Source organism: Candoia aspera, chromosome 17 (genome assembly GCF_035149785.1).
Source record: "Candoia aspera isolate rCanAsp1 chromosome 17, rCanAsp1.hap2, whole genome shotgun sequence".
Classification (NCBI taxonomy): domain Eukaryota; kingdom Metazoa; phylum Chordata; class Lepidosauria; order Squamata; family Boidae; genus Candoia; species Candoia aspera.
In genome coordinates, this window is record NC_086169.1 from 313,414 (window position 1) to 378,294 (window position 64,881).

General features: G+C 56.4%; 5 protein-coding genes across 6 annotated transcripts; 2 read left to right on the forward strand and 3 right to left on the reverse strand.

Moving 5' to 3' along the window:
• Positions 1-1,079: 1,079 nt before the first annotated feature.
• LOC134506806 (SLAM family member 5-like) lies at positions 1,080-6,564 on the reverse strand. Its single transcript, XM_063317161.1, has 4 exons — positions 6,459-6,564; positions 4,434-4,757; positions 3,392-3,658; positions 1,080-1,705 (listed from the first exon to the last, which is right to left on the reverse strand). Exons 1-4 carry the CDS (start codon positions 6,505-6,507, stop codon positions 1,623-1,625), a joined length of 723 nt encoding a protein of 240 aa, XP_063173231.1. The 5' UTR covers positions 6,508-6,564; the 3' UTR covers positions 1,080-1,622.
• Positions 6,565-12,255: 5,691 nt separating this feature from the next.
• On the reverse strand, positions 12,256-13,459 carry KCNJ10 (potassium inwardly rectifying channel subfamily J member 10). The gene has a single exon (XM_063316773.1). It carries the CDS (start codon positions 13,457-13,459, stop codon positions 12,323-12,325), a length of 1,137 nt encoding a protein of 378 aa, XP_063172843.1. The 3' UTR covers positions 12,256-12,322.
• Positions 13,460-28,359: 14,900 nt separating this feature from the next.
• Positions 28,360-30,290, forward strand: KCNJ9 (potassium inwardly rectifying channel subfamily J member 9). 2 transcript variants are annotated; one of them, XM_063316664.1, is made up of 3 exons: positions 28,360-28,389; positions 28,474-29,293; positions 29,908-30,290. In XM_063316664.1, exons 1-3 carry the CDS (start codon positions 28,360-28,362, stop codon positions 30,225-30,227), a joined length of 1,170 nt encoding a protein of 389 aa, XP_063172734.1. In that variant the 3' UTR covers positions 30,228-30,290. The 2 variants fall into 2 exon arrangements, with proteins under 2 accessions (XP_063172734.1, XP_063172733.1); XM_063316663.1 differs by having other exon boundaries at positions 28,360-29,293.
• A 3,738-nt stretch (positions 30,291-34,028) lies between these two features.
• Positions 34,029-41,211, reverse strand: IGSF8 (immunoglobulin superfamily member 8). Its single transcript, XM_063316972.1, has 6 exons — positions 41,037-41,211; positions 37,926-38,300; positions 36,626-37,096; positions 35,795-36,220; positions 34,516-34,920; positions 34,029-34,177 (listed from the first exon to the last, which is right to left on the reverse strand). Exons 1-6 carry the CDS (start codon positions 41,104-41,106, stop codon positions 34,062-34,064), a joined length of 1,863 nt encoding a protein of 620 aa, XP_063173042.1. The 5' UTR covers positions 41,107-41,211; the 3' UTR covers positions 34,029-34,061.
• A 6,323-nt stretch (positions 41,212-47,534) lies between these two features.
• On the forward strand, positions 47,535-60,635 carry LOC134506875 (sodium/potassium-transporting ATPase subunit alpha-2). The gene is made up of 20 exons (XM_063317248.1): positions 47,535-47,636; positions 49,909-50,013; positions 50,235-50,294; positions 50,870-51,073; positions 53,765-53,878; positions 54,511-54,645; positions 55,350-55,467; positions 55,646-55,914; positions 56,446-56,644; positions 56,772-56,881; positions 57,221-57,355; positions 57,618-57,807; positions 58,293-58,468; positions 58,680-58,816; positions 58,905-59,055; positions 59,360-59,528; positions 59,632-59,786; positions 59,887-60,010; positions 60,110-60,255; positions 60,501-60,635. Exons 1-20 carry the CDS (start codon positions 47,625-47,627, stop codon positions 60,633-60,635), a joined length of 2,844 nt encoding a protein of 947 aa, XP_063173318.1. The 5' UTR covers positions 47,535-47,624.
• Positions 60,636-64,881: the final 4,246 nt, after the last annotated feature.

Here is a 64,881-nt window from a genome sequence, read left to right on the forward strand (position 1 = left end):
GCCAGTGGAGGGGGGCAGGTTCCAGCGGTGGGTGGCGGGGGTTGGATGAGATGCTCTATGGCAGCAGCGCAAAATCTCTGGCCTGTTCCCAGACGTCCTCCTTGCCCAAGACAACACTGGCCAGTCATTGCCACCAAAGTGCCTCTGGCAGGTGATAAGCAGTAACTTTCCAGGCTACACAAGTCAGAGCATCACATCTATCTGGGGGCACCAGGGTTGCTATCAAGCTGCAACCAGGTTATCAGGAAGACGAGGCACATGAGGATGGTTCAAAGGAGCAGCCGAACTCAGAGAAGATGGGGACCTTGGGCAAGACTGCAGCTGGTGGGTTAAGTTATAGCAGACGCCACCTGAAGAACAACCCCCGAAGCCATCTTGACTCCCCCCTCCCCCGGACTTTTGCAAAGCATAAAGGAGGAGAAAAAGTGCGGCTGTCCTTCCCTCTGACCTTTTGAAAGAGGCCCCCCCTTGGGCCCTTCTGCCCAACTGAAAAGAGGAAGCCCTTGCACCCCACAGCCATCGTGGCAGCACCCATGTTCCTCTGGGCCGCCTCCCTCTGACGCAGGCTCAGCTTTACCCGGCGGCAGAACTGCCCACCAGGCCGTGAGCCTTAAATGCAGGCACCCAACACACCAGAGTTGACACTAAGCACGCCCCTTCTCTGACTGGGCTGGCATCCTGATAACCCTGGCCGTGAATTTGGTGTGGCTCCCTGGGCCACGCAAAGCCAGCCAACTGTGGCTTGGTCAGCAAACCAAGGCTACCCCAGAGCAGGCTTAGCACCATGTATGGACCCAATTTCTCCAAGTGCCTGGGTTCAGCTTCTGCTAAACCAGCTGCCGAGTCAGGACTGCACCATCTAGCAGCCTCCGGTGGGCAGAGGCAGAGCTGAAGCAACTCGTCCCAGACAGGGACAACAGGACGTCCTTGGGAGAACTGGGCGGGGGGCGGAGGCTTTTCCTTGCCTCATCCACCAGGTTTTATCAGGGATGGGGTATCCAGGGAGGCCTGTCTGGGAGGCCTGTCTTCTTCTGATGCTTCTCCTTCCACAGATAATCCCCCAAGAGGACCAACACAGAAAAGGTTCGCTGTGTCTTTTAATGGGTAACAGCAGGAAGTGCCCGATTGGGAGAAAAGCCACTTTTTAAGACACAGCCCGTGACTGCCATCTGCCGGACGGGTTGCTCTGTCCTTGAAGAACTGGCACTGCAGGGACCACTCTGCCAGCCAGCTCCTGCGGAGATCACTAGGACCCCCCCCCCCCTGGGCTGGGGTCAAGATGCCTTGAGGGATAGGCAAGACCCTTTATCTAAGGAAAGGGGGCTGAAATTTCCCTTAAATCCTGGGAAACCACACAGGATTTGGAAGAGGCCCTGAGTCGCTAGGAGATATGGGGCGGGGGGAGGTAAAGCACAACCAGGCTTGCAAAATTCTGTTATTCTAGCCTATCTGGTCTTCCTGTGGAGCGCTGCCTGATCCAATCCACCTTGAAGGGCTCACAGTTGGCTCCACGTTCGGTTTCCGTCGGGCCTTTCTGGCTGCCCCGTTTAAGCGGCTTGTAGGGCAGAGGGGGCAGCCAAGAGGGCCTGGAGCAGGAAGCAGCCACCCGTGGTCTTCTCTGGTCACAGCAGCAGCACAGCAGCAGTCACGGCGGGCACCAGGAGCCCTCTAGCTAGGAGGGATGCCAGGCCCAGTGCCGAACTTCCTAAGGTGGAAAATGGAGGGTGGGGCATGAATGCTGGAGCGACCCATCCATGGATGTTTGCAGCCAAAGCCACAGGGAGGTGGAGGCTGATCAGAGCTGTGGGGCCCTGGTGAGGGGACCCAGAGGTGGGTGCTCCCCCCCGAGGGGGAGGGGGAGGAAGGGGCTTCTGCAGCTGCTTAACCAGAGGTAGAGCTGAGTTGGACAACCAGCTCCATGTCCTGAAGGCAAAGGGACAGCTATCAACACAAATCCCTGGATATCTGCACTAACATGAAAAGCCACACTGACTTTGCACCCCCTACATGATTGGCAAGGCAGAGTTGGGTACCTCAGTTGCATGGATGGACATTAAAAACCACTGTGCCCCATTGGTGGCAGACTTCAGGTTTCGATGACCATCTCGGCCCCCAAGGAGTCCTCTTACGAAACTTAGCTGGTCTGCATTTTGCTTGGTGCCACAGTGCAGGGCAGCCTGGAATCAGGAGGACCACCTTCCCAGGCCTGGCATTGCCCATCATCCTTTCCCAGTGGGGCTGATGCGAACTGGAGTGCAACGCATCCAGAAGATGCCACATTGGGCAGGGATGATTCACTTTGGTTACGCTCCTGCTTCTCTGTTGCTGTGGCTTTCCATTCCTTGCCCACTTTGCATTTTAGATCCCAAAGTTCCTGCAAGGCCCCTTTTGATCCAGACTGGCTTGCCCCCCGTGTAAATGGCTCTCCTTTCTCATGCCCCCCCCTCACCCGCATCGCCACATGGCACAGTTGGCCAAATAATGACTTAAAAAACTTCGGAAAGAATTGCTGAATACCCAGTAATGAAACCAATGAATAATGCAGAGGACAAAGAAAATGAAGAGAGAACATTTGCTTCGGCAACCTCAGAAATGCAACTATTCTAAAAACAGCTGACAAATTTGCTTAGACCTCAGAAATGCTAATTGGGCACGCTGCATTATTTGTGGTATTTCTTACAGGGTTTGGATTTGGTGAGCTCCAAAGGGGCAGGGGGCGTGCCTAGCTTCCTTGAGCCTCGTTCTGGCATCAGGGGCATCTGAGGTCCCCCTTTGCTCCTCAAGCAGCCCTCCTTCCAGAGCTGAGGCCCAATTTGGGAACTGCCCCACCTAGTTCGATTATGCCCACAGAGTCAGTGTTTGCCAAGGGCCCCATTTAGTGGTGCCCGCAGATTTGAAGATTTGGGCTTCTCTGCAAAAAAAGGAGGGGGGAGGGCAGCTGCAGGAGACCAAAGCAAGAGGTCTTAATGGTCTCATGGCAGGCACAGCCCAAATGCCATAGAGCTGCTTTGCTCGGTCTGGGCAGGGCCGAATCTTTATCTCGGCCTCGAGCGGGCAGGCGTTTCCAACTGCCAAGGTATGTGCCTTGGCTACAACTGAACAGCCGTGACCATCAGGGGGCAGGAAAGCCAGCTGCTGGCCTTTGTGCCAAGCTGCCAAGGCTAAGGAGGGCCCCTGCACTGCGTGCAGACAAGAGGTGCTAGCAGTGCAAACCCACATCCTGGCCAAGGGTTAGAAGAGGTGCTTTCAATGCCCCTCCCGGTGGCAATGCAGAGAAGCCTTTACCAGCCGCAAGTGGGCACTGACTGGAGGCTCAGAGTGCTGCTCAGGAGGCAGAAGCCAGGAGGGGGGCCCTCTCCTGGGCAGGCCTGCATTCCCAGCTGCCTTTTACCTGGAACAGCAGAGCTCCGAGGGCAAGGTTGCTTGAGAGTGATGGTCATGGCACTCTGGGTGGTGGGGATCTGGGCCGTGCAGGTGTAGGCCACTTCCTCATTGGTGTGCACAATCCAGTGGAGCAAGACATTCGAGGTGAGGATGATGCCCGTGTCTGTGTCCTTCCAGGAGTAAGTGATCATGTCCTTTGACCCCATTCCTGCCTTGCAGAGGAGATCAATGCTGCAGGAAGAGTTATCCAAGGAGACCACCGTTTTGGTGATATCTGGCAGGGGAGATAGGAGCGATACCATTGAGGAGGAGGAGGAGGAGGAGGAGGAGGAGGAGGGAAGACCTAGAATTCTAAAGCAGGAGGGTACCCTTGGGGCCATCCAGCCCAACCCCCAAGCACTTCCAGGAGAGCAGCTCCACCCCTCCCTCGAAAGCAGAATCCATTTTCTACCTGCTCTGCAAAGTGAGTCAGCTTTTGGCCCACATTTGCTGGCGTAAGTCAGACCAACTTCCGCCTTTCTTGTATAACCTCATCAAGAAGTGACTGAGGAACTGAAAATTCCACGAAAAGAGAGAAAGGGGGGGGGGGGACCCTGAGCAGAGAATCTGCTGCTCAAAGCATTAACCAGGGCAAGACTTTTGGCCCAGCCAAGACATCTGGAGTCAGGCCAACCCAGGCTTGTCTTTAAACACGTCCCTGAGCTCAGCCTAAACTAGGGTGACACTCCCCCTCCCCCGTCCTCATAGCTCTGTTTAATGTATTAATAGTCAAGAAAACAGGGCAGAAACGGGGGCTGCAATTAAACGCGGAAGTCAAAGGGATTTGATTTCCTTGAGGTCAACCTAGTTCGTCCCTGGACGTTCACGCTGACGTTCCAGGCTGCGAGATCGGCCTTCTCCTGCTTTACTGCAGCTGGGAAACTGCTTTGCCCCCTCCACGTTCTCCCTCCTCGCCTAACTGCATCTTCCCCCAGGGTGCCCTGGAGCGCCTGTGCAGTTCCCAGGCAAGGCTGCCGATCTACGATGCAGCGGGGGTGGGAGTTCCTTACTGAATACGGCCACCGTGAAGGTGCCGAGGACCATTTCAGAGGTGGCGAAGTTCGCGGAGATTTCGTAGGTGCCCCCATCGCCAAGGCTGAGGTTGGCAATTCGGAAGGCGGGCACCTTGTCCAGGAAGGTCACTCGGTTGGAGTAGTGGGTGCTCATGACGCTGAGGACTTTGCTGGCCATCCAGATTGCGACTCCTTCTCCTCTCGAGGAGGCCCTCAGGATGAGGTTGCTGATGATGACCCCCTTGGGGACGGTCACAGGTAACATGACAGAGTCTCCCACGTTAACGGCCTTCCAGGCGAGGACAGGCATGTGGGCCACTCCTGCAGACAAGGGAGAGAGAGGTGCCTCTCAGCGGAGCCCAGGGTACTTTGCCCCAACCGCAGACCCTGACCCTGGAGCCACCCCCACCCCCCATGGAACAGTCCAAAGAAAGTGCCCTTCAAGATCCCAAGTGGCAGTCTGCGCTTTTGGGTGAAGTGGGGGATGGGAGGGGCAGCCAGCCAGGGAACACAGCTGATTTTCCTTTTGAGATGGGACAATGTGCAGAAATATATAAAGCCCCCCACCCCCGCAGCTATAAGACACCAGCGGGTTCCTTTCCCTCCCACCTCCTTTTAGTCCATACCTAACAGGGTGATTTTCCCCCCTTCCCAGCTGGGCTGAAACCCCCCCCCCCCATACTGCATTGCATGTTCCTGTCCTCCTGATGCTGGCCAGGAAACACCGCCCTCTGCTGCTCAGCACCACAAACTGCTGAACCTTGGCCCTCGTCTTGCCCGGCCAATGGCACCAAGGGACTTTGGGTTCTCCTGCCGGCCAGAGACCTATCCAGAGGGGCATCGCACCCTTCGGTGGCCCAGCAGGCAGAGAAGAAGCTGAGATGGTGAAGAACCCCTGGGAAGGCATCATGGGCTTTTTCCCGAAGGAAGGAGCACAATGCGGAGGACAGCTTGCCAATTGCTTACAGTGCCTGCTTTCCAAGGAAGCGGGACCCCGAACACCAGAAAGGCAGAGATTTTTGTACACTTTGGGGTTGAGAGGCAGGAAATCTGAGGGATCTGATTCACAGGCAGGTTTCTTGAGTGAGATAGGTGTTAAACAGGGGGAAAGTGTTTTTCTATTGTAAAACAAAAGTCGCGTCACTGTGACAGACGGACAGCGAGCTAAGGACCCCACTGCTACCAAGGGTGAGATAAACGGGTGCCGCGCTTGATTCTGCGGCATGCCTGCCGCCTCTCACCTCTTAACAAGGCGCCCTCACTGGGGCTGTCCCCGGACAGACCTTTAGGCGGACAGGTGAGAGTGTCCTCGTCGTTTTTGCCGAAATAGGATTAAAAGGGCTTTTCCTGGCAGTGGATTGTTCTTGGATGAGGTCCTATTTACATATGCTAGTGGGGTGGGGGACAAGAGTGGCAGAGGGGAGGGGGGAAGAATTTGCAGCTTTATTTCATTATTTTTCCATCACAGAGTGGGAGAATTAAAAGGCTGAGGTGTAAAGCCCCAAGCAACCACTGTATACAAAAACAACAACAACAACAACAAACACAGAGCGTGGCAGCCTTCTGTTGTGAGTTCCCACGTGTGTGCAAGAGCTGTGCTGCCTGTGGGTGCAGCGAATTCATCCTAGAAAATGGCGCAGCTTCACAGTGGCTCCAAGGAGTCTGCCACCCTTGCTCTCCTGACCAGCCGTTCTGTGACTCCCCCCGCACAGCTCTCCCCCCTCCCCATAAGTTCCCACCCCAGCCAAAGCAGCGACCTGCCCCTCTCCCAGCATTCTTGGAAAACCTCCACCTCTGACCCCACCACCCTTGGAAAGCCACCTGCATGGATGAGCAAACAGCAAAGCCAAGTCTGGCCCTGAACTAGACCAGCACTAGAGCCCGTCCGGGCAAGAAGGGTGTCTCTGAGTGAAAAGTGCCATTGGAGGGAGAACCACAGCTGCGAAAACCTCAAAAGGACGGCTGCCCCTCTGCTGTCCCCGGGAAGAAGCGCGCATGGGCAGGGCCCTTCCTCTGGCTCACCTGCAGGAAGGAGCAGCAGAAGTGCGTGGAGGAGAATGCTGGGGTTCATCCTGGCCCTCCAGAGACGGATGCACTCAGTGAGCCAGGAGGGAAAGGGACCCTTCTCTTCTCGCTCCTCCGTCCCGCTCTAGCAAAGAAACTTCCTCATTTATGTTTTGGTGCTACTGGGAGGTCAGTCTGACTGGGCGGTGGTCCAGATATGTGAGCCATGTGGCACTGCTCTGCTTCCACAGAAATGAAAGCACAGCTGGAGGAGTCAAGCAGCCCCCAAGTTTAATAAAATCAAATCAAAGAGAAGCATCTAACATTCCAAGGGTCCAACTGGTGGGCTCAAAGCCTCCCCAGAAGAAAGAAGAAAGAGCCCCCCCCCCCCCGCCCAGAAGAGAGGCTTGACTCCTAGAAAAGCTGTGCAGTTTGCTTGGAAACAATACCACTACTTGATGCGTGAATTCCCAGCCCTTGGGTCGCTTGGTGGCCCCCCACCCAAGGACTGGTCTAACCCTGGTTAGCTGTTCAAAACTAGCCAAGCCCAGTGGGTTCTCTTAGAGGAGGAGCGGGAAGGATCACAGGCAGCTTGGAGCAGGTTCCACAGCCTTGCAATGGGGCCGTTGTGGAAAAGCACCCCGGGGCTCTTTGGGTGAGCTCTTCTGGCCCAGGGAACGGGACAAAGGGCAACCCGAACAGTTTGGAAACAACTCGCAGACGCTTTAAAGCAAGCGTAAGGTGTGTTTGCTAACCCTTCTTCGCCAGGGAGGGAGCCCCAAATTGCTCGGCCTTTTGTGGGGTTTACCGCAGGACCCGGGGCATTGGGTGCGGCGGCGTTTGTAGGTTTCCTCCTGTGGTGGTCAGGACGGAGCTCCGCCCCCCCCCCCGGAAGGCAGAACCCTTTTCTTACTGTCAGCAAGAAAGGCTTTAATGAGGAACTTGGGGTGGGTGGGGGAGACCCATGACTTGGCACCCTTGTCAAGCTTAGCAGTTGCACAACGGGTGGCCCTGTTGCTTCCTGTTTCTCCAGAACAGAGAAGGCAGGTGATGACAGGATGGAAACGGCTGATCCCTGCCCTTTCTTTCTGCAATCCCCCACCCCACCCAGAACAGTGGACTCAGCCCTGACCTCAGTGGGGCCCAAGCTGGCCCTCAGAACCAGGAGATGCTAATTGCAGCACAGCAAGATTCAAGGGCACATTTTTTAGCGTGATTGTTGATGGAATCGCAGCGCGTTCAACTTCCATTCTCCTTTAGAGCGTTTTCTGAATATAAACTTGGCCCTGCTGCTGAGGCTGTCTGCTATACTGCTGACTTGCTATAAATCTGCTGTTTGCTGCAACTTTATTATTTAATGGGAGGGGCGTGCGAGTCCACAATGGAGCACATCTGGTAATGGCTGAAGGTGGCCGTAAATAGCACCGGCGGTGGACGTGAGGTGGACTGCTGAAGAACCTCCACTGGATGATGGCCGGAGCCTTGCGCCCAAGAAACCCCAGCACTGGCCGAGTAGCCTGCCCAAGCCACGGTCCCGGTCAGCAGAGAGGATTGCAGAAGCTGCGGACTTGCGGCCGGACCCTGGGAAGCGGAACGGACCGGGAGGCTCGTCCTCCCTGGCTCCGAGCTGAAGCACTCAGCGCGACGCTCCGCAGCTGCGCCCATTCAGTCCGGGTCTGGCTGCAGCAGGGGTGGGTCTCGGCGGGCACGCGGACCCCAAGGGAACACCAAAGATACAAAGGCGGGCCAGAAGACGCCAAAGCGGGGCAGCCCAGAGAGCGCGGAGCCCCGTGCCCCGCTCCGGAGTTGCGACATGAGCCGGCGGCGCCCGCCTAAGGCTTTCACGGGTCTGCTCTGCCAGGACTGGACCCCCGGGCCAGGTGACCGCGGCACGGCAGCCCGGGGGGCGCTCCGGAGCACCCCGCGCAGTTCTGAGGCTGCCGGGTGAGAAAGGGCGCCTGCCGGTGGCGGCGAAGCCTTTGCTCCGTCGTCCCCCGCCCGCCTTGTCCTGTTTGCAAAGAGGGGCGCGCGGGCTTGACTGGGAGTATAAGCCCGCCGCGCTTCCAGGGCAGGACTGCGCTCGCCGTACAGCTACCTGGGGAGCTGAGTGCAACCGCTGAACTTGCTAAGTTTGACTGCCCAGTAAAAAACCCGCCCTATTTTTCCGAATTCCCGTCGCTTCTGGAGGGAAGGAGCCGGGACCGGAGCGGGGGAGCTCCAGGGGAGTCGAAGGGGGGCCCCTGTCCGGAAGGAGCCTCCAGTCCAGGAACAGCCCTGCGCGTGTCTCCAGCTGAGGCCCTCCTACGCCGGCCTCGCTCGCGCACAGAGCCCCCTGGTGGCCGCAGCCCGCCTGGCCCCGATCCCTCTTCTCCGAGAGCGACTCCCGCGTAGGAGGAGACGGACAGAGAGGGGAAGGGCCCCAATTCCAGGAAGAGGAGGTCGAGTGTGGCGGAAAGGGCCTTCTGGTAGCAGTTTGTGTCTGGGAACAGCCAAGACGCTCTTGCTGCGCTTCCCGAAGTCCTGCTACTCGGTTGCCTTTGAGGGTGTAAGCCAGTGTTTCTCAACCGCGGCCACTTTAAGACATTGCTGGCTGTGGAATTCTGGGAGTTGAAGTCCACAAGGTTGAGAATCACTGGTGTAAGTGGATCTTCGTAGGAAGCTTCTCTGGTGGAAACAAGTGGCAGTTGGCAGTTTGCGCTTCTGCCCCACTATTACAAGCACAAGCATCCTTCTCTCTTTTTGCACCTGACCACCTGATATTGAACAAAACTAGGAAGCCAACGCTGGACGGTAATGCTGGGCTGCTCAGAAACATCCCCCTGGATTCTCCTTGTCCACTGTTTTAAGGCTAAGGATAAACTGATCGAATTACATCCGCATCCATTAAAGCAACATCTCCAAGACATTTGAAAATCTGGCTTTTAAACGTTTATTTAGTGATCTTGTTCTAAACAAAGAAAACAGCTCCCTTTCACCCGCCAATAAAATTGGACTTTTAGTGCAAAAGTCTTCAGTGGATAAAAACCTTCACGGTTATGAAGTACAGTACATAATTTCTAGGCACAAAATAAATGTTTTAAAAACAGGAATCGAGTTAACATGCAGCCGAACTCAGTCACCAAAACATCCGTCCTTACCGGGGGGGGGGGGTTGTAACAAACCCCAGAACCATGTTGATGAAGCCTCACCAAGCCACAGCCAAGGGAGTCTGGAAGCATCGACAGCTGGAGAAATGACCACCTGGGCTAAGCTAAGTCCACCTGCTGACCAGCCAGGATGCTCCTTCCCGTTTTCTGAGTGGCTGTCTTGTTAAAACACCCAGCTTGTCTTCTCGGTTGGAGTGCAATGCATGGCACACAGGATGTTTTGGAAAATAAGTAATGGAAAGGCATATTGCCCCATCCCAATTTTTGTTCTGCATCATTTTTTGTTTTCTAAGTTGGAAGGCTCCCTTCCTGTATTCCTCCAGGCAAGCAGGAACCACCAAATATCTGAAGACACACTTGGAAGCTGTCCCACTTTCTGTCTTTCCCTCTGGATCTTTGTCTCCAAAAAGCAAAAATGAAAACACCCTTCGTTTATCCGAGGCCTGCAAATCTGGCGCTTCCCCACCACATGCACAGACCCTCCCTCCCTCCCTCCTGCTAAGGGGAAGCTGGAAGGAAAACTAAGCCTCAAACATCCAGGGTTCAGAAAGAAAAAGCGGCAGTCACGAATTCCTTGACCACAGTTACTGCTTAAGGAGGAACATGAACTCTCATCTCCCAAAACTTTATCTGGCTGACTTTGGGGAGGGGAGAGGCAGCTGTGGCATTCTTCCTCCACACCCAGCCCCCCCAGCCTTGCCCCCCAGCCCTGCCAAGAGATGATATTCCTGTACCTTTTAAGACATCAAGGGGCAGATCCTCATCTGACACCCCCGTCCTCCTCTGCCCTGCCTTCCTTGCCCAGGCTTCCCCAGAGGACAGACAAGGCCACTGGGTTTCCCTCCGGCCTGTTCTGTTCGCTGCAGCCCAGCTTCAAGGAGCTGGTGGGGAAGCAGGGAATACTGAAAGACCTCTGGTCTGATCCCTGTTAGATTTGAATGGATTTGAACGGAAAATACTGGTCCAACTGGTCATTTCCAATCTCCATATCTTCCATTAGCCTTTGGTCTTCTTGTGTTGGTCTCTCACACAGAAACATACCCTGTTTGTGCAACTGCTCCAAAGAAACAGACCAAACACCTCTGTGAAATTGGGGGGGGGGTAGAAATTGCCCTTAAATTCGTGTGCAGCTCAGGAAAAGGGGCCTTAATTCAAAGCATGTTTCAATCAACCTATGAAGTTCTATTTGTTAGGCATAAGTCCAGTGTGGACACTTAAAAATAATAATAAGAGAATCTCTGCAGGAGCTGGGAATTTTGGGTTAGAAATTTAGAGCAGTGGAAGAAAGGGACGAAGACTACTGGATAATCTCTGATTAACTTCCTTTTTGGTGCTGACAGCATCCTGCATCTGCTCTATTGCTTGTTTTTGACAAAGTGCAACATTACTCCTTCACTCCTTCTTTGCTTTGCTTTTTTTTACCAGTAGCAACATATAGATCATTTATATAAATAAACATATAGTAATAGACATTTATGTCCCGAGAGGAAGCTACGTTCTCCCTCTTTCTTGATGTGCAAAACACCAGTTTGGATCCTCCTGTTCCTGGACGAACCGTCTGAGGCCAGTCCAGCTCGACTCCCATGAAGAGCCAGCCAGGGATGACGCAGCTTATGGCAGGTTTTCAGCACCGCTTGGCCTGCCCCAGCTGCATGTCCCTCTGAAGGTCTCAATGGCCTCAACCACAAAAGGCAGACCCTTTGCTGGGGTGGAAACTTCAGGACACCCTGACTGAAGTGGCCATCCAGCTGCCAACAGGCACACACCCAAAGTGGCTCCTTTCCCCCCAAGGGGATCTCTTTCTGGCACCATTTGGAGAACTGGCAGATTCCCCAGCGTCAGGCACTCTGTGACCGGCAGGATTGCTTTAGCTTCAAAGTCCATTAAGTTTCGTGCCACAGTGTCCCCCTACATTTACGGAGGTATTTACCCTACCGTTTGAAGCAAAATACTTGGGTTGAGTTTGGCTGGATGAAGGTGAGGAAGACAGAGCTGTATGTTAGCTTTAGGAAGAGGCACCACCCGCTTATTTTTAACTGGCATAGAATCACGTGGGTTTCCCCAGCTGGACACGATCTTTCTTCCTCCTGTTTTTTCCCACAGCCCTACATCACGCTGGTAGGGAGGGCCTGCTTTCTCAGTGGACAGCCGGTGGGAGGCCTGGGGCGGCCTTCTCCTTCCTCCTTGTCCTGGGCTTCAGCAGCATGTTGGATGTTGTTGATCCTTTACAGTAACAATAGCCAAGCTGCAGCTGGGATCCAAGGGCCCACCACAGGTGGGCAGAGACCAGAACCCCAGCTGTTTCCCATAAGGGCTCCAGCCACCTTCAGCCTGGGGATCCTGAGCTTTTTGAGATCCAAAGCAAAGGTCCCATTCACCCCCTGGGCTGGAGCGGGGCTGGGTGCACAGAAGCCCCAGCCCCTCCCCCAGGGGACTCAGCCACTTCCGGGTTTCAGGACTGCCTCGCTGGTGGTGTCTTCAGCTGCCCCCCCCTTGGGAGCCCTGCCCCTGCCGCTCTGCATGTTTTCAGAAAGGAAAGGAACGGGGGAGAATAAAGTGCACAAGAGAGGCGGCTGGGGAGCTCTTCCGTTGGGGATAAAGGGCCGCATTCCCTTTGGGGAGCCTCTCCTCCATCTGCAGCTGAGGAGGTTGGCAGGAATGCAGGGGACACAACGCGGGAGGGAGGGCTGCAATGGGTACCTAGAAGCTACGGGAGGCCAGTCCCCCCAGGAGGACTCAAACGTTGCTGATCCGGACACTCAGGGGGGTGCTGTCCCGCTCAGCTTTCTCCCGGAAGGATTCCTCCAGCTTCAGTTTCTCAGGGTCACCGAACCGTATGGTTTCGTGGGGGCAGCACGGGGGGGCTACCTTGATCACCCGCTCAAACAGGCTGAAATCGGCCACGTACTTTCCACTGGCTGAGAGAGAGATGACCGGAGTAAACTCGTAGCCCCAAAGGATCTCCTCGGGGAGGTAAGAGGTGCGGACCTGGCACGTTGCGCTAGTGGATTCAACGGTGCCACTGAGGATCACCACCAGCTCGAAGTCTCCTTCCCCCGTGCGCAGGGCCACGTCCCGGAAGGGGCTGCGTTCATTCACCACGTGGTAGAAGGTGAGCGGCAAGATGAGGAAGGGGCTGTCGGAAGATGTATCCACTTGGAAGTCCACGTTGACCTGGTTGAGTTGGACATTCTCACCTTCTTTGGTGAGGTGGGTTTGAAGGAGCTTCCCGGTGACCTGGCAGCCGATCAGGAGGCTTTTGCGCATGTTGGCCACCCGGATCATCAGGCAGGTTTTGCCATCATGCTGAGCCACCACTGCATTCTGGCTAAACTTGATGGTCTCGGCCCTCTTTTTGGGCCGGGCGATCTTGGCCAGGAAGGTGCCGGTGATGAAGATCTCCATGATGGTTGTGAGGACCAGCTGGCTGATGAGCAGGACAATGGCCAGCGGGCATTCCTCGCTGATGTAGCGGAAGCCATAGCCGATGGTGGTCTGGGACTCCAGGGAGAAGAGGAAGGCGCCAGTCAGCGTGTGGACCTGCATGACGCATGGCGTGTGGTTAGCGGGAGGGTCGAACTCCAGCAGGTCGCCATGGAGCAAGGCCACCAGGTACCATACGACCCCGAAGAGGAACCACGTCCCGGCGAAGGAGGCCGAGAAGAGGATCAGCTTGTAGCGCCACTGCATGTCAATGAACGTCGTCCACAGGTCCTTCAGGTACAGGAAACGCTTGTCGGCAATGTGCTCCATCCGCACGTTACTTCGCCCATCCTTGGTCATGACCCGCCTCTTCCGCAGTGCCGGGCCAATCAGGGGGTGGCTGTCGGTCTGTGTCGTCTGGCTGAAATACACCTTGGTGGCTGAGGTCATCTGAGGCAGAGGAGAGGGCAGACAGGGAAGAGGGGCAGATTAGAGGGCTCACACTAACCTCTGGCACTAGTGGGCACTCTCTGCAGGAGGGCTTGAGAGGAATATGGAAGGGGGATTAAAGCAGCATTAGGGACGAACCTCAAAAGAGCAATAAATCCCTGTGTCAAGGTGGAATTCCTCACCTACCCACAGTAGTCTTCCTTGAGGGGCTCTTGACCCCTTCCCCCCCGCCCCCACAACAGCCCTCCAGTTCACAATTTAATGGAAACGCAGCTCCTTCTACTTTCAGTTTATGTTGCCCACCGATTTCACTCCTGGGTCAGTTGGCATTCTTTAGCCTGAGTCTCGCTCATTGGCTGCAGGAGGAAAGAGGACGCCATTGGCCTTGGGCTGGATCCAGGCCTGCCTTATGTTCCCCACTCAGACATTGTGGTGAGGACAAGCCTTGATTTAATCAGGGTATCAAATGGCCACATTAAAAGGAATCAGATCTAGCTGGCAGCACAAACAAGGAAAGCATGAGGTGAACTGGGGTAGCTGTGTCGCTAAGCAAAGTAAGTCATTCGAGAAGGGAAGGGAAGGAAGAGGAAAGAAGAAGAAAGAAAAAAAGAAAGAAAGAAAGAAAGAAAGAAAGAAAGAAAGAAAGAAAGAAAGAAAGAAAGAAAGAAAGAAAGGGAGGGAGGGAGGGAGGGAGGGAGGGAGTTTAACAGGAAGGGTCTTTTGTCCCCAGATGCAGTGGGGTGTTACTTCCCAGCTAATTGCAGAAAAAAATCCCCCAGGGAAGTTAGTTGGATGCACATTAAGCCATGGTCAACTACAGGCTGGGGCCCCAAATGATCTCCCTCCCTCCCTCATTCTAAAAAGTGCTGCCTTGCAGTCAGACAAGGCCAATGAACCCTCCTGCTTGTCAGCCGGCCCTTCAAGCCCTCCCCCGCCTTCAATCCTGTTCCCAGCAAAGAGGAAACATCCCTCCCCTTGCTTGAAACCGGAAAGGCGTTTTTCATCTGGACCTGACCCTCTTTGTAAATTCTCGAGGGGGTCGGCCTCACCTGGGGAGAAAGCCAGGGGAAGGGGGTTTGCTTGCGCACCCCCCAAGCCCTCTCTGCCGGCCTGTTCCCCCCCCCCCCCGCCTGTGTCCGTGGCCAGAGCGAGGCGGAGGGGGCCGACTGGGGGCATCTTCCGGGGGTCCCCCTGCTCTGGGTGCCTTTTCCTCCTGCTGCCCCAAAGAGCAGCTGAGGCAGTTCCAGAGGCATCTCTGGGGCAAAGGGTGGGGGGCGTGGGGCTGGGCTTTTCCAGGCCTTCCCCACAGTCACCAAAGCGGCCCGCAGAAGCCAAGTCAGCTGGATCTTCGGCAGGAGCCCAAGCAGGCAGCGGGACATCGCCTTGCCTGGGGCTGGCCCCAGACAAATGCTTCTTAAGGAAGAGGGCTCTGGGGTTAACCCCCCCCCCCCAGAAATGTAAAATGCAAGTGCACCTCTTGAATCAACTTGGCCCCCAAAGTCCATGTGGGGAAAATGCCTCTCGAAGTCCAGTCGCAAATGGCATTTATTTATTACGTTTTAACTACGGGGCATTGGTGCCTCACACCCCCTGCCAAAAGAGCTTGCGAAACAGGGCCAACAGCCCAGGCAACGGCGCATCAGCCTTTGGCCTGAAATGTGAGGGTTCCTTTGAGACGGATCCCCTTCCTGCAGCGTCTTGTCATGTGTAGCGCCAGAGTATCTTTGAGCATGGGCAGAGTGCAGATGAACTTTCTGTCCACCTCAAGAGCCTGGGAGAGTTTCCACTTTGGGTCTCTGGCCCCTTGGTCACTGTCCATCCATTTTTGCTCAGGGACTGGAGTTTCCTTGTGTCGCGTCCAACTCTGCCACTCTCTCCGGGAGCTGTTTCACTAGTCCTATGTCCATAGGAATATTTTCATCTAGCTTTGTTTTGCAAAGATGCTGGCTTGGTGCATCCCTCCCGGCTAGAGCCGGAACAATGCCCAAGGCCTCTTCCTGGCTCCCTCCATGCCAGCTGCAAAGGCCCAGGCAACGCGGGCCGGCTCCAGAGGAGACCCTCCCCACAGCACGGGCTTTGTGGAACCAGATGCCAGGGAGGCCCCAAAAGAAGGCTAGGCAAAAAAGGGGAGAACCGAGGTGTCTTGTGAGGGAGCGGAGCAGATTCCACCCCCCCCAAAGACTCAAGAAGGACAGAAGGGTGCCTGGCAGCTGCAGAGAAAGGGGAAGTTGGAGGGAAAAGGCAGGGCCGCAACTAGGTGGGGGCAAGTGGGGCATGTGCCCCCGGTGCTGCGCTGGGGGGGCACCAAAATGAGCGCTGGGGGGCACCAAAATGAATGCAGGGGGGCACCAAAATGGGTGTGGAATCCATGTTTGCCCTGGGTGACACAGACCCTAGTTGTGGGCCTGGGAAAAGGGGCTGAAGCGAAGCGGAAGCTCAGCAGGCAATCCAGGCCTGTGCAATCTGAATTGCCTTAATGTTCTCCAGCCCCCACACCCAGGGCAAGAGTGAGGGGCCATGCCTGTACCCCCCTCTCTGCTCCCTGGTTTTTAGGCACTTTCTGGTGTTTCCTTCCACCTGGACAGTAAAGCGGGGCAAATCTGCAGCAAGAGGCTTTTAAGGATCAGTAAATGTCAATGAACTGGGACTGTGGAGGCCCCTCGCGCCCCCACCCCCATCCCAGCACTTGCACAGGAGAAAAGTGGCACCCTCCCAGGATCCCCAACACTTCCAGGGGTCACGGCCAAAGGCCCACCTGCCATTTGGCCAGAGAAAAGCTCGGGGGGGGGGGCAGTTTCAGCAGCTCTTTCATCCTTTGCCCTGCACCAGTTTTGAAAGCAGAGACGGTGACTCTTCTCCCAGCAGGGAAAAGGCACAGAGGCCACCTCATGGCTGCCCCCTGGCAGAGGATCAGCCGTCCACAGACTCCCTGGTACTGCCTGCACCCTGAGCAAGAGATGCCCCAGGGCCAGAGGCCAGAGGCACCCAAAGTCTGTGTCTGTGGCCAAAGCTGCATCCCCCCTCAAAGGGGGCCCTTCTCACCGGAAGAGGCTCCCCCTGTAGGCCCATTTCCCTTTTATCCCCGCCCCCACATTTGTCCCATTTTATCTTCAGCTCTCGGCTCAGTTGCCAGCCTTCCCCTCCTGTGCCATGGCTTGATCAAAGAACTCTGCAGTTCTTTGCACCCCCCACCCATCAGATCTGTTTCTTTTCTTTGTGGCACAAACAAGTCTCTTCTTAAACTCTGATAAATTGGGGGGGAGGGACAATCAGGTTTGTTAAAAGCAGATTCCCACAAGAACTAGTTTCTCTGGGTTTCTGGAAGAGGACAGGGGTGGGGAATATGGGGTACCAATTTACTTCCCACCGGCGTTTACATTTTGCATGGCATTCTGAGGGCGCCTGTCTGACTAACTCCCTGTGGCTGCCTGCTTCTCAAACTGCACCTCTGTGGTGCAGCACAAGGGAGAAACCTCACACCCCCTGCGCTCACGTGCTGCTCAGGGAGACGTGCTGTGCAGAGCCGGCAACACACATGAAAATGAAGCTCTGAGTTCAAGTGAAGAGAGGGAGGCCGGTGGGACTCCCACAGAAAGACAAAGGCCCTCTTCCCGTGATGTGCTTGTGGCATTTGCACCACAGGCAGCGCTTGGTAGTTTTGCCAACCCAGAAAGAGGAGTAATTCAGAGAGACAGTTATGGGTGTTGTGGGGAGGTGGCCAAATTCAGGGATTGACGGGAGGGAGCTGTAGCAAACCGCAGTCTGGTTCCTGAATCAAGCTTTGCAAGTGAGCACAGACTTGTTTTTGAAGTTTACTCATCTTAAACATAAAATAAATCAATACATCCCTTGGGGGGCATCCTAGGACCCACAGCTCCAATCTGTGGGCCTGGCAGCCTTCACGGTCTCGCCCCCCAGCCCCCCAGTCCAAATCTCCAAGTTTCCCAGAAGAACACGGTGGGCCTTCTTAGCCTTTGTAAAGGATACTATTTGCCAGATACCATTAAGCTGCACCTGTTGAAATGTTGCCTTTCTTTTCTGCCCAAAACAGCCCCTTCTCGCCCTCAGCCGCCTCCCCCCACCAACCTGGTCCCCACATGCCTCAGAGCTGTCCCTGCAATAGGCCCCACAGGTGGCTGGCTGTTAACATCTTGGAGGCATTAAACATTAACTACATGTGCCTCGGCCTGCATTCATTAGGCAGGAACGATGCTGCCCCAGTGCGTAAACGTTTACAGCCTGTTTTACAAGAAGAACATAATATATAACTATTTTTTCATCTAGAAAGTCTGGCCAGAGGTGCCTCTGGAGGTACCTCCTAAAGATTCCCTTCTGCGTGGGATTCTGGCTGTGCCAGATTTGGGTTGCAAAGTGCATCATTTGAACAGAAACCAACCTTCTTCCATGCCGTCTTTTGAATAGCAGGGATTTTCAGAGAGCTGGATTCAGAAGATGAGCTGAGGAAGGTGTGCCAGGCCACCCTCTTGTCACCAGGTGGCCCAGCGCTGTGCTAAACACATAAAAAGTTTGGCTCAGCAGAAACTGGTTCCTGAGGCCTCTTTCTTAAGACCGATTCCTGATCATGGCTTCCTCCCTGCCAATCTGCTTTGCATCCCAGGAAAAGGGCGCCAGCCAGTCACCCCCCTCTAAAATGTGGCATCCAGAAATGATCTGACAATGCCTTCTGAAAGCTAATAAACAAACACTGCGGCTCCTTCCTTCCCTTCAGCAAATGTGGTTAAACTGTAAACTGGGTTCACTTTAAAAGGTTGTGCAGCAAATAAGTTTCTTCCTCCAGGGCGGCTTGGTAGCACTCAGAACAAGCAGCAGCTCGTTAAATCTTGTGTTTGGGCTTCGAGGGATCCTGCTGGGGCAGAGCCGGAATTGCATCGGAGCAGCACAGTCTTTGCTCCCCGCCAGCCCTTGCAGCAGTGCTAACTCTGTTGCCCTTTGGCAGCGTTGGACAACAGCTCCCATCATGCTGGTGGGAGAAAAGCAGGAGTTGGGGAAACACAGGAGGCATTTAAGTAGAAAGGGGTGCATCATCCGGGGTGCAGCCAGACGGTGGCACGGTCAAAGCTGCAGTGCAACTCGGGCATCTTGTGGGGCACCTGCAGACCGGGCCAGGGCGGCTCTCAGCACCTGGCTCCAACAGGCGGATGCAGGGGCTTCCGCCAACTTAGGCCTTTCCGGACATCAGCGCAGGGTCCGTCTCGGTTGCCCTGGAGTGTCTGTAAGGGAGGCAGTTTTGCAACCCTTCTAAGGGAATGATCCTGCGCTCCCAGGTTGAATGCTGTGCCAGCAGCAAAATTCCTTTGGATTTGCACAGCCTCTCCTGGTACTCTCCCCACAGCAGCCTGGCAAAACGTGGCAGGCCAAGAACCTGCAGGCTGAGCAGAGGCTCTGAGTGGCCCAACCAGCCTGAGCTGGGCGCCCAGGTGCACCAAGGCTCCCCCATCTCCCCGAAGGAGCCCTGCTTCCCTCCTTGTGGCAAACGGGACCCCTTTCTCCAGCCACCAGCAGTCTCTCCTGGGGATGCAGCCAGCCTGGTTCCTCCCTTTGACCCGCCCCATTATAAGACCGGGGGGTGGGGGTGGGGGAGGCGGGCCATGAGTCCTCACTGAACCTCAGTGGGGCAGCAGATATTGGAAACCATCAAACTCAGTTGCTGAGGATCAGGCCAGCTTGTGGGGAGGGGGTGGAGTTGGGGGGGGGACTGAAAGCATTTGACTGTTTGGTAAGGAGAGCAGGCCAGACAGTAGCTCCATTGTCTGCCCCCCAGGAGAAGGCCTGAATGGAGCTTCCAGAGAGACAAAAGAGCTTTGAGAAGCCCGGCTTGTTAGTATGCGCAGAGGGAGCCGCGGCCTTCTCTGGCTCGGCCTCCCCTTCCCCTTCTCTCTTGCCCCCCCCCCCCAGTGGGCATGAGCTCCTCGGGCTGGGATCTGTGCTCGTTGCACCCCTTCCAGGATTCACCTGTTCTGACCTCCAGCTCTCTGCCAACACAGGGGCACAGCCATGCCCATCACCTAGGCAAATATTGCCCCTGTCTCTGCTTGCCAAGTGTTTATTTGGGGTGCCCTGGTTTTCCTTCCCCGGGAGGAAGGCCCAGGAAGAGCCAAGCTCACAAAATTGGCCTGTTCTCCTTCCGCTCAGCTACAAATGCCATCCTGCATCTCCATCGCTCATTTGGAGTTGTGGGGTTCTCAGCCTGGCCCAACCCCTCAGCCTCTCTGGAGAAGTGGGAATGCTTGCCCCACACAGCGGAGCCACAAAGTTATTTGCACAATGCTTCCACAGTGGTTTAAATTATCTCAACTTCCCCCTTTCTACAGCTGAAGTTCTGGAAGTCAGGCAGGAAATCCACAAAAATCCTAAACTCCCAATGTCTTGGCATCATTTTAGCAGGAAAGAAAGTGCTCCCCAAAATTCACTCTCACAACTTTAGGAAAATACAGAAACTCCTGGCCTTGGCATCTTTGCTCCATCCACCACAACCTTTGCCCTCGCAAAATAAAATAGTACAATAAAATAATAAAATAATAAAATAATTAGCTGCCTTGAGGCTACAAAATCTACCAAAGGAAAAGGCACTTGGCCTCAGGACCCAGTTAATGCCTCACCACTTCAGCCCTTCCTCAAAATGCTGGCAGCAGAAGAAATATTTTTTTTCCAAAGAAGGCACATATTTTCAGGAGAGGGGTGGGGGAAAGAGACCATTTCCTGGAATGTTAAAGTTGGTTACCAGAAGAGAAAGATAGATGTTGAAGAAATATTAGCAGGGACACAGAGTGAGCATCTGAATCTGGCTCACCTGGAGGGCTTCTGGCTGGGCAGGGCGGGTTGGCAGGGCCATGGCCTCCGTTCGGAGTAATTTCTGCCATGCTGAGAGGCCGCCAGGAGTTGGAACAGAAGACCTTCCAACTTCAGAGGGTTGCCTTGACTTCCCTGCCTGCCAAAAACCTCTCTCTGCTGCCTTCCTTCCTCTTCTCTCCCTCCACCCACACGACTCCCCGATTGCCTTCGGCAGGCATCTGCCCTTTGCAAGAGATGGCTCAGCCCACCTCACCTTCCAAAAAGTGTCCAAAAACCCAGAGCCCCAAAGGGCCTCGTCTGTCAGCACCTGGGGATGTTTTCAGTCTCCTGCTTCTTGTGAAAAGCCCCAGCAGCTCGCGGGACACAGGTCCCCCATCTGTCCCCAGGCAGGGAACTTCGGGGCAGTGCAATTCCCTGCAGAGGCTTTGGGTTTCCCACATGTCACATCCCACATCCACGTATGCATGGTGTCCTCCACGCCCACGCAACCGTCTCCCTTGGGAGAACCAGGAAAGGATCCCAGGAAGGGGGATCTGAGAGCTTGGGAGGAATAAACCATGACTGGGTTGCTGGGAGTAAGAAGAGAAAGGTGGTCTCCCAAGGAGAGTCAGGGCAGACAGAGTTTGCTTGCCTTTTGCCAAGACCACCTAAAAGGGAGACAACCCAATTACATCCGCTTGGGCAGGTTGGTACCCATCGCCACCACCTGCCGAGACTCCAAGAGGAGGGTCCTTAGCAGCCCCCTCCCCTCTTCTGCATCACCCCATCGGATACACCAGAGGAGTGGGGCCAGCCCTGCGGGGCGCTTTGAACCTTCCCACGTCCTCCTGCCTCCGTCCAAGGCTGGTGCTTCTTACCTTGAGCCCGGAGAAGGCTTGGACTGCAAAGCAGGTGGCCTTCACCTAGGGTGGACCTTCTCACAGCTGATCGGCACTCTGTCGGCACCCCGTTTCCTAACTGGCCTGGGGGTGAACTCCTCTCCCCATGGGGTGGGGGATCCAGAGGCTGCAAGGCTGCACCCACCGCGGAGGAGGTCGGAGAGGAGTTTCCACCATCCGATCAGCATCAGCGTCGCCTGGCTCTGCAAGGCTGAGCCTCCCCCATGGATTTTCTGCTTCCCTTTTTCCCCCTCTCTGCAGCTCACAAAAGTTTGTTCAACTTCAAGTGAATGAAAGGATTATTTTTTTAAAGGAGGGGGCAGCCGAGGAAGGCGACTGACGTCCTCGGTCGGCCTATCAGACAAGAGTTTGATTTGCCAGAATCTGTGGAGAAAGGAGAAGCGGGAGGAGGAGGAGAATGTGGAGAGTGTGAAAGAAAAAAAGAAAAGGAAGAGAAGGAAGGAAGGAAGGAAGGAAGGAAGGAAGGAAGGAAGGATTTGGCCATGGACTGGAGGGGAGGAGAGGAGGGGAGGGGAAAGGACCTCACGGGAGAAGCCAGAGGGTTAAAGTTTTAGCAGAAAGTTAATGAGCTGGAAACCAAGTGCCCTCCATCCATGCAAAGGGTCACAAGGCAAGGCGGGCAGTGGCCAAGGCAGGACAACAAGGGGAGGAGAAAGGGGGGGGGCAGAACATCATCACAGCCAGAGTGCCTGATGGGTTTTAAAAGTGCCTTCTGCCTGGACCACACGTTCGTCTCTGGCCAGGCGCTTTCGCAGGGGACAGCATGGGGCACACAGCACCCAGCCCAATGGGCATGTCTGTTGGGGGCCCTCCAGGAATGCCTGGCATTGTGCATCAGTTCAGGCAGAGCTCTGCTTGCTTCTCATCTGTGGTCCCCCATCTTTTTTTGCAGGTCTGGCATGCCACAGCCAAAGGTCTGGGCGTCTGGACAGCCAAGTCCAGAACCCCTGGCGAAGGATGGGCAGAGAGGCCAACAGGGAGGGGTTCCAAGGGAACTCCGGGCAAGAGGGTGGGCATGCTGAGCAACAAGTCGAAAGAACAGCGTGCACCTTCGGTCTCCCTGTATGTAGTGGGTTTAGGCTTCGGGGAGAGCGGTTAGTCCCCAGAGGTGCCAGTTGGGCAAAGACGTTCCAGAGCTGATGGGATCCACCTGGTCTCGGTCTCCGTCTCCTTGCTTCTCTGATGCACATGCGACTGGGAAACAGTCCCTGGGGTGATCCAGAAACATCAAAGCCAAGAATTGCCAAATCAAAGGGCAAAAAAAGCGAAGCTGACCACGAGAAAAGTGGCACCCATAGAGACGGGGGAGATACGTGACCTTGCCTGGGCGGGCATTCCCTGCATGCAGCCTGCCCCAGAGGAAGTTCTTCTCCCTGCCCACACCCGGCTCCCCACAAGCCAGAGCAAGCTGAGGGGGGTCTCCTGACAATGATTTTAAGGACTGGACCTGGAGACGTACAGGGAGGGGTCTGTTTTTCATCTGGGCAGGAACAAAGCCCCCACGTTCAGGGGCAGCGGGCTCTGAAACCCTCTTGACCGGCTTCCCTCTAGGAGCCAGGACTGCTTCGGGAAGAGGGGGCCGTGGGGGCCACTGACCTGATGGAGGCTGCAGCATCTTGGTGGCTTCCGGGCCCTCCACAGGCCCTTGCGCCCTCTGCCTGTGAAGCAGGGAACTGCTGGGGCGAGAAGGCGATGCAGACCTGGCGGCTGACCTATTCTGGGGTAAAATTACACGTTCTGCGGTTTCCTTTTCACTCAAGCTTCAGGTGCTCTGCTTAGTTTTCTTGCTCTAGATAATGAATGTAATTAACCTTGACACGGGTTCCTTTCTTTCCAAGGCTGTATCTTGTTTCGGGCAAAACCCTCCTGCTTTTTAAATTACCTTGCTCCTAAGCTAAATCTACTACTTGCTTCCTTCTTCGTTTCTTTTTGTTTTCAAATTATACTCGTAGCTTTGGGAAAAGATGCCCAGCTGTAAAACAGGCCCACCTGTTCTGTCTAAGCCCCGTCTCTGCTTTTGGCCCTGGGAACCCCCACTCGTTCGCAGGAAAGCATGTTGTGGCTGGGAGAACAACTCCTTCAGATGGTCATGTCTCGGTCTTCTCAAGCAGAGTCTTCCCTCTGGGTGATGCGTTCCAGATCCCCAGGAGCACAGAACAGCCCTCATTCCCTTTGCCCTGAGCAGGTTCTGTAACCCAGGCATGAGGAATTCTTGACCATAATCCAAGGCTTAACAGGCTGGGCCACCCAGCCCATAGTAGCTTATTCATCAAGCTGAGGTTCATCAAGCCATGATTTAGCAGGATTTGTGAACCAAGCCTTAGCTGTTGGCATTTACAGACACCTCCATCAGCTTTGGGGTCGAAGCCTGAAAGCCACACTGGGTAACCCTGGGTAGACTGGCTTGGCAGACCCAGCTGTTGCAACAGGGTCAAAAGTGCTGGAGAAAGGGAGAGGGCTGCAGTGGAGCAGAACAACCCTGTCTCTTTCGCCATGAGCTGCTAGCCCCTTGGGGAGTTTGCCCTGCCATGGCCTCTTCAAACCTGAGGTCTTCCGGTGGCAGAGATGGAGCTGAAGAACTCCCTGGTGCCAGTCCCTTTGGGAAAACTGGAGGGGACAAACCCCTCACTCTCTGGCTTTATCTGCCTGGTTCCTTCATGTGCCGTTTCCCTTCTGCTGCACCTTTTTGCGGTGGAGCTGCCACAACGTGTCTCCATTCCAAGCAGGCCAGAGGCATTCTCTATTATCAGGGGCACCTCTGGCTTGACAGAACTGGGCCAGTTTTCATGGCAACTGTTAATGGGGTTTTAGGCAGAAGCCATGTCTTCCCCAGGAGAAATTTGCAGCTAAGTTCAAAGCCCTCCAGTGTTTGTGGCCTTGGTATCAAAGGAGCCCCTCTCTCTGTTCCTCCTCCAAGCTCAGATCTGCTGAGGGGGCTTTCCTTGCCATCCCGGAGGAGGAGGAGGGGGTCCTTTAGCCATGGCCCCCTCATTGTACAGGGCACAGAAGCCAGAGGAGCAACAAGCATTATGCACCCAGAAAGAGCTGAGTCTTTGCCCACAAGCTTGGCTTTATTGATGATGAGGAGGGGTGTGGTGTTCTTGATATATTTGTGGTTATCATTGATATCTTACACCAGCTTATCTCACTGATTCTGCCCCATCTTGGAACTCACAGCTAAGCATTTGGACAAATAAATTCTCTGGCAACTACAGTGCTGCCCTGCAGCTGGCCTCATCCTTGTTCCTTGTTCCTTTGATGTTCCAAAGCATCAGAGACCAAGTGTGTTCAGGGACAGTCAAGGCTCTTCTTCTGCTACTAGTCATTTGGAAATGGCTTAAGCAAAGGTGGTGCAGGATGGTGGATGTGGCCACTGCACTGTGTTTCTGTAGCTGAGCAGCTCTGTGGACAGGGACCAAATACTTGCAAGGAAAAAGTAAATTCTTCCTTTAAACTAGGTTGTTTTTTGTTTTGGCAACCAAAAGTACATGATTTGCCATTCCTTCTTCCTGAATGTTTTCTCAGACTAGCCCTCAGCCATGGGATTTCCTAGTGGTCTCCTATCCAAGCGTTAACCAGATCTAACCCCTTAATTTTTTCAAGACCAGCCCGGGCTAACTAGGAACTGCCAGCAGCTGTAGCAAGGACACTCTAAAGGCTGTATCCCCTGCAATTTGGGCAATGGGCCTTCAACGTGCTTGGCCGTCTCTTGGGAGCACGCAAGGTGCTTGGCTGAGCTCTCACAGGTTCAGGTCAAAAGTTGGCTTTGCTTTCACCACAGGTCGACCCTCCTTTGTTTTGCTCAGATCCTGGCAAGGGAGGAAGAGATTCTCTCCTGTGTCACCCAGATCACCTGCCTGGGCAGGGTGCGTGTGTGAGAGGGTTGCAGCCAGAAAAGCCCCCCTGGCCCAGGGGCAAAGAAGCATAAATTGCCAGGAAACAGGGGAATCTCTGGAGCTCAGCACCTGCCTCGCCTTCCCCAGAACCAAAGAAAGCGGAGGAAGGTGAATCTGCTGCCTTTCCGCCTCTTTTAGGAGATGCCTCTTTCTCCCTCATGGGCCCATTGCAAGGGCTGTCAGGAGGCTGTGCCAGCTGGGGATTATGGCAGTTGTAATCCACCAGCCCCACAGGGACCGTGGCTGGGAAGCATTGGTCTGGTGGTACCCAAACCCATAAACTACCAGAAAGGAGCCTGCTCCTCTCCATTGGCGGCTGGTCGAGGGATCTGGGCACCACAGGTTTTAATGCGCATCCCCGTGCAATTCAGCATCCCAGCCGGAGGACGTCCAGAGCAGTTGCCTTGGTGACGGCAGGGAAGAAAGGGTGCCTGGGAAGGGGGTAGATGACACACATCGGGAGGGAGAGAGAGAAAGAGAGATTGGGCTCGGAGCTGAGCTAAATTTAGGAGGAGGAGGAGGAGGAAGCGGGCCCGTGCGGCTGGGTCTGGGCTGCACCCCCGGCCGCGGATGTCCTGCAGGCCGCGGACGAGATGAGCGTGCGAGGCGGAGCGGCTGCAATCGCCGAGTCCGGAGCGCGGAGCCGTTTCAGCACCACCAGGTGAGGACAGCTCCGACCGCATTGCCGGCGCGGGCGGGAGGTGGGAGGTCGGGGTCCCCGGCCGGGAGGGGCTCCGCCCGAGCGGGGGGCTTGCGCGCTTGTCCTTCCTGTTCCGGGGGCTTCTGAGGCCCCCAATTCGTTGGTGCCTTCCTTTCGGCAACCAGGGCAGCGCGAGTTCTGGCGCCTTCTGGTGCGTCCTGCGTTTGGAACAGCCATCCTGTCAGATCGGCCGTCTTTGGTGAAATTCCGGGGAGCGGGTGGGATTTGAACACAGGTGGGCTCCCCCAGGTTATGAACCTAAAGGGTGTGTTGGGCTTGCAAAACAACCCTGCGGAGCAGGAACAGTAAAAGCAAGGGAGAGCTTGTTCTTGAGAGAACCCTATGGCTTTCTCCTATGAACTTTACCGGGCTTTCTTTCCCATATGTATGTCAACGTGATTATTACTATTAGTCTTATTTCCTAATAAGAACAACCAGGCTAAATAAAGGACATTTCTCACAAACTTTGGAGGAACCCAGACTCCATAGCCAGAGAGATTTGGGGCCTGGTGGGAGACGAGGCAGTTTGGGCCTGATGTGCTTCCTGTAGGCCCCGCTCAGCACCAGGGGTCATTTTATGGGCTTCAAAAAGGGCCACAGCCCTGCGGGCCCCTGGCATAAGGGTTGGGTGTGTGGGAGCCCGCTGGCCAGCATGACCTCCACCCTGGCCTTGTTCCTGCAAGGGGTGGGGAACACGGAGCCTCAGCTGACCTCTTCTGGCATGCAATGGAGGGGGATGGGCCCAGGCTGGGTGGGAAGGCCAGTAGGCTACTATGCCTGTGGGGGTGGTGATGGTGGGAGTGGGGGTCCTGCTGAGCATCTAAACTCCCCCCCTCCATAGAAACACACTTGATTCTTGGGTGGTATGGGGCCTCAGTGCCAGGATGTTCCCAGGAGGCCTCTTCAGTCCCCTTTCTCTCCCCCATTCTGAATATGACAGAAAACTTGCCATGGAGGCTGAGCAGGGAGCCCCTCCTCCATTTACCCCTGCAGCTGCCAACTCACTCCCTATCCTCTAGGGAGAAAGGGCGGAATGAATAGGGTTTCATGAAAGTCCAGCCCTGGAAAAATGTAAATGGGATATTAGAATGAAAAAGGACTTTGCTAGAGCAGAGAACAGGCCCTTCTTCCTGCAGCAGCCAAACTCACTCTGAACATGGTGAGAAGCTGAAAACACTTCCCGGGCAACCTCCCCTCCTCAAACTGCTGGCATTCGGATGGCCGCCAACCACAGAACTTCACCTGACCCCATCACCACAGAACTGCCCACTTCCTCCTCCGTGGGTTTGCCCAGTTTCCTCTTTTTAAAACCAGCAGCTTGTCTAGCACGAGTAAATTCCCCAGGCAGCCAGCCTGAAAGCAGGCACTGATTCACCTGCCCGGAACCTGTGGCCCAGCAGAGTCACTGGATACCCTGAAGCCTCGTGTTCAAGGGGGGAGAGAAGCCTCTTCTCCTCTGTTCTGTTCTACACACTTCTCTTTTTCTCTCCACCCAAATGAAAGGTTCTCGTGTTTCAGACTGGAGCTTCCCCCGCCACTACCTGGTCAAGGGTCACCCGCATCCCAAAGGAAAAGCCAGGAGAATATTGACAGAGGAGGACCTTTGCTCATTTAAATGGCGCAACATCAATCAATTTCACAGTGTGGGCACTGTGTAAAAATAGCACGCCCAGATAATTGGAGAAGGCCATCTGGGTTTTTCTCTGCTGCTGGAGGTGCCCTCCACCTTCATTTCTCCCACTTGCCTCGCAGAAAGTGTGCCCTGCAGAAGAGCCGCCTAAACAAGACAGGCCGTGGGGAGCGCAGAGACAGGAGGGGGCGGGGCGGGTGAAATCCAGCTCCATCTTCCAGGGATATCACCCCACCAGCCCAGTTCTCTGGTAACTCTTTTGTGCATAGCAAATATTGCCACCAACTAAAGCAGAACCATAAATTTTTGCTGGTTTCTTAATGGGTGGGTGATGCATCCTTTGGAAGAATGGTAAACTTCTAGGCCTCGTGGTGCTAACTGAAAATATTAAACATGCATCAGGAGCAGCAGCTGCTGTCTGTAGTCTTCCTATCGCCCGTTCTAAATGCAAGAATACATTCAGCCTTTGGCAAGTGTACGCTGTGACATTTCATGGCTACTCCAGCAGGGGTGAAGGTTTTCTGAAGAGAGCCATTGGTAGACAGCGCCTGCAAAAATGGCTAACACAACCCTGGCCAGTATTTGTAGAAAAAGAGCGGCCTCGGCGTTGAAGGCGTCTTGTTCTTATAACTAACTCTCCACCTGCTGAGCATCTGCAGACACGCCAGAGGCCTCCTGGGAACACGGCCCAGTTTTCAAGCTTTGCTTTCTAGATCAGACTTCCCAGGCTGGTGCCCCCCAAATGTGGTGGACTCCCCCTCCTATCATCCCCTGCCAGCCTAGCCAGGGGTTTAAGACAACTGCTCCAAAACGCAGCCTGGTGCCACCGTGCTCAGTTTCCTCCGTATTGCCCCAGAGAGATTATTACTTCCCACCATCTGTACGATTCTGTCACGCCATCCACCTCACTCTTTGCTCTGGCCTGTGTTTTCTTGCAGACCCGGAGGACGCCCAGTGCTAAGATGGCCAAGGAGAACTCGGCTTTCTCTGCTGTGCCCAAGACCCCCACCTCCGAGTGCAAAGCCCCCCTCCCCTCCCACTCGGTCAAGTCAGCAGCCCTGCGGCGCCTGGGTGAGGGCCCCGAGAAAGCCGAGAAGAAGCGAGGGCGCCAGCGCTACGTGGAGAAAGATGGGAAGTGCAACGTCCAGCACGGGAACGTGAGGGAGACCTACCGCTACCTCACCGACATCTTCACCACGCTGGTGGACCTGAAGTGGCGCTTCAGCCTGCTGGTCTTCATCCTGGCCTACGCCGTCACGTGGCTGTTCTTCGGCCTCATCTGGTGGTTCATTGCATACTGCCGGGGCGACCTGGACCATCTTGGGGACGACACCTGGACCCCCTGCGTCAACAACCTCAATGGCTTCGTCTCGGCCTTCCTCTTCTCCATCGAGACCGAGACCACCATCGGCTACGGGCACCGGGTCATCACCGACAAGTGTCCCGAGGGCATCGTCCTGCTCCTGCTGCAGGCCATCCTGGGCTCCATGGTCAATGCCTTCATGGTGGGCTGCATGTTCGTCAAGATCTCCCAGCCCAACAAGCGGGCAGAGACGCTGGTGTTTTCCTCCCATGCCGTCATCTCGCTGCGGGATGACCACCTGTGTCTCATGTTCCGGGTCGGGGACCTGCGCAACTCCCACATCGTGGAGGCCTCGATCCGGGCCAAGCTTATCAAGTCAAAGCAGACCCAGGAAGGGGAGTTTATCCCACTCAACCAGACGGACATCAGCGTGGGCTTTGAGACGGGCGATGACCGCCTCTTCCTCGTCTCCCCGCTGATCATCAGCCACGAGATCAACGAGCACAGCCCCTTCTGGGAGGTCTCCAGGGAGCAGCTGCAGAAGGACGAGTTTGAGATCGTGGTCATCCTGGAGGGGATGGTGGAGGCCACAGGTGGGTGCCACGGGCTTCCTGCTGGGGAAGCAGAGCTGCCGAAAGAGGGTGCCCTTCCCTGAGGCCAGAACCGCTGGGGGGAGGGCAGGACAGGCTTTCTGAGGGTGGGCAGGCAGGTGGCTGCAAGGAGGGCTGGTTGCTGGCCGTGGAAAGCCGCTTCTGCTCAGGGGTCTCGCCTTTTTCAAGGGAGGTGTCTCTGGCTTTGACCCTTAGCCAGTGGGGGGGGGGGCGGAGGGGAATGACTGACATCTTTTCCTGCTGAATTCGTGTCCCTCCAAAGATGGCTAATCTGCATCAAGATTGTTTTGGAAAGAGCCCCCAGCCTCGTGGGTGTGAGAAGTGGCCCCTCTCCCAATTGTCCCCACTCCACCCAGCACCAAGAGCTGGGAGAAAGCAAGCAGGGAAGGGAGGGCCTCACTCCCCTCTCCCCCTTCCCACCTCTTCCGCAGCCCCCCTTCCTTCGCAGGGTGTTCAGGAGGGCAAAGACAGGGGGACCCCCCCCAGCTAAGCCAAGCCCTTCTGCAGAGCTCACGGCTGAGCCTGGGGCCGAGGCAGCTGACATAGGCCTTGACCTGTTCCCTCCCACCCATCCAATTCCCCTGTTGTCCACGCAGGTATGACGTGCCAAGCTCGGAGTTCTTACCTGGTGGATGAGGTCCTGTGGGGACACCGCTTCATGTCAGTCCTCACCTTGGAGGATGGATTTTATGAGGTGGATTACAACAGCTTCCACCAGACCTTCGAGGTGCCCACCCCCAGCTGCAGCGCCCGGGAGCTGGCGGAGGCTGCAGCTCGCATGGACGCCCACCTCTACTGGTCCATCCCCAGCCGGCTGGACGAGAAAGTGGAGGAGGGGACGGAGAAGGGAGAAGAGGGGGACAAGGAGAGGAACGGGAACCTCACCAGCACCACCGAGAGTGAGTCCAAGGTTTAACAGGCAGCCAGGCTGGGCAGAGTGAACTAGAAAGCCTGGGCTGTGGCAGAAGATGCCCGGGGATGGGGGAGCCATCCGGGCAAATGGAGAACGGGTGCACTTGGCTGGTTTGGACCTTTGTCTTATCAGCAAGGACTGTGCAAAAGAGAGTCTTCACTGGGAAGCCGTTCCTAAAAACGCTAGCATGTAGGGAAGGTTGGCCAACCGAAGCCACCGGGAGGCGAGGTGGAATTGGAAACAATATCGGGGGGGGGGGGTTCCAAACCCATTGCAGCTCTTGGAGGGCTCCATAAAGGCACCCGTGTGGTTTTCTCAGCAGCAAGACTGAAGGGCTTTTGCCCTTCCTGCTTCCTGGACTTCCCAGCCCAGCCTAGCCTAGAGTGCTGGTCGTCTCCCATCCAATGCCTAACTGGGCCTGACCCTACTTAGCTTTCTGAGCTCGGCCAAAGTCTCTGACGGGGAAGAGACCCCCAGTTGGAAAGAACAGCATGGGGGCAACACAAGTGGCATGCAAGAGGAAAGAAGGGCTGAGGTGACAGCTGAAGTCTCCCCCGCCCCACCGATGTCTCCACCAGGCTCTCCTCCTCCTCCACGCTTGCTCAGCTTCTCCCCCAGCAGACTGCATTGCTTCCCAGAAGACAAATATTTGCACAATTTAGGCAAAGTTTTAAAAAACTGCAGAGATTGTTTTGGGCATGCCAAAGACCATCAAGGTCCCCAGGGAGGATGCATGGAGAAATATGACCCCAACATGAAGTCTTGGCGAGTTTTTTAAGCCTTGGCAAGTGGCTTAAAATCATCTTGGCTGGAGTCACGGAAATGGCCAGCAAACAAGGCCTCTTCGATTAGCGAGTTTTCCCCACCCAGCAGACCCCAGTATGGCTGGCTGTTTTCCCCACAGGACAAGAAAATAAAGGGAGGGAGGGTTGATCTATGATATGGACTAGGAGACATATTAACATTCCATATTTTGAAATAAACCTTGCTAGACGAGTTGTGCAATTTTTCAGTGATTAATCAAGGAATTATGCATCTGCGTATATTTGCATATGAGACTGAAAAATCCAAGTAGGGTTATCAGGAAGGTTTGATTTTTAGAGTACACAGAATATGTGCAAGAAAGGTGTATCAGACGTTTGTGGGCTCTTCTTCCATGTGCCTTAAAGAGCCAGGGAAGCTTATGAAACCTGGAATAGATGTTACTTCCAAATGATTGCCCACCATCTCACTCTCATTCCTTAGAGCTGTGTCCCTCTTTCCCTCCAGGAGCCCAACAGGGTGGAGATTGCTCTCCTTCCTCATCACTTTCCCCACAACAAGCCTGTGGGGCAGATCAAGTGGGGAGGAGCGATGCCTCCCTGACCCGCGGAATGAATGGTTGCCTGTTCTTTTCCCTCCCCTGGTGTTTTAGGCTCAGAACTAGGCAGACCCTTTGGGAAACTGGCCTTCTCTGGCAAGGAAAGGTGGTTTACAGGATTGGCACTGGAGAATGGGGGTGGGGGGACTGCACTGCATTTCCTGAAAGCCTATTTTGGGCACACACACACACCCATCATTGCTGGGGAAGAGCTGCAGGCGGTTGTGTTGGGACTCAGTTGTGCTGCCCTGGAGCGCCCCCCTCGCCCCTGGCCAGGGAAGGTACTGCAGCTCCTCCCAGGGGCCCACAGCTTGTGTCTCGGAGATAGATCCGCCCAAGCAGCCGTGATGGGGCCAAACCCTGGGGCCGAGGACCCCCCTTGCCCCAAAGCCACTGCAAGGAGACCCTAGGCCTAGAGGGTTTGGCCAACTCCCTCACACTGGACGCCTTTGTGAGCAAACGTAGCCTTAGGACAGCCAGGGACATTCTTTGCCTCCGCGGCCCACCCCATTTGGATGAACGAGCCTGTGACTTCAGACATCTCCATCCTGTCCCATTTGGCATTTCTTCTCTGGGTGCCCTCTTGATGCACTGGGACTGCAACTCCCATAGTTCCCAGCCTGCCTGTTTAGAGGAATGCCTCCTCTCCCTGCTCTGGCCCCTCTGGCTTCTTGGTGGCCAGGCCTCAGAAGACTTGACACACCTGGGGCAAGACTCTGGGGTCCACATTTTTATTAAAATCCCACTTGGGCTTGTGAACATTATTTCCAAAATCCCTTGCAATATTTGACTGCTTCTCCCTTCCCCAAACAGGGAGGGCCCCCCGTTTTCCTTTAAGCACCCCTGGGCGCCAAAGCCTCCTGGCTGGACAGGTCTCACCCCCTTCCCTCCAAGCTGGACCTGGGGCAGCAACAGGCAGAAGAAACTGCTCCACCAGGTGGGATGCCACTCTGCAAACCTGCCCAACGCCACTCTCTTGGGATGGGTGCTGCAGCCGCGGCAGAGCCTGGAGCATTTCTTGCAGGCAATGGAAACCTGAAGGGGGGGCCAACCAAGGGTCTCCCCTTGCATGCACACGTTTACATACAACACAAACTACACAACAATGACTTGGTTCGCTTGGTGGCACAACTGCCTTTCCCAAGAAATCCAGGGATGCCTCCTGGGATCAAGTGTTTCAGAAGTTGGCAGAGTTGGGCAGAGACAAAGCCGCTGCCTGGAAATAGCCTGGCTGGCAGAACATTGCTGCTGAACCCAAAACAGATGTTGGCCCCACTCTTCTGCTTGGTCTCTATGTCCTGGCACTTCTGCCAGGCAGCCTCAATGGGCCCAGCTCCACCACTGGGGTGCAGGCCTGTTGCTATGGGATCAGGGACTTCCGCACCAGGAAACCGAGGCTGGGGAGGGGGGAGGCTCAGATCCGCAGAAGGCATGGCATGGGGGGGAAGGTGTCCCTGATCCCTAAAACGGTTTCTTTGGCACAATCCGGGCATCAGAAGGTGGCCGCTCGTTGCTTTGGGGTGTCTGGTGGGTTTCCAAGGCAGGGCATTCCTCCCGCTTGAGCTTTCCTTAGAGGATGGCAATTGATTCTCCCAGCTGGCCTCCACTGGACCTCGCTGGAGTTTAGAACATCTCAAAGCCTCCAAGCTCATCACTTGCTCTTCGAGAGGCCAGCAGTTTGTGGAAGAAGAGGGGGAATGTCCCAGCTGTCCAGGCCTAGGTGAGAGAAGTCCTTGGAAAAAGCATGCACCCCACGCGAGCGGGGGTTCCTCCCCTGGCTCAAGCAAGCGAGAGACCCTGCACCCTAGTTTGAAGAGGAGAGTTCCTTCTGGAGAGCCGAGAACGCAGCCAGAATCCATAAGGGAGAGAGAAAGGATGGAAGAGCTGCCTTGATGGAGCACCAACATTTTAAAGACGACAGAACAGAGCAACAGGAGGGGTCCGCAAGTGGAGAGGGGGTCAGGGGTGAAAGACAGCAGGAAGTCCATCCCCACCAGCCCTCAAGCAAATCAGACTGTGAAACTGACACAGAGCAGAAACATCGGGCTCAGAAGAAGCATCTCGGTAACTAGCAAGACTGAAAAGATATAAACGTGCAGAGAGAAGACATGATACAGACAGATCACCTAAAATATCAATTTGTATATATTGGGGGGGAAAGCAAGTGATTTGCAACCATTGGCGAAAGACTGAGACTCTCCTAAATTAGGCAAGCGCCAAATGCCACCTTGTGCCCCCAGGAAAGCGGCTCAGTCTCAAAATCTCCAGAGCCATCTTCAGAAGCCGTGAGCCCAGGGTTCGCTGCAGCCCTGTAGCTTAGCCCTTTCGGCCAGCTGCTCCTTTCGGTGCATCCCGGCTTCTCGGAGCAGCTTCTCCCTGTGCTTGGCATTTGGGGCCTGCCCAGAATTGACTGGCAGCCCCTCTTCTCGGGACTGAGCCCCCAAGTTTCAGCTCACCTCCATCCGCCCGGCCCACTTTCACCTCTTGCGCAGCCTCGCCATGAAGCAGCAGGTGACCGAGACGAGGATGGAGACCCCCAGCAGGAGAGCGCTGGAGATGCCGACGGCCAGAGGGACGATGAGGGTGTCGATGGCTGAGGAGGCAAGCAGAAGAACGGCATCCGGCCCTCAGGTTCAAAGGCACCCCCTCTGCAGGAGGAGCAGGCAGCAGCAGGCAAGTCCAAGAGGGGCCTTTCGTGCTCCCTTCCTGCCACCCTCCAGCCCCCTTTCACCGCCTTGCAGCTGCGGCTCCCGCGAGCAGCAGGATCTTCAGCCAGGCTGCTTCAAGGGCATCACTGATGTGCCCCAACCCTGCCCACGTTCCGGTTTGCCACTGGGGGCAGCTGCAGAACCCCTTGGGTGGGGGCTTTGAGAGGAAGGACCGAGGAGGGGGAGACTCGGGAAAGAAATGGCTCGCCACGGCTCTACTCACGCAGCGTGTACGGATACATGGTGACCACGTTGGACTTTGCCGAAGCGGCCTGATACCAGCTGTGGTCAGGCGAGCGCACCCAAGCCGTCACGGTACAGTAGTAGCCCCCCTCGTCGGACAGCTGGACCTCATGGAGACGCAGCCGGTGGCTCCGCGGCCCCACTTTGTCCACGCTCATGGCCCTGCCAGAGGGCCGCTGCTGCAGCTGGGCCACCCCCTCACGGTCCACGGTGGCCAAGATGGCACCAAGTGGGGGGGAGCCCTGCTGCGGCCGCTCTGCCCACCAGCCGAGTGCCAGGTGGACCTTCTGAGCCGATTCCACCGAGACGTTGCATCGGACGTCGGCCGTGCCCCCACGGTAGAGGGTGGGGGAGGGCAGCCACGCCGTGGCCTCCAGCGCCACTGCTGTGGGGAGAAGGAGGCACCCTGAGAATGGGCTGGAGTCCAAACACCCCTCCCACCGGGGCAGGAGGGGGTCTTTGCTAAAGGTTTCTGCTCGTCCCTCTACAGACAGATCTAACAGATTAATGGAATTCATTATCATGGATTTAATTACAGGATGCCCAGCAGCCCTGAGAGTATGGCCTCTGGGGAGAGGAATGGCCTGACAGGGAGTAGCATTTCCCACCTTCCGCTTCCCTTAAGTGAAGCCTGCTGACCCCTTCTTTGCCACCCGATTTTTAAAATCAGCTCAGACTGAAGGGCGGCCCAGTACGCCGCTTTCTTTTAGCTGAGCATGCCTCAGGAAATCCAAGAACGATGGTACAAAATGCAGAAGGTGAAACAAGGTCATTATAAGCCCCTGAAAGTTAAATACCCTTTGAGCCTACCCCTAAACCGTGGTGAAGGGGGGGGGTCTCTCTCTCTTGCCAAGGAGTCTTTCTAAAACCCTTTTGAGTGGTTCCAAGGCTGCAATGATATCTGACTAGGGAGCAGCAGCCCACAGAGGCCTCTGGAATTTAGCAGGTTATAATTATAATCCTGTCTTTCTTTCCTGATTGGGTGCACACGAATTATGGTTAATTACTGCCAAGATCTTTAAGTGTTCCAAAGAGTCTACAAAATCCAGGAGAATTTGATCGGTCCCTCTGTAGATCCCAACCCAAGAGAAACGCTAAAGCAAATTTGGAATCTTTGCAGACTTCTCAGGAAATTAGTTTAGCTGGACCAGCGGTACAAAACAGCATTTCAAGGGACGGAAGGCAACCTGACTTGCCCAAAGACTACGCAGCCCACAGGAGGAGACCAGAGTTAGCTTGGCAGCAGAAGAGGGAGCTACCTTCGGACTTGATCTCCACGCTGACCGCCTCTGAGCTCACAGTGGCCAGTTGATGTAGCTCTACGCCTGGAGAACGCGCAAAGGCCTGGACCCCGCAGCGATACAGACCCACGTCCGCCGGCTGGGCCGACTCTATCCGCAGCAGGTAAGTGCCCAGGGGGGAGGCCAGCTTCTGCAGAGATATGTGCCTGGTGCCCACGTTGTGGTTGGCGTAGTTCTCACCCAGGACAAGCCCTCCGCTGGCCTCCAGCCTGGCAACAAGACGCCCTTCCCTGGCCGCATCATTCCTCAGCTCCCAGCTAACTGCAAAGGCAGCGTGGGGCAGGAGGAGGAGGGGGGCTCCAGAGATGTTGCAGAAAAGCTCCAGGGCTTCTCCAGAGGTGAGGAGGAGTCTGGGGGGGCTCGCAGACACCGACAGCTGACTCGCTGGAAGCACAGCACAAGGAGCAAAGGAGGTGGGGGGGGGAAGGACCACAAGCCCCGTCCCTCCCCAGAGTTTAGAACACATAAGGGTCCCACATGCACATGCGCCACACCCCACTGCTCAGGTCCCAGAGGTCCCCTTCAGCTCCATCACACCCTGGTGCCCCAACAGGGAGACCAGAGTGTCTTGCGTCAAGAGCGAAGGGAGACGCTGCCAGGAGGGAGAAGGCTGGTGCCCACTCTGAGAGAAAGTGGCAAGGCCGAGAGGTTATGAGGGATGCCCAGCATGTCCTCTTCAGACAGAGGGGAACAGCTCAGAGTGCCCCCTTTGGAAACGAGGAGTAGGAGCTCCGTGAGGCTCCTTCCCCCCAGAGCTACAAAAGGGTATTTGAGGGAGAACAAACCCACCTACGCTTTGGACCCGGACATGAGCCAGCACTACCCGCTTTTCGGCAATCTGCTGCCAGCTGCCGTCCGGATCCTGGATCCACTCCCCTGCGGCACAGTGATATGTCCCGGAGTCCTCTGGCCTGAGCCGGCCCAGCGCCATCTGGTACTGCTGGTCGCCCAGCTTGACCAGCGAGAGCTCGCGGCCCGAGTGCCGTGGGGCGAAGCGTCCGGCCACTTCCAGAGCGAAGTCCCGCCGCAGCCCGATCACCTCTTGCAGAAGCGGCAGGCTGCCGGGTGCAGAGAAGGCAAAGGAGGCCGAGAGGTGGGTGTGCTGCCAAGTCCCACTGGCCACTGAGCACGTGAGCAGGAGGTCCTGGCTCTCCAGAAGCACCATCTGGGGAGGGGAAGCTGCTGTGGCCCCCCGGCCCTGGAGAGGGGGCTTTGCGCTGGAGGGAGAGGCAGCAGAGACAGAGAGCCGGTCTGGGATAACTGGGGCAGGAGCAGAAGGAAAGGTAGAGGAATTCTGTCAGTTTTCCTGACCCCGAAGCGGCAAGCCCCTTCCCACCATCTCTCCTGACCCCCTGTGATGATTAACTGGTTTGGGTCCCATCCTGGAGCAGGACAGAGCTAAAGACTTACAAGCTGGTGTTCAAGTTTATGTCTTTCACAAACCTCATTGATTTTTCTCTCGTCCAACACCACTTTCCCAATGCTTGCACATATAATTTAAATTCAAATTGTTTTCACTGAATTACACATGGCTGCTGGCTAACCAGGTCGACTAAAACGCAAAACTAAAATGAATAAAATATCCTTCCAACACGGAGATGTCGCTGTTGGGCTTTCCGGTGTGCAACAGCATCTCCGATCAAGAGACGAACGGTTTGCGACTCCAGGAGCACCTCCCAGCCTCTGGGGTGAACTGTCTCCGAGGTGGACCGTAAGGGGCGACCAGCTGCAACCCCGTTATGGGCTGGTGGCAGGAGGGGGGCCAGAGCAAACCCAGGCCGAGATCCTGGCCGGAACAGCAAGGGGTTCTCCCTCTTCCCAAGTCTTGATCCCGCCTAAGGCAAACTGAGCCACCGTCCTGCAGCCAACCCTGTAGATCCACGACCCCGGCTGGGTTACTAGAGGCTAGGTCCCTGCCCCACGCAGCTTGCAATCGATAACCTGGCAGAGCAGTGCTAATGGCGAAAGGGGAGGCGGGGCAGGCAGAGGGAGCAGATGGACTCATTTCTTCCTCCAGCTGCGCTGAACGACCATTGCTGTATCCCAGCCTGGGGAAGCCCAGCCTACTGCACGAAGATGGCAGGCATACCTCTGACCTCCACCTTGGCACTATAGGTGCCCTGGTATCTGGAATCCGTGGTAGGCGTGTAGCACTCATAGACCCCTGCATCCTCCATCCGGACCGCCCTCACGCGCAGCTCCACAGCATCGCCCCGAACGCGCAGGATGGAGATGTTGCCGGCCTGCACCCGGGGCCCAAAGATGGCATAAGGGAAGGTGGGCTCTTGCGTGCTGACCAGGCCGATGGAGATGTCGGGCGCCGACGGGCGATACAGAAACCACTCAAACTGCTGCAGAGAAGGGCCTTCGTACCCAGAGACGTTGCAGGGGATGGTGAGGGTGGTGCCTTCCACACGGTACCAGGGCCCCAGGGGCAGGTGGACCCTCCTTGCGCCACTGAGGGCTGTGTGGGCAACGGAGCAGGGTTAGCAGATTTGCCCCGGGCACCTTTGGCTTAACTGTAAACAACCGCAGGCCACAAGCATAATTAGGCCAGTAAGAGGGGACAGCCATTAAGTAAGCATCAGAGCATCAGCAAACGCCATCCAGGGATGGGAACGCTGCCCTGCCACCACAGGTCCGTCCGCACAAGGAAACACGCACAGCGAAGAGGGCGCACGGCTCTTCTGCTTGCCATGGGGAGAACGGCTGGAAAGCAACAGAGCACCTCTGTGGCTCTGGGGGCAGCGAAGGGGAATGCAGGACCCAAGTGACAGAGGAGGCCCTGCGCCTTGTCTGAGGAAGAGACTTTCATTGAGGAGGGCACCCGCTCTGCCATCCTGGTGCCCTTCCAGAATGTCCGGCTGGAGGGGCGGGGAGGGGGAGGGCCCTTTGCAAACAGCCTCAGAAGAGCCCTAGAAATTCTTTGCAGCAGCTGCAGGGTTCGAGGCTTGGAGCTGCAAAACCTTTCCCTGCAGGTAAAAAGCTGGAGGAAAACCCTCTGGGCTACTCTGCGTTTCGCAGAACTGAAGCTCCACCTGGGCTTCTTCCAAGAGACACCCCGCCACCCTGGAGGCTCGGCCTGGATTTAGCCAGCCGAGAACCCCACCGCCTCCCTCCAGCCAATCAAGAGGACAGGGCCTAATTCCATAACAGACTCATTAAGCGAAACCAGTCCTCCAGGGACCGGACTTGGCGAACAGCAGGTGCAAAGGGCCTTCCCTCCCTTGGCAACTGGGCAAGGGCTGGGAAATGAGGCCTCCTGCAGGAGAGACTTTACTTATTTTTCTGCTAAATTTTCATGCCGCCCAACTCCCGGCGACTTGCCTGGGCAACACGCAGCCTTCTCAGGCAGAGCCCCAGCCTAGCTCCTTGCTTGCTCCTGTCCAGCCACCCAGTGGGGAAGGAGAGTCATGCATGGGGGGGGGGGGGGCAGCAGGGAGCCTGGAACAAAATCCCAGGCAGCTGGACTGGGCCACGTATGGACCCCCCTCCCCAGCTGGCCCTTGCAAGCGTGAATGCGTGCATGCACGGACCTCTGGGCTGCAGAGGCTTGTGGGAGAAACGGGTCAGCCGATCCTAGCTCAGCTGGCGGGGGGGGGGGTGCCCATGTGACTGCACAGTGGCAGATTTCAAAAGCACCTAATCTCAGCAGGGCAAGGCCATTCCACTGGCCTTCCTAGAGCCACGAGGAAGGCTGTGGTTCTTCCCAGGGTCAGAGTCAAACTCCATAATTTCCCGCTGCAAACTGCTGTTACACCTTTTGAATCTGCTATTGAAAGGACTGTTTTTGCATCACTCTGCCAGTTAAATTTCCAGGAACCTCAGTGGAGAAATGTACTCGAGCTTCTCAGAGAAGCTGCTTGTTGTTGTTGTTGTCTCGTCTCTGTCTCCAGTAAACAAAGAGCATTAGGGGCCTTTTTTGCCCAGCTCTGGGGACAAGAAGAGTGTCCCTGGGCTCAGCTGCAACAGGGAAGGCAGAACAGGAGCACTTCAGGTAAGCTGGTGAGTCTGCATTCCCAAGCACTTTCATGCCACTTCCAAGCAGCTCCCAGCCCCTAAAATGCAGGGTTTCCTTTCTCCTCTGCCCTGATTCACATCTTCCACGTTCAGGATTAAATCAATGCAAATAAATTAACCACTCAATCCTCAGAAAGCTGTTATCTGTTCTCTCTTGCTATTATTATTATTACTATTACTATTATTATCATTATTGACATTGTTCTCCCCTCTTGTCCAAGGATTAAGAAAAACATGAAGGGAGCTGGCAAAGTCACTTGATGCCCCCACCCCCCAAGCCAAATCTCTATGGAGCAATAGGTTGTTCCAAGAGAGATCCCTGTCTGCCATTTTCCAGTTAGGCTCACTCCTGCTGGACTGGACATGCCAACTGCTGGAAACCACTTAGCCTTATGACCACAGTCACTTAGAAACCCTTGAAATAAATAGGCAGAGAAGCCAACCCACCCTTGGCCAACTCAGCCAGTTCTTCTGCATTGCCTTCTATTCCCCTTAGCCACAAAAACACAAAGTCAAGCCTCCAGGGACAGTCCAAATCTACCTTAGAGGCTTCTGATCCTCCAGGCAACAAGAGACTGGAATGGGCACTTCTTGGGCCTGTCCAGCGGGGAGATGGGAGATGGGAGAAAGGAGGGACCCCGGCACATCCGGGGAGATGCCAACCACCTCGGAAAGTGCTGGCAGGCTGCAGCTTATGGCTGTCCGCGGTGGCAGGCTTGGTCTGAGCCACGGAGCCTTTGCCTGCCCCCGCAGGAGGGAGACCGGTCCGGGCAACCTATTTCTACCCCTTGTGGGGGGGCTGGGCTGGGCCAGGCTGGGCCAGTCCCCCCGGGAAGCCAAGATCCCCCACCCCCACCGATGCCCCCCTAGCGTGAAACGCTACGAGCCACGAGAAAACCCGCAGCTCAGGCAAGTCCCAGGCCGCGAGGGTGGGGAGGCGGAAAGCGTCTCCGGGGACGCAGAGCCCGGCGGGACAGCTCCTATCAAGCGGGGCCGGGGGCTGCGGAGTCCCGCGCCTCGCCTGCAGGAGAGCAAGCCAAGGCTAGCTGCTGTCTCTCGGCCCGCTAGGCCCGCCAACCAGCCCGCCTTCCTCCCTCTCTTCCCGCCGCGGCCTCAGCCAAGCGCCTCGGCGTGCCTAGGGAGGACGCCCCCCCGCGCCCCGACAGCCCCTTCCACGCACCGGCCAGCGGGAGGAGGAGGAGGAGAAGGAGGAGGCGGCGGCGGCGCATCGCCCGCGCAGGAGCATCCATGGGTGGCCGGGGGAGGCGACGAGACCCGCGAGGCGGCGCTGCCCGGCCGCACCCTCTCCACGCCGCAGGGATCGGGGACGCGCGCGGACCGGCTCCTGACCGGCGCGGCGGTGGCGGCGGCTCGCTTAACCCGTCTGGGCCCAGGCGGTGCGGGGGCTCGGCTGACTAGCCACGCCTCCGCCGCCGCCGCCGCCGCCGCGCGCCCGCTGTTCCAGCGGAGAGACGGGGCGCGCGCGCGGGTGGTTGAGCTGAGACCCCAGGCGCGGGCCGCTCGTGCATGCTCAGAGCCCTCGCGCTCGCAGGGCGGTAGCTGCTGGCTTTCCCTCCTGCCGGGGCGCTCCGGAACGAGCCGGCGAAGTGGGGCGGGGGGGGCAGGCCGGAGCTCCGCGCGATGGCCTGCCCGCGGAGACCTTCCTGAGCGGGACCCTCGGCCGGCCAAAAGCCACGCGCACTGCAGCAGGTCCCGCGGCCCCCGGGGGGCGCCAGACGCCGTCGCAAAGGCGGCAGTTCGTGGGGAGGAACCAGGATCCGGAGCAAAAAACCCAGAAACCCGGGAGCACCCTAAACGCGGCGAAGACGGGAGGCGGCCGAAGAACGGCCGGAGCGGGGAAGGGGGCCGGTCACAGGCGCCATCAGAGCACTGCCCAGCCAGGTTCCTCCCTTCTCCCTGGCAGGGACCATTCCTCGGTGAAATATGTCGGTGAAGATTCTCGGTCCTCCAGGTGGAATTGCCTGTAGGTTGAGTCATGGCCCCTGGATGTCTTTCTTTCTGGTAGCAACGTTTCCCGGCTTGTCCAAGCGGCTTCTTCACTCCCGCTGCGGAAAGCTTGGTCTAGTCTGGTCTAGTGGTTGAGGCAACGGGCTAGAAACCGGGAGCCTGTGAGTTCTAGTCCTGCCTTAGGCACGAAAGCCGGCTGGGTGACCTTGGGCCGGTCCCCCTCTCTCAGCCCAGCCCACCTCACCTCACAGGGTTGTTGTTGTGGGGAAAACAGGAAGAGGAAGGAGTGTTAGGCATGTTCCCCGCCTTGAGTTATTTATAAAAAAAATAATAGTAAAGGCAGGATAAAAATTAAATAACTAACTAAACTCCTCAATGCAAGATGTGGCGGTGGCCACCAGCTGAGCCACAAACCACACAATGTCCGCCATGTTCAAAGGCAGTCTCTGCTGGCTATCGGGAGCAAAGGGCGAGGCCCAGCCCTGTGGAACCAAAAGCTTGGGGAGATGGTGGACTGGACCGACTGGCCGGTCTTAAAATCAGATCCGCCAGAGGGGGGCCCAGGCTCAGGGTGTCTTTGAATGCCTAATTCCTTCACAACACCCCTGCAAGAGGGGCAAGATTGAAGGTTGGATCCTGGCTGGATCCTCGGGCCTAGTGTCGCCCCTGCTCGTGGTCCTTCAGAATCACAGCCCTGCGGGGGTCACTGTTAGCAGTCCCCAGCCTGGTTATCTTGGTGGGGAGGGTCCCGCTGGGGGGCCTTGGATCCTCCAGAAGGCAGGAGCCCCCACGGTCTCCTCCATCGCAAGTGTCGTCTTCCGTCCCACCCGGGCCTGCCCTCTCTGGAGAGGGAGGGAGCTGCCAGGGCTGAGCTCCCCCCGCAGCCAAACGGCCTGCGGGGCCAGGTCTCTCAGCCCCTTCCCTGCCGGGGACTTGGCGCTCTTTCACGTTCACAGCACCATTTATTTATACAGCTTGGGATTGGGGGGGGGGGGACCAGCCCCCTCTCACAGTGACATTCTTTCCTCTCCAATTCTTTGGGAGCTGGGCTACGTCTCCCCACCCCCCGCTGCCCAATTCCCCCAGCCCAGCCTGCAGCCTCCTTCGTTTCCCTGGTTGCAGATGTGAAGGAACAAGACCGCAATGTTCCCTTCATGATGGGAATCGTTTGCCTGCCAGAGCTGGGGCTGCCGAAGGAGTTGCCCCACTTTCGCAGAATAGAAGAGCTGAAGGGGCCCAGGGGGCCAGCCCAGCTTGGTGCCAGACTGCTGAAGAAAGCCGGCGGGGTGGGTGGGTGGCTGGACGGCCGCCCAGCCCTGCCTGAAGCCATCCGACGAAAGGAGCCCGTTCTTACCCCTTCCAGCGCACACGCTACCCAGGCCTGCCCCTCCTTCCCGGGAAAGTCTTTCTGGCTCCCCCATTGTCTCGTCCCCCCAAGCACCAAGAAGAAGGGACAAAGGGGGCTCCCTAGGGGGTTCAGCGGCGATTCCCGGGTTTCGTGGCAAACGTCCCATTGTGAAACAGGAGGCTGGATCCCATCCTGACTGCATCTAACCCCAAGTCCTCTGCACGCACTCGCATGCAGAAAGCTGTTCTTGTGAAGAGGTGCCTGGAACCAAAGCTTTGTGGCTTTGGCTCCAACCATCTGGCTTTGAAGCTGCCCCCCTGCCTGGCAGGTGCCACCTGGAGACTTTCTCCTTCCGTTCTCGGGAATTGGTGGGTCAATTCATTTATTTGATCCAGGCCTCTTTTCATTCCGTGCCCACTTGGGAATGCTGGCAAGGGACGGGCTAAGTGCTTTCATTCTGTCTGGCGCACCACACGGCCCTGCCAGAACACAGGTCTCTCACATCCCCCCCCCCCCAGTTTTTTTCCATGCTGATGCCACCAGCTTCCTAGGAATTACAATGGAGGCCCAGATCCTCTCAGGCTGAGCCCCTCCTCCCTCTCCATCCCACCAGGGGTTCCCTCAGCATTCTTTGGGTCAAGCGGAAGAAGCAACTCTTCTCGCAAAAGTAAACATCAGAGAGAAATGTGAGTCGTCCCAGAAGCAAACATTTTGTCTTCCTTGACATGACATGGAAAGATTTGGGGGGGGGGCAGCAATTCTCCCCTCCCTCCATATTAACAGCAGTGTAAAGGGGCCTTGATCCTCCCACTGGAAAAGCCATTCGGGCCAAAGGCTGGGGTGCTCAAGCTTTGGATTCCTCCCTTCAGGCCCCCAAAGGATATTTCAGCACCCAGAGCAATTTCCGTGATCTGCCCAGCTTTCAGGAAGCTGTTCTGGCCTCTTTGGGGGAAATTGGTGCAGGATGGAAAAATGTTCTTCCCTCTGTTACAGTGCTGGAGAGTTAGACTGCTGTGGACTTGGCACCGAAAAGGAAAGTCTATTGTCAACACGCCACCCAATTACAGAATGCATTGCAACAAGACGCTCCCAATTTCTGACCATTTGAAGAAGATTAAGTAAATGCACGGAGGAATTAACTGTATCAGCCTGGACTGAATGCCGCCCCTCTGTCCAAAGGCGGGGCCTTCTGAATACCAATTCTCAACAGTCTTTCTGCCTCACTTGCAGCCATCGCTCCTCTAACCCCCTTGGGGGGCCCACCAGTTGTGCCCCCTTCTGCTCTCTTTGGCAGCTTACCTAGCTGGACCATGTTTGATCCCCCATCTTGGGGGTATGCAAGCCTTTGATTTCACAGACGCAGTGTCTCAAATGGGGCAAAACCCCACTCAGCCTCGAATGGGATTTTTCCCATGGCTCTGATCCCTGGCACAAGGGGCTCCGGGCAGGCAGGTTCTGGCCAAAGGAATGGGCCTTAGGAATGAGCGTCTCTGGCATATTTTTCTGCTGACACCGCAGGCCTTGGCGAGACCCGATTGCACAAACAATGGCATTCAGGGCCTCCTGCAAGGAAGAAAGCCAGAAGCCCAGGGCAAGGCACCCGCTGGTGTCCGTCCGGCATGGCTGTCCAGAGCGAATCAGCAGGCTTTTCCGTGACCAGGACGCCTGGCCAAGTTTGCAGTCTCAGTGGGGAAGAACAAAACAGCAAAAGGAGAGCCGGCTGCATGCAGATTCCGTACTCCTCCACCCCACCTCACCCCTGGCTGGTCTTGATTCTCCTCCCTGACCTTGATGCAAGTTGCTTCATCTTGCCCACCAGCCCCCGCGGAGTTTTGAAATGCAGGAAACCAAATCCTGTTGCGGGGGCTGCCTTCTGTGCCCTCCCAGGCACATTTGAACACTTAGAACACAACACCCTCCCGGCCACTCCCCACTATGCCACCTGATTGCAGGAAGCCCCCACCCCACCCTGGAGCATTGCCTCTTCCACGTGATCATCCTGCTGGGCACAGAGGGACGCAAAAGACAACAAAAACACCACACTGACAATAGCACACACACACACAAGATGACCCAGGACACTCTCTTGGTCCAGAGGCACAAGGCATTTTTGGGAGAGAAGGAGGCTGTTTTCCTGCCGTTCCAACAGCTGCTCGCTGCTTCCCAGCCTTAGAACCACCCGCAGGGCACACCGAGGGAGCATCATCTTGCCAGGAAACAGGCCCCGTGAGAAAGGAAGGGGAAGGCAGCGTTCCTGTCTCTCGCTTAGCAAGGGTCCTGGGCCCCTGTGCAGCAGGGAAGCACTCTCAGGATCTAACCCAGGGAACTTCAGGCCCCCCCACCATTGTGAAGCCGAGGAGAGCCTCGATGGGTCAGGCTGAAAGGGTTGCCTCTACTCGCCGCGTCTCTGCAAAACATCCCTGCCAGGGAGACCCACCTTCGCCAGAGGAAAGGGAGACCCTCTCTGGGGCAGCAGCTTTGGAGCTTCTTTGAGAGGGAAAGGAAAGGGAGAGAAAGCCATGTGGGCAACTGACAAGGCTGTTTGTAAACACTCGGGGTTCATTTGTATCCAGTGGAATATTTGTTTGCTTAAAACTTTACTTGAAAAAGCAATTAAGTTTCTCTTTGGCAAGAAGCTACACGGAAATGAAATGTTTTTAGGAGCAGCAGAACACACCTGACCCCTCCCCTCCCCTCCCCACCCAGCCTTAACATAAAGGGGCTTCTGGAGATGCCAACGAAACGGCAACGCTTGAGACACACAGATCCCCCAACACACAAACACACCAGCCTCTCTGGGATGCACAGAGCATCCGAGGCTGGTTCTGGCTCCAAAGTGACATTTCAAGTTTTTTTTTTCCTGCCCTCCAAAGGCATATTAAAAAGAGATTTGGAAATAAATAACCCAGCCTCTTGCTGTCCCTGGAGCTAAATCCCTCTGGAGCAGCAGGGAAGGTCAGATTTCATTAAAGTCAGGAAAACGTATTTTCCCAAGGGCTGGCTGGAATTCTTCCACCCTTTTCTGCTGCCTTTGCTCTCCTCCAGCTACGGGACCCCTGCTCCCACCCCCACGCTGGCACAGAAGCCTGTGTTTGCCAGCTTGCCTGCAGGGTAGCCCATCCAGAAGAGCTTCCTTTTAGGCCCTCGTCCCAGAGTGCTGTGGGCCCCCCTTCCCCCGTATAAGCGGCCTTGACTACTAGGATTGGGTCACTCCAAACCGGGGAGGTCGAGCGAGGGTCTCTCATGGGCAGGTCAAGATCTGGGAGGCCAGAGAGACCCTCTGCAGGTTTGGCCCCCTTCAAAGCGTTGTGAGACTTTCCTTTCCCTCCAGCAAGCCCCGGGTGCTCTGTGGGGACTGACCCTGAGAAATGTGAAGGGGCGTCGTCCATGCCAGGGTAGGTGAGGGTGGGGGTATGGATTGCCTCTTGCCTTCTGCCCATAAGCCTTTGGCCCAGTTGCTCTTCTGGCCTTTCCCTCCTCAGCACCATCAGCTGTTCTTTGAAGGAACGAGAAGAGATTTGGGGCAATGTTTCCCCACTTCTCTGTCAAAGTGGACCGTCTTTTGAGGCCCTGTCGCTAGCTGTCCAGAGCAGTGTTTCTCAACCTTGGCAACTTTAAAATATGTGGACTTCAACTCCCAGAATTCCCCAGCCAGCAACACAGACACCATTCTCCCAGAGCGAGGCTGAGCCCAGCCCCAGCCCAAAGTAAGAAGACAGAAATCTTACATCTTCCTGAGGATTGCAGCTTGTGCTTTAAAAACAGAGCAAGTTTCTAGCCCCCATGGTGGAAAAAAGGCTTGGTGGCGGGGGTGGGGGGAGGTGGAGGTATGTCTTATGCCAGCTCAGGTTTCAATGTTCTAAGCTGCATATGGGGGGAGAATCCATGGGTCAGTGGGAGACCCCTTCCTCAGGGCTGGGGTTTGGCTCTCTTGTGGGCCATTTAATCCCCAGACTGAGTTCTGCCAGCACGGGGCTTCCATGGAAGGCCAGCTTAGAAAGAGACAGCCCCAAGCTGGCACACAGGGCAGTCAGCTTGTGATTTCTGATCATGGGGCAGTCCTCTCTCTCTCTCTAGCACCCCCTCACCAGCAAGGGGGCTTTTCTGCAGCTGGTGGAGTGCTAAAGTGCCCAGAGAGTCCTTCTGTGCCAGGGGAGGAGGGCTGCACCAGGGACAGCCAGCTCTTCCCTGCCCAGAGAGTGGGTACAACCAACTCCCGGGCTCTTGAAGGCAGCCTGCGGGTGGGGGGGGGAGACGAGGGGAGAGGTTGGAAAAGCCTGAGAAAAGGGGGAGGGTCCGTGAGGGGAGGAGCCTTCCTCCTTTCAAGATCCCCTTTCAACAAGTGCTTCTATCCAGAGAAGGAGCAGAAGAGAGGGGAACTAGTGCCTATTTAAAGCAAGGGGGACTCTGCTGCCACCCAGCCACCCGCTTGGCCCTCTCACTCCAGGGACAATGGGGAAAGGGGTAAGTAATCCTGGGGCAGTGGCAGAAATGCCAGGCGGCACTGGTGGAGCTGGGCAGGCCAGGGAGCAGCACAGAGCTGGTGTCCACCCAGGAGGAAGGGCAGGGCTCCCGGCTGGGCCAGGGGGTGCAGCCTGGCCTGGGCAGAGTGGCCCCAAAGCCTCCCTCTCTTCTTTGGGAGTCACCAGAGTATCCTGCCTGCTCCTTCCAAACCTCTGCCCACTGGTGTAATCAGATGTCACCAAACGCTGCTGGCAGGAGAATCTCGCTGACCCTCTCCAACATGGCCGGGGGGCAGAGATGCAAGCTGAAAGGCAGGGACAGCACCCGCTGTTGGACACATCCCCTAGACCCAGGTCTTGGCTGCGCATGCAAACCAACGTCAGCTGTGACTCTCCCCCAGCCAGTGGCTTCCTGCACCTCACGGCCACAGCATTAGCAACTGGGAGGAGTGATGTTCGAAGCCCACCCAAGAGCACTTAGGGGTCTGTGGCAGTGCCCCCACCCTCCAGTCTGGTGTCACTGGGCAGCACTTTCCCTCCCTGCGCATGGTGCAGCTCCCTGTGACAGAAAGTGCAAGATGTGTTCAGCACCCTTTCCGGAAGCGGAAAAGTGATCGTTGTGGCACGGATGGTGTCTGGCTCTGTTCGCTTTCAATCAGAACCAGCTGGGAATCAGCCTCACCTTTGGGGAGGGGGGAGCTGCATCCTGTGTACACACCCGGTGCAACATTTTTAAAAATTATTTAATCTAGATGTTGGGGAGGCCCTTAATTTCAAATGCCATGATGGGGAGATTTTAAAATCTTTGCGTCTTTCAAAAGCTGAACTTTTGGGCCACACAGACTTTTTCCTCACAACCCGGTTTCAGAATTAAACCCCCTTTCCTCATGTTGGGCAAAAATCCTGATGATATCTGCTGGTGGTATTTGATCTCGGCCTAACACAGAAAAAGGGTCTTTGATTTTGAAAGATTCCAGGGCTGACCCAGCATGCATGTGGAAGAGGCAAATTCCACATCTGGACTCATTCGGCTGAAAATCAAAGTTGCGCCTTGCCCCCTATCTAGAGAAGAGACCCCCCCCCCCTTCTGACTGATGCACTGTTCTGGTCCCAGAGCTCTACCTAGGAGGTGGTGGAGATGGAGAAGGGGCAGAACAGTGAAGTAGCTCTGAAGAATGTTTAAAAGTTTGGGACTTTTCCACATTGAGGAGAGGGATGAAGGAAAAAGCTCTGGTATGATAGGAATGGCAGAAAGGCTTTGTGCATGGAATTTGCTACCAGAGTGATGCTGGAATGCCCCCCCCCCCCAGGATGGATGGTTTTAATAGAGGAGGCAGCACATAGACCTACCTAGAAAATACCTCCATGCCTCTTTCCTAAGAGGCAGCCACTTCTCCATACCGATGGAGCTGAGGGGCTCAGTGGGCAGAACTTGGTATGGCATAAGAGAAGGAAGGGGCGCGCCCAGCTTGCCAAGCTAAACTTGGCCGCCTGGACTGGCAAGGCCAGGAAGCAGCTGGGGCCCTGTACTGCTTGGAAGGTGAGGGTCTTCCTCACCATGAAGGTGGCCCCTACCCTCTTGCACCTCAGATAGCTGCAGGCGCCTGGGCATCATGAGACAGGAGCAGGCCCACCCTTCATTCCATCTCCATGGGAGGAGGACCCAGGCCAGGTTGGGGGCTACATAAAATTGGTCACTGGACCCCTGATTGTTGGGAAAGGAGCAGCAAACAGACTTCCGTTGAGAGGGGCCAGCAATTGACCCTCAACAGCAGCTCCTCCCCGCCTCCAAGTGCTGCACCGAACGTTCAATTTGCGTGCTGATGTTTTCAGAAGTTTAGCAACACTGGGGGCAGAGGGTTTCAGCCTCCAGATGCATCTCCTAGCCCTTCCGGTGGTGTCCTTTGGGGCCAGAAATACCAGGACAATAATAGTCTGTCCCAGCAATCACGTTCCCAATCAGGGGTTGCCAAGCGGAACAAACTGTTCTGTTACAACTGTGGCAGAAAGGAGGAAGCCGGAGTGGCCAGGGTGGGCACAGCTCAAGACAGAAAAGGAGCACCCAGACCCCGGCCTCTTGCTCAGCCCCCGCGTGTCCACAGATCCAGGGAGATGGCTCCAGAGGGCTCACACTTTGGAGCCTCTGAACCCCCCCCCGATTCAGGGCCCCCAAAGGTGAGCTGAGTCACCACCCCAAAGCAGGCAGGAGGGCCAATGGGGTTTGGGTGCCCTCTCTCCTGGCCTGCCTCGTCAACACCCTCCCCTCCTCTCAGACTGGGCGAGAGTCGGCGCCCTCGGGGCCCCCGGCCGAAAATGGCGGAGGGAGGAAGAAGCAGAAGGAGAAGGAGCTGGATGAGCTGAAGAAGGAAGTGAACCTGGTAAGGCCGGCCCTGGCCAGCATCTGGGGGGGGAGTACCTGGATGCAGGGTCCCCTTGGCGGCCCCGTTACTCAGACTCCAGACAAGAGCTTCTGGGGAGATGGAAGGCTGGGGAGGGGCGGGCCCTCCATTGCAAGGAGGATCTGGGGGTCCGTTTCCTCCCCGAGAACCTCTGCTCTTTTGCCATGGAGAGAAATGGGCTCCTTCCCTCCCTCAACCAGGATGACCACAAACTATCCCTGGACGAGATCAGCCGGAAGTACCAAGTCGACCTCTCCAGGGTGAGTCCTGTCAAGCTTGCTCTCCGTTCCTGACCCGTTTTCCTGCTCCAGGGGTTACTTGGCAAGCCCCCCCCCCCGCCCACTGCTAGCCCCCATTCCTCCACAGGGACGTTGGCTGTATGCACCAGAGCAAACGTGGACCCACAACTGCCCGGGCCTTTCTCTCCTCCCATTAAATTCCAGGAGGGGAAACTGCAACACCTATTTGTCTGTAACTGAGCTGAAGCCCTGATTTTTATTTTATTTTATTTTATTTATTTTTTATCCTGCCTTTATTATGATGATGCTGATGCTTTGCCTGTGAGGGGAGGGGGGTTCTTCTCACATAGCCCATGATTTATTTAAAAACATATTGGCATTAATCCCTACTGGTTAAATAGTTAAACCATTTATTATTTCACTGGGTGATTTTTCATTTTATTTCACATGAACTCTGTTTTGGTTTGGCTTGTTTAAAAAATGGCAATTGAACTTCAAGACACTGGACTGGCCTTTGGCTTTACCCCCAAAATTCTCTCCCCCCCCCCATACACCCCCTTCGTTGCTGCTCCTTTCCTTCTTCCCGGCAACGGCAGGGCCTGACCAGCACCCGGGCCGCCGAGATCCTGGCCCAGGACGGCCCCAACGCCCTGACTCCCCCACCCACCACCCCAGAGTGGGTCAAGTTCTGCCGGCAGCTCTTCGGGGGCTTCTCCATCCTCCTGTGGATCGGGGCCATCCTCTGCTTCCTGGCTTACGGCATTCAGGCAGCCATGGAGGAGGAGCCTGCCAACGACAACGTGAGTCCCGCCACCGCTGGAGCCCCGCGGGCGTGGGAAGCGCGCCTGAGCCTGAGCCGCTGGGGGCCAAAGCTTCGGAGGCTTTCCCAGCACTTGGAGGGAGGCACCCCAAGGTGGGGGGCTACTGCTTTGAAGTGAAGCTTTAAAAACTGACGGGGGGCTGCTGGATGCCCAAAAACTGAAGGGGGGCTGCTGGCCTGGATTGTACCCTGGGAGGAAAGGCTCAAATGCAGCAAAAGGAACCCCTCCTTTCATTCACAGATGTGACAGAAACACTTTTTCTTACAATGGCATCTCTTGCTCACAAGCACACTCCACCTTTCCAACCTTTGTATTCTGGGCACCCTCATGCAGACTTAAACCAGGATTAAAATGGGCTGAGATTTCCATCCAGGGCTGTGGAGGGCGAAGGGCAGCTCTTCTGCCAGCCAAACACCACGGGGCCCTTTTCGAATGGACACACTGGGGGCCAGGCAGGGAACGGGGACCCACAAAGTCTCCGGGTTCCACCACGTGCCTAACCCCCAGAGGCTTCCCTGCTTGGAAACAATTTTGTCTCTTCCCAAACAAATCAGCCCCTCCCACCGAGCTGGGGAGGCAGAGAGACCCAGCCTTTCTTCCCTGCCTGGAAAGCCGCTGTTAAAATAGCTTGAAGCCATTTCATAAGCAGGTGCTGTGGAAATATGAGATCATTCGAACGAGCCATGAGGGCCTGGACTGGAAACCAGGAACAGCCAGAAATTAGCTGGGAACTGCAGTTAATGGGAGCCAAACCCCACCCTGAACCCAGCTCAAAGTGGGTAAGGGCCAGAACAAAAGCCGGGCCCCCCAGCTGAGGAGGAGCCACAGCGAGATGGAGTTTTGCACCAGCCCCCTCATTGCAGATGGAGCAGCATTTCCAAGAATGTGCCCCCCAGGGAAGGCACTGTTTCCTTTTGCCACCAGGCCCACCCAATATTTTAACATTCTCATGGCTTTTTTCTCTAAAATGGCTTTTAAGAGCTGCAGTTATTTGGGAATGTGATTACGGGTTGCAGATCAACTTTAAACAAACAAGCTCTGTGCGCTCAGGCCCACCAGTTTGAGAGCCGGGGGTGGGGTGGCGAGTCCCTCAGCAGGGGCTGTTTATGTCAGGTTGAAAAGCAGCAGCAGAAACAGATTCTTTGTTAGACGGAGGGGATCCTTCTGATTTTTCAGGGCCTGTTCAAAGGCAAGACTGGCGCTTCTATCAGGTTCTGCTCCTGGGGCCAAGAGCTGGTTGTGAGGACGGGGGTTCAGAGTGGAAAGGGATGGCTGGCGAAAAAGCCCATCTTGGAAAATGAGAGACTGTCGGCCTGGTGGTGTTTTTTTTTTTTAAGTAGACATTCCTTTGCGGGGAGGGAAGCCCCCTTTAAGAGCCATTATGCAGAAAATCAATTCCAGCAGCAGATCTCAGTCAGAGGCTAAGTCAGCTTCCTTCACAAACGTCTCTTTTTAAAAAGGGGGAAACAAACCACACACACACACCCGCATCTGAGGAAAGTTCCCTGAGCCGGCTTTCCTTCGTAATAGAAAGGAGGAATGAACATGAAGGTCAGACCACCTTGCTTAAGCATCTGTTTCGCCCATTTCTGTAAATAAAAAACAAAGGCAGGCCGAGGCGGTTTGCTCCCCCAGCGGCGGCAGAATTCCTAATGGAAAGCTGTTCTTTCCCCCTCCTTCTGAGAACAGTTCCTGCTATAAACGGCTCATCCTCCTCCCCAGCTGATTCCTTCCAAGGAAGGCAAGAGAGCGGAGGGAGGCTGCAGCTGTTCTGCCCCACTTTCCATTTATTTATTTTTGAAGGAGGGTCTTCCTTCCCCGCTTTCCAGGATGAGTCTGCTCAAACTCAGCCCTTTGTGGGAGAGGGGGAAGATCCTCACTGGTTCGCTCTCCCCCTTCCCGTCCCCTCTTGCTCTCCCCCATTTCCCCTGGCCACCCTCCCAGCAGCAGGCAGGGAAGAGAGACCCTGGACCACCAAGACCAACATCTCCCACAAGCCAGGGTGCTCCAGCCCTGAGAGTTGCAGGTGCGAGGCCTCCCCTGAGATTTACAATTGGCCCCTTTGGCTCTTGCAGTTCAAAGGGGAAAGACCCGGCTCCCCCTCCCCTTCACCCACCTGCCCCCAGCAGACCCTTCTATGAAACCAAGCTTCCTGCTCTTCTGACAGGCCTTTTATAGGCAGCCTGGGGTATCACATGACTCACTTTTGCCTATCAGGGTGCAGGAGGGCTTTTCCATTTGGTTTATTGGTCCAGCACAGGGATGAGCAAAACAGGTCCCTCAGGTGTGTGGCTGCACTACAGTTCCCAGCATTCCTTGCTGTTGACCAAGCTGGCTGAGGAAGATGGGAGTTGGACCTCAACAGACCTCAGGAGAACCATCCCTGCTCTTTGCAGTTCACAATCCTAACCTCCTGGTTTTATTCTTTGCCATGCACAAAAGCAGCTGGGCTCCCCAGCTGAAGGACCAGAAGCTCTGGGGCTGTGGCTAGACTACAACTCCCAGCAGCCTCAGCCATTGTGTTCAGCCAAAGGAATGCTGGGAGTTACGGTTCAGGGCCATCTCAGGGTACCAATGCACCCACCTGGTTGGGGATGCACCAAGGAAGGAGAAGACCAAGGGGGTTGGCCAGAGCTCCTTTTTCACCAGAACTCTTTCGTCTCTTCCCAGCTCTATCTGGGCGTGGTGCTGGCCGCAGTCGTCATTGTCACCGGCTGCTTCTCCTACTACCAGGAGGCCAAGAGCTCCAAAATTATGGACTCCTTCAAAAACATGGTGCCTCAGGTGAGCCTCCCTTCCTCTGGGGGCTCTGTTTCCCGGGGTGAAGTGAGAGCCCCAAGGAAGGGGGCCCGGTGCGCTATCTTGTTTTCCATTACGCCATGAGAGACCCACAAGTGTCCCCCCTCAGCGCCACCAATCCAAAGCAGCGGGGAAGCCGGCCTGGCTTTGGCCCTGAACCGAAGTTGAGGGTGAGAACAAGGTCTGGAAGAGGTAAACGGGTCATAAGTGGGAGGCAGGGAAGTCTGGACCCATAGGAGCCATTGCACCATAGCAGCCCCACCTGGGATGCCACAGTCACCACCACTTCCACAATCCCCAGCCAAATCCAGGATTTTTGTTCTTAGTTAGAAAACTGCTTCAGAGACTGGGATGAGCGAACTGAAGCCTCTGAGGATGGCTTGTTTCCCTCCAGAGCGAACCCTGGAGGAAAAAGATGTTGTGCAAAGCCAGATAAACGTGTGCACAGAAGCCAGCCCTGGAGACCGGGAGGCTCTGGAGCACCCCAAGCCCTCAGCCCCTGCCAACAGTGCCCCCCCTGGCAAATGCTGGCGGACCTCCTATTCCTGGCAAGGGAGGGCAGCAGATTGGAAGGGGAAGGAGGGTCCGCCAGCACGGTCTCGGTCTCTCCCCCGCAGCAAGCCCTGGTGATCCGGGAAGGAGAGAAGATCCAGATCAACGCGGAAAATGTGGTGGTGGGGGATCTGGTGGAGGTACGAGGTGGGGACCGGATTCCTGCTGACCTGCGGGTGATCTCCTCTCATGGGTGCAAGGTGAGACCTGCCAGGATGTCCCGAAGGGAATGGGGGACACGGAGATGCCAGCCTCACCTCGTGGGCAGAAATAGGTGGAAAAGCCGCTGCAGCTCCCGAACTTTGCTGCAACTGAACGCAAGCGCTGCGGAGGGAAAGGCGGCATTTCCTGCCTTGATGCGAGGGGTGCCACTCCAGCAGGCGTCGCCTCCCTTCCGGCGGGACCCCTGCTTTCCGCAGGCCCAGGCGGCAGAGGAGCTGGAGCTGCTTGTGCGCTGCAGCCACGTTTAGCCGATTTAAACACCGTCCCTGCTGGGCTCCTGTTTTCAGAGTGGGGCTCCCTTCAAATATACACGGGGCAGGGTTCTTTGGTGCCCTCGGGTCTCCTTCACTTTGGCCAACTCACCTGCGAAAGAGAAGCAGGGTAGGCTGAGCCCACGAAAGGGCTCCGTGGCATTAAGATCCCTTCTTTTCAGCTTTGCATTTCAACAGTTGTTCACGGCGTGGGGAACAAACGGACCGTTCTGTTCTGGGCTCAGTTTGGGGTTGAGACTCCCCAGGGGGTCATTGCTTGGGGCGGGCGGGAGTGAAGGTCTCCTCCGCTCCTCTCCCCCTGGCAGTGCTGTTGCTTGCTGGGCTGTCAGCCCTGAGGGCGTCCCTTCCAGGAGGGCCCCCTGACCCAAGAGGCGTTCGGTGGCCATTCCCTGTGCTTCTGTCCTGGGCAGGTGGACAACTCCTCCCTGACGGGCGAGTCGGAGCCTCAAACCCGGTCCCCAGAATTCACGCATGAGAACCCCCTGGAGACACGCAACATCTGCTTCTTCTCCACCAACTGCGTGGAAGGTGAAAGGCGGGTTGGAGAGCAGCTGGTCCACTCGGCCCGGCCCGGCCCTGACCTGCCCGTGGCTGCAGGATGGCCTCCTATGGGGCCCTCGGTTAATGCCACCAGGTTGGGGGGCAGGCAAAGGCTTGCTAAGCAGGGTGCCATCACCCCACCCTCACATCCTCTCCCCGCTGCCAGGCACCGCGCGGGGCATAGTCATCTCCACGGGGGACCGGACCGTGATGGGGCGCATCGCCTCCCTGGCTTCCGGGCTGGAGGTGGGCCGCACCCCCATCGCCATGGAGATTGAGCACTTCATCCGCATCATCACCGGGGTGGCCGTCTTCCTGGGCATGTCCTTCTTCATCCTCTCCCTCATCCTTGGCTACACCTGGCTGGAGGGGGTCATCTTCCTGATTGGCATCATCGTAGCCAATGTGCCCGAAGGGCTTTTGGCCACCGTCACGGTAAGCAGCGCCAGCTGCTGCAGGGTGAGTGCATGGCGTTGGGAGGAAGAGAGGTACCCATTCTCAAGAAAACTGGGTGGGGTCCCACCGTAGGGTAACATAAAAGGGGAGGATCCTCCAAAAAAAGGGGAAGATGTGGCAGACAAGAAGGGGAGCTGGCTCATGGATCACGGCTGCTGGATTCAAGAGCTGAAGCAGAGCAGAGCAGAGCAGAGCAGAGGGAGGCCAGACTCCAGGCTGGAAAAGGACAGCCCAGAATCTGTGGCCCCGAAAGGACAAGCAGACACGGCTGAAGACTTAAACCTTGGGAGGGCTCGATTCCTGCCTTCTGCACCGAGCAGAGGCTGTGTACGCATGACTTCGTTCTTGCAATAAAGTGACTTATCTCGCGGTATCCTCAAGGTTCTTGCTGAAGGCAGGGTTGGGTTTCTGGAATAACAGAGATGCATCGCCATGTCTGCCCTGAAGCGTGACAGCCCCAAAGCCTTGCCCCCCCCAGCTGATCTCGCCTTCCCCTCCCCGGAATGACAGGTCTGCCTGACCCTCACCGCCAAGCGCATGGCCCGGAAGAACTGCCTGGTGAAGAACCTGGAGGCCGTTGAGACGCTGGGATCAACCTCCACCATCTGCTCGGACAAGACGGGCACCCTTACCCAGAACCGCATGACCGTGGCCCACATGTGGTTCGACAACCAGATTCACGAGGCAGACACCACCGAGGACCAATCTGGTGAGGGCTGAGCAAAACTGTGGAGGTGGTCAGTCTGGTTGCTGCAGTCTCTCTGGCACTGCCCTGGGCTTGCTAGAGCCTGTGGGCACTCACCTGAAGTCCTGATTCTATCCTGTTCCCTCCCCAGGAGCAACTTTTGACAAGCGTTCACCCACCTGGACGGCTCTGGCCCGCATCGCAGGGCTGTGCAACAGGGCCGTCTTCAAGGCGGGACAGGACAAGATCCCCATTTCCAAGGTACAGTGGGGTGCCCGTCTGTCTTTTGCCACTAGATGGCAGCACCTAGTCAATCTCTCCTGATCTTGAGAAAGCTACACAGGCCCAGCCTTGGATGGAAGGCCACTAGGAAATCCCAAGAGTGGGAAGCTGAAAAAGTCCCTGCAAAGAGCAACGCAAAAGGCATCGATATCCTTGCCAAGAAAGTCCACATAAGTGTTTGTGAAGTTGGCAGGAGTCAAGCTTGAGTTGAGGCAGACTTCATCTTTCCCCTCCTTCGAAATGTAGCAGCGCTGGGTTGGGGTGGGGAGGGCACTGAGCCGGCCTGGGCCTGGTAGCAACTCTTCCCCATTTTGCCAGAGAGACACGGCCGGGGATGCCTCTGAGTCCGCGCTCCTGAAGTGCATTGAGCTCTCTTGTGGCTCCGTCAAGAAGATGCGTGACAAGAACCACAAAGTGACCGAGATCCCCTTCAACTCCACCAACAAATACCAGGTGAGGGGAGGGAGGCCTGGGGTGGGGGCAGCTGGGAGGTGTCTGCTATCCCAAAGAGCACCCATCAACCTGGCAAACAAAAGGGATCACTGTGGAGCACATCTCTAACATTGAAACTGAAGCACAGGTTTCCCCTACCCATCTTTGCAATGTCGCTGTTGGCAAAGACACCTCTTGCGGGGGGGGCAGGTGTGCTTCGCATCCATGGCAGATTTGCCAGGGGCTCCCTTCTCCATCAGCAGCTTCTGTCCCCCCACCCCAGCTCTCCATCCACGAGCCAGAAGACAAGCCAAACGGGCACATCCTGGTGATGAAGGGGGCCCCCGAGCGCATCCTTGACCGCTGCGACACCATTCTCCTCCAAGGACAGGAGGTGCCCCTGGACGAGGAGATGCGCGACGCCTTCCAGAACGCCTACCTGGAGCTGGGCGGGCTGGGCGAGAGAGTGCTGGGTGAGGAGGCCGGAATGGTGGCCGATATCACCACTTCCTTTTCGTCCTGGAGTCTCTCTGTGGCCGTCCGCATCCGATGGCAGAGGGAACAACAGGACTTGTGAGACCCACACGTCCTTTGCTGGTTAACGCAGAGGGACACGAGGGTGATAGCCAGAATGGCATGGGGGACTCCAGGCCTGGGCCTGCTGGAATATTCTGGTCCCCCACTTTCGGTGACTGTTTTGTGCCCGAAGACAACCTGTTCCCATTGGATTGTTTGGGCCTTTAAAAGTATTTTCCGACTTATGGCCACTTTGGCATTCCAACACACGTGCTGCTATCTGCCCCTCGTCTGTGGTGGGCCACATAAACGTCCATGCTCACAGGTTGTGCTCAGAGGAATTGAGCAAGGAGGTGTCAGGAAGTTGCTTGACACAGATCGGTGGCATGGAGCAGGACCACGTGTGTCTGGTCTCTCAAGCGGCCTGGTCATCTCCTTGCAGGGTTCTGCCAGTTCTACCTTCCCGAAGACCAATTTCCCCGTGGCTTTAAGTTTGACTCAGATGACATCAACTTCCCGATCACCAACCTCTGCTTTGTGGGGCTGATGTCCATGATTGACCCCCCTCGAGCCGCCGTGCCAGACGCTGTGGGGAAGTGCCGAAGCGCTGGGATCAAGGTGAGGCTGGCTGTGGGCATTCCCACATTCCCTTGGTTCCATGCAGTCAAAGCACAGGCCTCATTCCCTGGTGGGCGCATAGAAAAGGACTGTGCTGGTACGACAGACTTGGGGAAGCGTGCGCTGCAGCCCTACGGCAGCGGATGAGATCCTATGCAGCAGCATTTGTTTGTAGACAATCCTCAGAGATGCCTTAACTGTCTTCTGGCAGGTGATCATGGTGACAGGTGACCACCCCATCACAGCCAAGGCCATTGCCAAGGGGGTGGGCATCATCTCCGAGGGCAACGAGACTGTGGAAGACATTGCCGTCCGGCTTAACATCCCCATCAACCAGGTCAATCCTCGGTAGGTCAGCCCCTCAGCCTCCAGGCTGCCCCATCCCTCCCAGCCGTCCAGGCGACTGCTGCTCACGCCCCTTAGCTTCTCCCCCTAGGGAAGCCAAAGCCTGCGTGGTCCACGGCTCTGATCTCAAAGACATGAGTCCTGAGCATCTGGATGAAATCCTGAAGAACCATACTGAGATTGTCTTTGCCCGCACATCCCCGCAACAGAAGCTCATCATCGTAGAGGGCTGCCAGAGGCAGGTGGGACCGCTTGGCTCTTTGGGCCATGGATACAGTGGGCCAGAAGGGACCTCCATCCAGAAACCCAGGATATGCGCAGGTGCTGCATCCACGTTAGGTGCTTCGCCAGGTCAATGAAAGACCAAGATGCCGCTGTAGCGCTGGACGCTACACTTCGTTGTCATTGACCTGGGTGTCCTTGCCAGGACTTAGTGTCTTGTGCGAAGCCGGAAACAGTGGGTCCCGAACCCAAGTTAAGTGCACTGGGAGGAAGGTGTTGGGCATCTTCCTCCCCACCATTAACCCCTTTTCCCTGGCCCTGCAGGGGGCCATTGTGGCTGTGACAGGGGATGGGGTGAACGATTCCCCTGCCCTCAAGAAAGCGGACATCGGGATTGCCATGGGCATCGCCGGCTCCGACGTCTCCAAGCAGGCTGCGGACATGATCCTCCTAGATGACAACTTTGCCTCCATTGTCACAGGTGTAGAGGAAGGTGCGTGCCCCTTGAGGAGCCAAAGGGAGGGGGCACCGGGGATCCTCTGCAGGGCTGCCACTCTGTTGGCTCCGCCAACTGTTGTGGCCTCCTTGCCTGACAGGCCGCCTGATCTTCGACAACCTGAAGAAATCCATCGCCTACACGCTAACCAGCAATATTCCGGAGATCACCCCCTTCCTCTTGTTCATCATTGCCAACATCCCTCTGCCCTTGGGCACTGTCACCATCCTGTGCATTGACCTGGGCACAGACATGGTGAGTCTTGCTGGCTTCCTTCAACGGTTTCCGAGCACCGACTGAACACTGTGTCTGAGGATTCACCGTGTGCCTCCTCTTCCCCCCGCCCCCTTTTTAGGTGCCCGCCATCTCCCTCGCCTACGAGGCAGCTGAAAGTGACATCATGAAAAGGCAGCCGAGGAACCCGAAGACGGACAAGCTGGTGAACCAGCGCCTGATCAGCATGGCCTACGGGCAGATTGGTGAGCCAGGCCAGGTTGGGTCAGGGGGTGCCCATGGCCAGGTGTCGGAAGAGGGAGGCTCTGCCAGGCGCTAAGGGGACCCCCTGTGTGTCTTCCCAGGCATGATCCAGGCCCTCGGGGGCTTCTTCACCTATTTTGTCATCCTGGCCGAGAACGGCTTCCTTCCCACCACCTTGCTGGGCATCCGCCTGGACTGGGACGACCGTTCCAAAAATGACCTTGAGGACAGCTACGGCCAAGAGTGGGTGAGTAGGGCCACGCCAGGACCCACAGGTGCCCCCAGAAGGGCGACTTGCACTAGTTGCTAGTTGCTGTGGCGTGATGGAACTTCCACCTACAGGAACGGCCTATCACTGCTTCCCCAAACTATCTGGTTGGCCACCATTGGAAGCAGACAATGGGGCTTGGTGGGCCTTCGTGGGGGGGATCAGAAGGAGGCCTGCATCTCTAGAAATCCTCATGCTGCAGTCTGTTTTCTCCCTTCCGGCAGACATACGAGCAGCGGAAGGTGGTGGAATTCACCTGCCACACTGCCTTCTTTGCCAGCATTGTGGTGGTGCAGTGGGCCGACCTGATCATCTGCAAGACCCGCAGGAATTCCGTCTTCCAGCAGGGCATGAAGTGAGCACCCAGTTCCTTCCGCAGATGAGGCAGGCTAGATAGCCTTCAGGATGCCCCCTCCTTCTTGGGGCCCTCTCTGTAGGACCCCTGCCTGTGCCTTGGGACCATCAGAGTCAGAACAGCCCTTTCCCAGAGCCTGTATCCCGAGGTAGACTACCTCTGCCCAGGGAGGTTCCCTTCTCAGTCTTCCACCATGGAAACCCACCAAGGATACCTGCATCCCACGGCTGCCTCCACCCTGCTGATGCCCTACTTCTCCCTGTCTTCCAGGAACAAAATCCTGATCTTTGGCCTGCTTGAGGAAACTGCTTTGGCCGCCTTCCTGTCGTACTGCCCTGGGATGGGGGTGGCCCTGCGGATGTACCCCCTCAAGTGAGTGAGGCTGCTCCTCCCCTCCGTGAGCGCTTGGGCTCCTTCCTGCCTGTCTCCGGCCAGCCACGGGCAGGGGAATTGTGCCCTGCGTGCCCATGCGCTGCCCTCTGAGGCCGTCTCTCTCCCTCCCCTTGCAGAGTGACCTGGTGGTTCTGCGCCTTCCCCTACAGCCTGCTGATCTTTATCTACGATGAAGTTAGGAAGCTCCTTCTGCGGCGCTACCCTGGGGGTGAGTGTGCCCCCCGCAGCCCCCCCTCCAGCGGGACCCTTCCAGTCTGCTTTTGCATGGGGGGAGGACTGGGATTGCCCTTTCCTTCCTGGCTCACAAGCAGGGCAGAAGGGAAGGTCCAGGCCCCCCCTCCCACAAGGCAGCCAGCCTTCCAATCACCCAAATGGGACAAGGCTCCCAACACCTTTACCAAGCCATGGGCTTCGGAGTCTGCCTCTGGAAGGAAGCAGCAGAGAAGCTGTGTGGCAACCTGAGGAGAGGAGGGGCAGGTTTGCGGGCTGCCCTGGGGGCCAGATTCCTGCTTCCAGCACACACCACACCACACCACACCACCTCTGCCTCTTGACTTGCCTCTTTTCTCCTCCTTCATTTGCCAGGCTGGGTAGAGAAGGAGACCTACTATTAAGTCCCGGAGCGAAGCCAGACAGCCTCCCGGATCCAGCCCCTTGCAGCCTGTAGCCCAGCTAGGTAGCGGAAAGATGCAATAAATGCCATCCAGCCATCCCCCCCCCACGCTGCTTCATTCAGAAAGAACACTTGGGGTCTAGAAGTGGGGGTCTGCCCCCCAGAAGCTGGAGCCAGGGCTGGCAAGGGGGCCTGGTGGAAAATTGGGGCAGAGGTGGGCAGAGGCATGCTCGGGCTTGGGGACCCCAAAGGCAGGGCGGCGACAGGAGGCAGAAGAGTGGCAGCGACTTGGACCAGGGGCGAAAGCGATGTCTCCTTCAGCCCCATCTTGGCCTCGTCCAAGGGCCACCTCCAAGCCATTCTCCCGCCTTGGATGGAAGAGGTCGACATCACTTCCTTCAGGACGTTGGCCTGAAATATCGGACATGCAGAAAAGACAACTTGTCTGTTATTTGGGGGGTGGGGGGGAGGTGTTTTTTGGACAACAGCTTGGGGCTGGGAGGGGCATAATTCCCCGGATGGCCTGCTTGGGGGTCCATGTTGCTGCTCAGCCCAGGAGCCCATCACCAGAAGAGACGCCTCCGGAAGAGGCTTTGGATGCCCCTTCCTGCATGAGGTCTGGCAGCCTCCCTTTGCTGACTCCCACAGAGGGGGGGATCCCGAAGGAGAGCTATGGGCAGGTCCTCAGGTCCCCCTGGCTATTTCACCCAGCCTAGGTGAGCCCCCCTCCCCACCCCCAAGGTGTCCTGGAGGCCCAGGTCCCTCTAGGAAAGAACAGCCAGGCAGGCGGATTAAAAAGATGGTGGTGGGTCAGCAGAAAGGGCCAAAATAGCCCCGGGATGACTTAAGCTCAGGCCCAGTGGCATTTGGCACGGATTAAAATAACGGCAGCTGCCAGCCGGGCTGGGCCGAGGCTAAAAATAGCGTCCAGGGCATAGCTTGCCTTAAAGACAGCCAAAAGCCTAGTCCTGCCTCACAGCACCTGGCAGGTCTCCCCCCCTCCCCACCAGACCTTCAGAGGGGCAGCTCTTTGCATGCAACAGTGCCCCAACTTGGGGGGGGGGCTTGTTCAGGTGGGTCACACACTTCCCACAACCATGGATGGTGTGATGAGAACAGGGAAAAACTTAGGCTGGAAAGCATTAAAGTTCAACATGCCTCGAGTGATGACTTCATCCTCATATTTTGATCCATCTTCCCCTTTAGTCACACTAAACATGACTTGGGGGGGCCTCTCGGGGCAGGGCCCAAGGCCTCTGGCTGTGCTCTTCTGCCCCCCAGAGAAAACTCCCGGGTTTTGTGCTTAGGCAAAGGGTTTAAAAAAAGCAAAAGGAAAAACGCTCCCCTTTTCACGGGGAAGAGCTGCCCCTTTGGGCAGTCGGATCGGGGCAAGAGACGCAGGGAAGGCAGCGTCCAAGGAGCTGCCTGACTAAGGGGCAATGAAATTGGCAACCCCCCCAACAACAACCAGCAACGGGTTTGCCGTTCTGATTCTGCAGGTTTTCCGATTGCGCGGGACCTTCCAGCCCCCAGAGCTTGATTTAGAAGCTGGTCCAGTTTCGTTCCCCGGCTGAAATGCATCTCCCGGTGACGAAATGGGCCACCCGCTTTATGGCACAAGGGGGAAAGGGTGTGCCAGGTCCGACTGCGTCCAGTAGAGAGTGAGGCGGAGATGGCAGGGCACCTCCACTTCCCTTCCGCTCTTCCCAGGAGCAGCGGGCAAAGGCGGGTATAAATCACTAGTGGCGGCAGTCTCTTGGTACACACGGCCAGGGCGGAAGTGCGCCGCCTCACTCGCAGACGGAAGGGCTCACTTGCAGGGCCAGGACAAACGAGGGGCGAGGCCAACTGGGCCAGGACGACAGTGGGGGCAAGGCTGAGCCCCACACCAGGCCAAGGGGGATGTCAGAACAAGCTGCCTGCCCTACTCTGCAATGCCGTCATCCTCCAAAAATTCAGAGACTGGGCAAAAGAAGCACCAGCATTTCTCCTGGCAAACTGGAGGGTCCCCATTTGCGGGATTGGAGCTTCTTGGCCGCCACAGTGACATTAAAGGGAAGATGGGGTGGGTTTTCTGCCCTTTTTGATCTTGAGGGAGTTGGAGGTAAATGGGTTAACTACCTCTGTCCCCAGCCTTAACTCTCCCCACTGCCCCACCAACATTTCAGTGTTTAGGCCTCATTGATCCATTTGTGCCACAGCCTGAATCTGGGCAACCCATGTTTGCACAGTGGGGTGGTCTGCAAGAAGCACGAAGTGCGCCCAAACCGGGTCACTTAGGTGCAAAAACCAAATCAGAGTTAACAGGAAGCAAGGTTAGGCTGCGAGAGGCTCATCACACTGGAAAGGAAGGCAGGACTGGTCTTAAAGGGGGCCCCCGTCTCTCTCCCCTCTCCAGCCTCAGGGGCTGGGGCTGGGGCTGGGGCTGGGGCCCAGCTGAGATCCCCACACTTGCAGAAGAAAGTCTCCACCTGCCCCCAAGCACCCCCCCCCCTTTGCAGGGAAGGGCATCTTCTGGAGGTGCTGACTCAAGTGAACCCAAAATAGTGTTGGGGGGGCGAGGCTGCAGCAGCAGGGGAGGACCAAAGCAGCCGGATGGAGGGGGGGTCAGGTTTCGCTCACTCACACCAGTGGGTTTAAATATCCACCTGGAGTTAAAAATAAGGAGTCCAGAGTCAAGGTCACTTGAAAGCAGGCCTGTTTCTGGGGGCACTAACGAAAGGGGGGGCCAGGGAGGGGCCAGAGCTGCTGGTTGGGGGGGCACGGAGGGAGGAAAGTCTTATCAGGGATGCTCTATCCCCCACCCACTTGCTCCAAAAAAGCTGTTGTTACTCTTGGACTGGGGGGTGGGGGGAGGAACTTTCCAAGTGGCCTCCTTTCCTTCTCTTTTGGCCATCAAAGCTTCTCAAGGCAGGAGGAGAAGGGTCTTTAAAGGGCTCCAGGAAACAGATTCTCCAGAGGAGCCCCATGTTCTCTTACCCAACCACAGGGGCCAGCCCTCGGCCACAGCAATTCTCCCCTGGTAGACAAGGTACTCTGCCCCTGAAGATGGAAGTTCCATTTGGCAACCGGAAATGGTGCCCTTTTCCTTCATGCATTAACTCTTCCGACCCATCCCAGCCCCTGGCATTTCCCAACGAACAATTCCACAGTTCTTCCTACACAGATTTTGTGGGGAGTCCCAAGAAGCACCCCAACATTGTTCTCTATCAACACCCCTGCACAATTAGCCTGCAGGCGGGAA

Bases quoted from the DNA above. Each gene is read 5' to 3' on its own strand.
- LOC134506806 (XM_063317161.1), bottom strand. From the start codon at position 6,507: ATGAACCCCAGCATTCTCCTCCACGCACTTCTGCTGCTCCTTCCTGCA. The intron at 3,659-4,433 runs GTAAGGAACTCC...CTCCCCTGCCAG, and splicing joins CTTCACGGTGGCCGTATTCA to ATATCACCAAAACGGTGGTC. The intron at 1,706-3,391 runs GTAAAAGGCAGC...TTTCCACCTTAG, and splicing joins TCGGAGCTCTGCTGTTCCAG to GAAGTTCGGCACTGGGCCTG.
- KCNJ10 (XM_063316773.1), bottom strand. From the start codon at position 13,459: ATGACCTCAGCCACCAAGGTGTATTTCAGCCAGACGACACAGACCGAC.
- KCNJ9 (XM_063316663.1), top strand. From the start codon at position 28,360: ATGGCCAAGGAGAACTCGGCTTTCTCTGCTGTGCCCAAGACCCCCACC. The intron at 29,294-29,907 runs GTGGGTGCCACG...TTGTCCACGCAG, and splicing joins GGGGATGGTGGAGGCCACAG to GTATGACGTGCCAAGCTCGG.
- IGSF8 (XM_063316972.1), bottom strand. From the start codon at position 41,106: ATGGATGCTCCTGCGCGGGCGATGCGCCGCCGCCGCCTCCTCCTTCTC. The intron at 36,221-36,625 runs GTGGGTTTGTTC...CTGTGCTTCCAG, and splicing joins TGTCCGGGTCCAAAGCGTAG to CGAGTCAGCTGTCGGTGTCT. The intron at 34,178-34,515 runs GTGAGTAGAGCC...TTGCCTCCTCAG, and splicing joins CATGTATCCGTACACGCTGC to CCATCGACACCCTCATCGTC.
- LOC134506875 (XM_063317248.1), top strand. The intron at 51,074-53,764 runs GTGAGTCCCGCC...GTCTCTTCCCAG, and splicing joins AGGAGCCTGCCAACGACAAC to CTCTATCTGGGCGTGGTGCT. The intron at 59,787-59,886 runs GTGAGTCTTGCT...CCCCCTTTTTAG, and splicing joins TTGACCTGGGCACAGACATG to GTGCCCGCCATCTCCCTCGC.